General features: G+C 48.6%; 1 protein-coding gene across 1 annotated transcript; it reads right to left on the bottom strand.

Annotated features, from left to right (window-relative positions):
* Positions 1 to 946: 946 nt before the first annotated feature.
* LOC143645543 (glutamate receptor ionotropic, kainate 3-like) lies at positions 947 to 53,985 on the bottom strand. Its single transcript, XM_077114840.1, is given in 13 exon segments — positions 947 to 1,051; positions 1,689 to 1,778; positions 4,678 to 4,881; positions 13,050 to 13,163; positions 16,535 to 16,642; positions 21,731 to 21,874; positions 22,459 to 22,475; positions 22,478 to 22,588; positions 22,591 to 22,630; positions 32,955 to 33,008; positions 34,860 to 35,041; positions 42,383 to 42,640; positions 53,817 to 53,985. Coding segments are annotated over 13 exon segments (1,560 nt in total). The 5' UTR covers positions 53,950 to 53,985.
* Between the last annotated feature and the right edge of the window lie 6,963 nt (positions 53,986 to 60,948).

Below are 60,948 nucleotides of genomic sequence, written 5' to 3'. Positions count from 1 at the left end.
TTCTCCCACTCCTTTCACTCTGGTTCAAGGGTCTGGGAGAGCAGCCAGGACAGGATTCCTGGGTTTCTGACAACAAAGTTTGCAGAAGGTCAGGTTGGCAGCACTCAAGGAGTTATACTGGGGCTGACCCGGTGCCCTTAGGAGGTCACACCAATATCTGCTCAGTGGACACTATTCATTCCTCTTTTCCCTTGACCTTCCTGTACCTTGTGACTCTGATTCCACCCATCTCCAGGTAGCTGCATCTCCTTGGCTTCCATGAGCTCACGCTTTCCCTATTCTCCTTCTTTGGTCTTGCCAGCCCAGGAATCTTGCAGATTCAACCTTTTCATCTTCTCCCTTACATACTCATGCTGTCCATCTCTCATCTCTTCTTCCTGAGGAATCTCCATCTCCCTTGGCTGAGCTGATGACTCCAAAATATCTGCCTCCAGCCCTGCTCTCTCCTCTCAGTTCCCAGCCACCTACTGGATATTCCATCCGCATGTCTCACAGGGACCCCAATCCTCACATCCTAAAATGATCCTAATCCTCTGCTTTTTCAGGAGACTATCTAGGGATGACACTGTTACTTGCCCAGCTGCTGAAGCTAGAATTTTCTGCCCCTCCTTGATTCTTGTTTTTCCCTCCTCTCCTCCATCTAAGCAATCACCAGTCTTGCTAATTCTCTCTTATCTCTTCTCTGTACCACCTCCTTCCTTCCTTTCCCACTGAAACACTCTGAATTGGGCCACCAAGCTCTCCTTCACCCAGGTTCCAACAGCAGCCTCCAGACTGGCCTTCAGTTTTGCCTAGCAGCAGAGTGGGTCTCCTCAAATGCCAACTTAGTGATATCATCCCTTCCCTTCACATCAATCAACTGTGCTCCTTAGCTCTTGGAATTAACAGATGAAATTCCTCAGTTTAGCCCCCGAGGTTCTGCCAGACTTCTTTCCTCTCCCTTTCTTCAGCTATAGGCCTTCCTCTTGACTTCAGGCTCTCCACTCTTGGGGTTCCGCCTGCTCACTCCTGCAGCAGGCTCCTGGGTACCTGGCACCAGGCCACAGAAGCTCTGGATGGCAGATATGAGCCTGCTTGTGTCAGGAAAAGCCAATGCTCCAAGTAGGGATTAGAGGGTGGTGCCTTGGCATTTCTTGGTGGTGCCTTGAGTTTCCCTGAGTTTGTTCATTGTGAGTCAATTCCCTGAGGCTGCATATATGGGCTCAGCAGGGCAAGTTTGAAATCCTGGACCACTGTGAGCCCCTAGGAAGACCACAGTTGAGGGGTCATCTCTTCTGCTGCCCTCTGACTCATGCATGCATGTATTTCAGACTGGAAGAGTGAGAGAAAGAATGATGATGGGTAGACGGCTCCTTCTTATGAAGGCTGCCAAGCATTTCTGGTATAATATCTCAGTTGATCTTCCCCCACATCCTGGGCTGAAGGGTCTCTGATCCCCCTTTCATGGATAAGGACATGGAGGTCCAGAGCAGTCCAATGACTCTCCCATCACCAGTTAAAATGTGCCAGATCCAGAACTTGATTCATTTCTATGGGATTCCTGGATCATAAAATACATTGGAGGAATTTAAACAATGGAGGTGAGCAGAAGATTTCCAAAAGAGGAGAAAACAAATGGCAAAAAGAGGGAGTGAAATTGGGAAGCGAGAGGGAGTGAGGGATGGTGTGATTGCTGGTCTGTCCATCACCTTCATGGCCCCATAGGAAGAGGTGACTCGGGCAAAGGGGCCTCTCTGCAGGAGGGAGTTATCCTCGGAGGCCCTGTCCCCTCTGCAGCCCTGCTCCATGGCAGAAGCAGGGACAGGAATCAGGGAAAGACTTCCGAAGTCCCATCGGTCAGAGGCTCCCCCAGGGCCTCAAAGGGGTCTCGGAGAGGGGGCAGATACTTGCAAAGGTGGGCATTCATCATTTTTACGCCCACATTCAGAGCACTAATAAGGAAGTAATAATACTGCCAAGCCTTTAGCATGCTTTCCATGAGCTAGTGGGAAGACTAATTATCTGACAACACTAATAAATGGTTATGATGTTATTAAAAATGGCACCAAGCTAGGATTAATAAGCTCATCAATTGTAGGGAATCGGGTTTAACAAGGTCTCCTGAGTGTCCCATCAGGGCTTGTGGCCTTGATGGATGCCAGGCTGCCCAAAGCCCTACCCATTGGAATGGAGGCCATGGAAGAAGCCCCCTCCTCGCCCCAGCCAAGGGTCAGCTTCCTAAGGTGTGGCTGCTGCTGGGTTCTTCTTGCAAATGGCACTTCAAAATTCTCTGGCCACTGGAGATGCCATGGGAGGCATGGCTGGCCTTGGTCCTGCCTTGCTCCAGCACATGTCTCAACTGACCATGTGATCCCCCCACTCTCCCCCCACCCCCAGTCCAGCCCTGTAAGTGACAGACCTACCCAGAGCCCCAGACTCCAGAGCCCTGGCTCACAGCCCACACAGCAAACAGATGAGATGGAGATGTCTCTGGGGCCCACTGACTAATTTCCATAATAATCATAGTTATTACTAATAGTGGTGACAACACTACTCCCCTCCGTTGACACTGAATTCCACAACCCAGAAATCGCCTCCTCATCGGTTAGTTCCTCTGAGCCTCACAACAAGCTGGGATGAATGCGGGGCAGGTGTTATTATTCTTACTGTCGCATTGAGAAAACTAGAGCTCAGGGAGATAAAGGGAGTTCCTGAATCTCCCCCTTCCTAACCCCTGAGGAATAATTTTAGTGACAAAAATGAAAATAATAATAGCAAATATCCATATGGTGTTGATTCTAAACTGCACATCCATTAATTTTCTTAGTCCTCACACCTACCACAGAGTATCACTTCCTTTTTGCAGAGGAGGACTCAGAGGTACAGAGAGGTTAAGAAACTTACTCAGGAGCACACAGCTAGAAAGCAGCAAGGTGGGACTCAAGCACTCGCCTATTCTGCCAGACTTTCATGGGTGCCCAGTTCCCTAGGAGATGGCTCCCTGGACCAGGTTCTGCCTGGATCTTCTTGCTCTGCCCTCTAGCCTCCCCCGTTTTGCCCAACTCCCCAAGGCAGCCTCACTCAGGCTGGGGTAGAATCGCTATAAAGGGCTTCACGCTGCCTACTCCTATCCCAGAAAGGCAAAGTGAAAATTACCCCTCAACTTTGGCTGCTGATTTTCAGATTGCAAAGATCTACTACTGAAGCCTAGCTCTGCTGTGGTTCCCGGGTCAGGATGGCTACAGCAGGGGTGAGAGAGTAAGGCTTTGGAGGCAGAGTGTCCTGGCTTTGAGCCCCAGCTTTGCCACTTGCTAGCTAGTGCCTTTAACCTCTCTCTGCCTCAGCCTCCTCATCTGTGAAATGGGTGGTGAAAGCAGCCCCTCACTGGGCAGTTGGGAGGACCAATGAGAGAAGGAATGTAAAGGGTCTCAGACAGATCAGGTACTCGCATTCGTTAGCAGGTCTTGGTTGGAAAACGTTTACAGAAAGTTGACGTATGGAGCCTGGAAGACAGGTAATGTTTATTCTGTGCCAGGTAAGTCTGTACAAATGGTGCCCCTCTGAATTCTCACAACAGCCTGAGGAGTTCTGGCAGCTGCTAGTTTCTTCTGGTTCAGTAGTGAAGGACTTGAGGTTCGGAGAGGTTGGTGGGCTTCTCTGAGGTTACACATCCACCACCAGGCCTGCACTTCCTGCCTCAGCCATGGCTGGCTCCCTCTCTCTTTTTTTTTTTTTTTTTTTTGCATGGGCAGGCACCGGGAATCGAACCCGGGTCTCTGGCATGGCAGGTGAGAACTCTACTGCTGAGCCACCGTGGCCTGCCCCGCTGGCTCCCTCTTGCTGAGTGTTTACTGTATGCCACAATGCGTGCCTAGGATTGCACCTCCAGCATCACAATCCAGTGAAGAAGTGGCTATTGACCTGCCCATTTTGCAGGTAAAAAGATTGCTCAGAGAACAGTTTCACATAGCGACATGAGTGAGGAACCGGGACTTGTACCCATGGCCTCCTTTTTCCTCTGCTGTGGTGGACCTAGCATGTGGCCTCTCTCCCTTTGCTTTCCACTGTTCTGCAAATCTCAGGTCCCTTTCACCAGCTGCCACCTCTCCCCAGAGCTCGGCCTGCCTGCCTGCTTCAGCTCCTTGCTCCCCTGTCCTAGGCTGATAAGAGGCTGCCTCCTTAGCGCTGCGATGGCTGAGCTCTGCTCATCCATTCATCCCAGCCCTCAGCATCCTGGAGCCTCTGTCTCCCTCCGAGACTCCAGTCACTCAAGGCAGTGGTGGGCTCAATCTCTGTGTCCCTGTCTCCATGGTGATGTGTTTTGTGGGGGCCCCTCACCCATGTGGCGGGGCGTCCTTCAGTAGCCCTTTAGGAAGCAGAAGGAAGCTTCTCAGGACAAGTTCATCCAAAACACCCATGGGAGTGGCCATGCAACAGATGTGTGTGCGGACGTAGCGGGGGACTGTCTGAGAGTTGGGGGTCACGAGTAAGGCAGAGACACTCTGCACCCCCAGAGAGAGCTACAGCACATTTCTTCACTCGGGGGTGTCCTCCTACTCAGGGAAAGACCTCTGTCTTAGTGTCCCATGTCCCCAGGGCCCTCCTCTGCCTGGACAAGCCAATCCTCACGTGCAAGCTGGACTTCTTCAAGCCCCCCAGAGGGCCCCCAACTCTCCCAACGCCCCCCGCCCAGCTTACGTGGTCGATGAGCTCCTTGACCATGTCATTCCGCTGGCCCTTGTCGTCCTGTGCCCCGTACTTGCCATCCTCCACCAGCCGGATCTCGTAGGAGAAGCCCAGGATGTGGGCCGGTTCCTTGAGCAGGTTGATGCAGTAGCCCTCGAACCGGTAGTTCCCGTACAGGGTCCTGTTGGACTTCCGGAACATGACAAAGGGCTCCTCCTGCAGGGACAGACGACGGGAGAGGGGCTGAAGGTTTTTGAAAAACTGGGGTAGCTCAGGCAGGCGAATGGCCTGTTCAGGCAGGAGAGGGAAAGCCACGTGTCTTGAGAGCCAGCTTTGAGCCTCGCACGTGGCCACCTACTGGCAGCTCCTGGCATAAGACAGGTGCTCGGGGGCGCTCGCCAATTTAACTGCCTGAGGGTCACCCGGCTGGTCAGCCCTGGGTCAGGGACGTGAACACAAGACTGTCTGATTCCGAAGCTCATGCCCTTTCTGCTGCACCTGTGACATAGGCCAGGGGTCTTCAAAACGTGGTCTCTGGACCAGGGGTGTTGGCATCACCTGGTGACTTCTTGCAATGCACATACTCAGGTGCCACCCCTGACTTACTGAAATAGAGATTTTGGGGTGGGAACCCAGCAAACTGTGTTTGCAGAAGCACTGCAGGGGACTCTGATGCTCTGGCAAGTCTGAGGACCACTGCTGTAGGAAGCCCTTCATCGAAGATTTTTCCTGACTTCTCTGCCAACCCTTGTTGACAAGAGTAGATCTACATCTCCTTATCTTTTTCTCTTTCCAAGGGTCTCCCCACCCCCCTGCATTTGGGTGCACCAGGGGAGTGAGCCTGCATTTAGTGGGAATTTAATGTGCCAGGCCTCAGTAAATTAGCAAATTAGATAATACCTGCTGGGGGCCCATCGGGCACAGGGCCCAGCCAAGCCTCGGTACCTGATGGACAGAGCTAGTACTGATTGTCTCATTCAATCTTACTGGAACCTCCCTTTGGGATAGGTACTAGCAATATTATTCTGTAGATGCTGAGAGTGAAGTTCAGAAAGGACCAGCGACTTGTGAGCATTCACTCAGCTAGTGCAGGGGGAGGATTTGAACTCAGGGCTGGGTGACCCCAGAGCACGAGCTCTTAGCCACCTTCTGGGTCAGAGGTCCTGAGGTGCATGGACAGGAGATCCTCAGGAAAGTGGCTGCAGGGTCAGAGCACAGAAGACAACTCTCCCCAGGGATGGGGAGACAGTGAAGGGCTTTGATTTCTCATTTAGAAACAACTCCCTGGGGAGCCCTGCAAAGAGGAACTAGGAGAAGGGGCAGGAAAACCAGCAGAAAGAAACCACTGACCTCGCTCAGTGTGAGGTCCGCCACGTGAGGAACCATGGGCTCTGACGTGGCATAATCCAGCCCCCTGGAACCCAGCTCAACATGCAGTTCCATGATTCTGCTTGCTCAAGCCACAAATTCCACTCCTGGGTCTTTCCGGTGGATGAGCTGGACTCCTAGTCCTTAACAAACTCAAACTATTCATTGAGTTCCTTCTACGCAGCAGGCACTGATTTAAACTTTTTCTCATAGCCTGTTTGATTTAAGGCTCACAGCCTTGCAAAACAAGTAACACTGTTCCCATGTAATAGATGAAGAAACAGAGGCTCAGAGAAGGTCAATACGTTTCTAAGGCCACACAGCTTGGAAGTAGCAGATTCAGGAGTTGAACCACCGTTTGCTGGTGGTTCAATCTTTCCCAGTCAACAAGTCCCTCTACCTGACTCCACTCTCCAGTCTGTTCCCGAGGCTGAGCCTCTCCTGAGTTAATCTGTTCTTTTAGACCCTTCACTCAGGGAAAGTTCCAAGAGCTGCCAACCTGGGTCCTGCTCCTGGGGGATAACACTAATCTTTTGATTCATTTTGGGCTGCTTCCTCAGCCCCTCACCCCATTCCTACCTGTAATCCTGGGCCTCTTCCTATTAGCTGATCTTCCCCAAACCTACTCCGGCACCCCCACATGTCAGAATGACTCAAGCCTTTTGCAATGGGTGAGAACCATCAACTGACAGCATGCATATGTACGGGGGACCTCATGTCCACATGTCCACAAGAAGGGCACACACATAATTATGGGGGTGCTTCATCCTTCTCTCAACTGGCAGGGCTGCTGACTTGGCACGTTGGGCCCCTGGGGTGGGTGAGGAGTGGGAGGCCCAGAGAAGACGCCCTTGTCAGGCTCCCACAGCAGCGGGCTGGATCAATTTGCCAATTCCTCAACAATGCTACCTTTCAAACTCCCATCCCACCCCATGACAGAGGTAATCTGGATTTTGTAACCATCCTTAGGGATGTTTCAAAGAAAGAGCTGGAAAGTGTCTGAATTCCTGAGGGGTTCCCAACTCTCCAGGGATTCTGAGAATCACTTCTCAGCCTAATTTAACACAAAACTGGAATATTTGGCTAGACTCCATGCTAAAACTCAGGGCCTCTCACCCCCTGTCACAGACCAAGGGGCTGAGAGATGCTCAGGAGGGGCCTGGAAAAGATGCCAAGACTACCTGAAGGAAAGGGGACTTTGGCTAGTCTATACAGTGGCTTTGCACAAATTAAAAAAGGTTCTCCTGTCCCTGGGCAGATGCTGCCCCACACCCTGGGCACAGGGATTGGTGAGCAGGGATGGGCTGGGATTTCAGTCCCAACTCTCTGGTCAGATGCTCTAGTGTAGTGAACAGAGCTACACGGCTGCACCTGGCGGCCCTGACTTGAGCTCAAGGAGGGACTTGGAGAGAAGGCATCCTCTCTCCTGGGAGAACCATCAACTCTATATAGATTCCTCTGAACAAAAATCTACTTCCTTCTGTAAATGGGGATAATAATAGAACCTATCTTCCAGGGTCATAATGAGAATTAAATGAGTCAATTAACGAAAAGCACTTAGAACAGGCTCTGGCAAAGAGTAAGCACTCCATAAATGTCAGCTGTCATTATTTAATTATTATTAACATCATCATCATCTTCTTCCTCTTCTTCTTCCTGTATGTGGGTCGGCTTGTTAACTGCCAAGACCTTTCCAGCCTCGAGACCATGTCCAATGTCATCAAAGTTTAAAAACCACAGAGGGCAGCAGAAAACCATTTCCAGAAAGGTCCCCGAGATAATTCACTTCCTGACCTTCTCTCCATGTCCCTCCCCGGCCCTGTCATCTAAAATTAGCACTTCATTTGTGATGCCACCACAGCCCCAGAATCTATACATCTCCATATAAATATGCTGCCTTTGGAGCAGCTGTAAAATGCCATTAATTTCGGGAAGTGCTCTGCGGATGGCATACATATTTAACAGCCAAAGCCCAGAGCATTAAAATGGAACTCGCCTTAGTAATGTGTCTCCAGACCTGCAACATTTCCTAGGGGGTAATTCTGAACTCCGCCAACTACTTAATCATGGACTATTTCACAATTTATTACTGGAAATGTAGAGACAGCTGATTCACAAGCTCTCTCAGCTGCTAATTGATTGCTCAGTGAAGGTACCCTCAATTTCATAACTTCACGCTCTCCTACTGCTCTGGGAGAATAGCCAGAGGAGCAGGGGTAATGTTTCTCTTCAACAAGTCATGGAAAACAGGGGTCTAGGAAAATAACCTTTTCCGATGTTGCATTGCCGGGGCTCTTGCTCTGGTCGCCCCATGATCACTGACATGTTGAATGCCAGGCCTGGCGTTAAGCTTTTCACACATAGGGGTGGTGAACTTGGAAAAGGGGGTCCTGGTGATTTATCTCTCAGTGGGGAAGGATCTAGGACTTACCACCTAATAGCTGCTTTCCCGAGGCCTCCTCATCTGTGCAATACCAGGCCCCATTTGCACATGTACAAATTGCTACCTGCACACACACTCATGAGCTCAGACCCCCTGCTTTCCTACCCAAACTCAGACACAGAGGCCAAGGATGTGACCCAAGGCCTTGGCTTCTCCCAGTTAGAACCGGGTAGAGCACCAGCATGGCTGTCCCAGCTCAGGTCCTGGCTTTCCTTGCTTTGTTCCCCTCTCTGCCGTTGAGTGCTGAGGTGCTGGTCTGCCTGGTGGGTGAGACTTTGGGGGACACGATGTGCACAGAGTGCATACATGCCTATCAATGCATTTCCGGGGTGCGGACCACATACCCCTTGCGCACTGACATGCCTGCTCACATTAGTAGCCCTGAGCACTTCAGAACCCTGAGCCTTCAGAAGCAGGGCCCCCAGGAGGGAGTGTTTGCTTGGTGTGTGAACCAAGGTTTGGGGGGATGAATTTTTCATGAGCTCACTGAAGAGTGGAGCCTGCACAGAGGCTGGGATGGGGCAGGGGGAGGTGGAGGAGGGCAGGCTTCCAGACTCCTGCTGCTGCTGCTGCTGCTACTTGCATTTCAGGAAGACAGAAAGCCACTGCAGATTTGTGGGGGCCAGAGAGGGTGGTGTCCGGGCTCTGTCCACCTGTCTGTCTAGGTTAAGAGACCCTGAGCACCTAACCTAGGACTTCAGGATAGGGGAGAATAAGAAGTAGGTTTAGGAGGAACCCACACAGTGCTACATCCAGATTCCAGGGAAAAGAAAAAGAAGAAACCCCTCTGGCCAGGGCTCTTGGACCCATGCCCTGTTCTCTGGGGACAAATCAGTTTGATGTTCCTGTACTGGGGTCTTAGTCCTGCCTGTCACTCAAAGTGCTGCTGCCCTGACAACACACTTCCAGGCAGGCAGAGGCGCTTGCTTGCAGCAGAGGGTGGCCCTGCATTCAGGCTGCTGAGCAAGAGGCTGGGTTTTTTCAGCCAGAGCAGCTGGGGGCTGGGCCAGGCTGGGTCATTCCCCACAGTGGTGCAGCTGTCCCAAAGAGTCCCAGCTGAGAGCATCCCAGGCATGTAGGCTGCAGCTGAGCCTTTCTCCCTGGAGCATCTGGACCAACTATAGGTTTTCAGTAGCCCTACACCCTGTATGGAAGCAGGTATCTCCGGTCCCTGAGACTCCAAAGACACATTCCGCTGGACACAGAGACTTTCTGGGAGACCAGCATAAAAGCAGTGGATGTGACACGCCTTTGATCCAGAGGTCAACCCCTTCATCCCCCTGCCTTCAGGAAAGACTGAGCTTCTCTCACTGCCCCACAGGGCTGAGCTTTCCCAACCTTCCGTGATGTCTGGGCAGCGGGGAGGAAGGAACTCAGGCATGTGTGCAGGGGCTGAGATGATTGGTGGTCCACCCACGGGGAGGGGGGCCTCTGCTTCAGGTGGGTCTGCAGCCATGAGCTGATCATTACGGGTCACAGGCCAGGGCAACGTGGTGTCAGTGGGACTGCAGCCAGTGAGGGGGTGGCGTAGTGAGCAGGATGTGGAGTCTATGAATCAGTAGGGGGCTTTGAGCTGGGAGTTGGAAAGGGGCTCACGGATGGCAAACCCTCAACACTTCAGGGCCAGGCCAGGAAATAAAACTAATAAGAAGCAGCCATAAGGACAATAGGAAGTGGGGGTGGGGGGATGAGCCAGGGAACACCACCCTGCTTGAAAGGCTTTCAAGTGCAAATTCAAGTTTACACAACATCCTGTGCTAGAGACTGCTTCTGTGCCCAGGGCCAGGGGTCAGTCTCTGGTGATGTTCAGAGTTCTGCCTGTGGATGGAAGCAGAGGTTTCTTCTAGAACTCCCAGTCTGTGCATAGTATTAAACCTGAGCTTACTATGATTGGATTTCTATTCAATAATAATAATAAAAATAAATAATAATAATAATATTAGCAGCTATCACTTATATCACATTCATCTTCTCAACCCTGTGAAGAAGGTACTATTATCACACCACTATTTTTTTTCAGATGGGGAAACTGAGGCACAGAGCAGTGACACATTTCCCCCAAGTCAGTTTGTTCACAGAGAAGCCAGGACTCAAACTCCACGGTCCGGTCCGCGCTCCTGATTGTGGCATGGTCCTGTCCTGCTCCCTGGCCACTCCCCATGTTACCGAGAGGGCAGCTGCTGGGCTCACATTGACCTGGGCGCCTTGCTTTTTGCCCAAGTTAGGGGCCAAGAAGGCTCTTCTACTTCCCTGTCCCCTCGGGGACCTGAGAGCCAGCTGGACGCTGGAGATGGGACCTCTGGGGGGTGACTGAGAGCAGCAGGTAGGGGGACCTTTGCAAGAAGCTTGTAAGAGCTGCAGATTAAGAGCTGTGGGTGTCTGCTGGATCCCACTGTTGTGTGGTATAGACACACCCCTTGTGCCTCTGCAGAAGGGTCTTCCCCCACCGAAAGCAGGCTGCTGCCATCTAAGTACAATTTAACCTCAGTCTTTCAAGGTGCTTGTATTTTGCATCCTTTCTATCTGTTATCATTAGCTTGCCTCTTACTTTTTAAAGCACTGTTTTGTGGCTGAACCACCTTAGCTCATTTAATCATCTCTCATCCTAATCTCTTAAATCGTACTACTTTTACCTTTTTTAAAAAAAAAATCTTGCCTTTTGAAAAGTAGTTCTATTTATATCTCACATTTTATGCAGCTCTGCTTTTAATCTTTTATCACTTTTTTATTATTTTATTTTTACCCTTTTTATATATTAACTTGGTTACACTTTTATCCTTTCACTTTTTGACATTTTGGTTTTACTTTTCTTTTTTCATCTTGTCTAGTCGGAACTGTTAATTATTTAATTTGTCGTCTTTCTTTCAATGTCTTTTTCATCTTATTCTGCATTTTCATTTTCTCTTTATTAGTTTCTTTTTAACCATTTTACTTTGTTCTCTCTTAAGTCTACCTTTATTCTCTTTTTAGACTCATCAGACTTCACTCTAAACTCCTTTGCTCTTTTTATTTGTTTATCTTTTAGGTTTTTACATTGCAGTTTCTTTCCTGTTTCTGATGAGATCTTTTGCCTTATTGGTTTCAACAACCTGATTCTTAGAATTTTTAGTTAACAAAAATGCAATCAATAAAGCAGGCAGGATATGTGGGTGTTGGGGAGATACCCAAGGGCTGTCACCCCAAAGCGGGGCAGGTGTCTCAGCAGCCCACCCATCACAGCTGCCCTGGGTCCTTTGGATCTCCACAGCCTTCCACGTGGCTTCCCTGAATAATCATAATCCTGGGGCCTGGCAATGCGGCCCACTTCTAAAGTCCCTCCCTAGAAGCCAGCAGTACCCCCATGGCTGCTGCTCCTGGGCTTCTGGAAGGGTGGGGTTTTCCCTCTGGCATCCTTCCCTGTTCCAGGCCCTCCATCACCCAACCACTGGCACATACACAGTACACTACCCTAGAAGGGAGGACACAGGACTGTCCCACGCCCCGGGGAGGCAGACCTCATCTGAGTGTGGGGGATGGTGGGGGGGAGCTCGGCTATCTCCCGGTCCTGGCCCAGCCCGTGGCAGCCTCCCTTTACCCGAGCACTCCAAACTGGCTGAGTTTCCCCCACACCCACCTTTCATTTTTTTGCATGGGAACAACCTTAGCACATGGTCCTTACAAGCACATCTGCTTTATTATGAGGAGGAGATGGCTAGAGCCAGGGTTGTCTTCAAAGGGTCAAAGAACCCAACCGGCTTGGGACCCCAAGGGTAGGCTGCACCTCTGGGAGTCTGCTTGAGGCTTTGGATACCCCAAGGACTTCTAGAAGGAGCTAGGGCATGTGGGGTGGGTGCAGCTGGTCAGCTAAAGGAGGCCAGCAGCTCCAGATACAGAGAGCCTGGGAGCCCCCCAGGGCCACCTCTTGGCTTTAACTGGATCAAGAGAAGAAGGTGCCCTACAGTCCTGGGAATGGAGATCACATGCAGATGTGATACTTTCAAGGTAGAGAGGCCATGGTTGAGAACTCTGGGACAGGACGTTGAGATATGGCACATGTGTGGGCTCCCCAGCAGCCCCTGGGCTCTGGGAGATAGCTGCAACTCGTGCCACAGCAGGGGTGACCCACAGGAACTGAGGTGGAAGAGGAAGATCCAAGCCCCTTTGCAACTGGCTGCTGAGCCATCCTTACTTCAAGCCCCTATCATGGTTCCTGCTCAGACAAGAGGTTTGGGGAGTGGAGGGGGGTGAGATGCAATCACAAGGCCTTTGCATAAGGGCTGGCCAAGCAGGCCTCAGGTGGGCCAGAGGGCCGACCTGCCCTGCCTTTGGGAAGAGGCCACCCCACTGTCACCTCTCAGAGTCCTTGGCCTGTGGCCATGAGCAGAGTCTCTGTGTTCTGACCGCTGAGAGCTTCCTGAGCCACCCCAAGGGTCGCACCTCCCTACAGCTCCATCACCCCCTCTTCCAGCCTCCCAGCAGTCTCCTAAGAGGTACCCCATCTGTGACATGTAGGTGGGAAGATGGATGGTCTCTCCAGCCCAGTCAGCCTACCCTGAGTCAGACAGTCCCTCCTGCGAGGGCTGCAGACTCTTACCAGCACTGTGGTGACGATGAGTGACCTGTTTGTCAGTGAGTCGGTGACGTTAGGGCCTTGGCCCTTGGCATCCTCCATGATGTTGAGCCCCTCGGTAGGACTCCACACCCCAACCTGGATGGACAGGCAGACAGAAAACAGAGCTGAGTCCTCAGGCTTCCCATCCTATCTCCACATCAGCAATGCCATGAGCTCACTGAGCATCATCATTGTCCCATCGTCACGGCTAACCCTCTCTGAGCAAGCCATCTTGACAACAACCTGCTGCCTGTTCCTTCACTGGGAGGCCCCCACAGTGCCTGGTCTCCTGCGGTCTACCTCGTCCCTTTGCTGACAAACTCATCATCCACTACTGGAAGAGAAAATGCAGAGGATGATGGCAAATGCAAAAGGAGCCTCAGGGAGCACTTGGGGAAAACAACCTGGGGCTGCCAGGCTGGAGCTGAACAGATGCCTAGCAGGGTATTGAAGGAATCGGGAGTTTTGCATAAGGGCCAGGTCTTGCCTTGGGTTGGGAAGGAGTCACACTGAACCTGGAGGGTTTCCCTCTCCTGAGGGAGACCATGGACACCCATCTGCTTATTCGCTGAGTCTCAGCCCTAGTGCCAGCCCCTGGGGTAAGAACCCCTCCGAAGCCCAGGCAGGGCTGGGAACATCTGCGGAATGAGGAAATGGATGTTGGGATGTGTCATGGCGCAAGAAGGAGGATGGGGCAGGACAGGGATCTTTGTAGCTGTTTTGGGGGTGGTAGGACAAGGAGTGGATGGTCTTCACTGGAGCCTTGGAGGCAGTTTGTATTGAGGTTTTCTTTCTAAAGTTGGAAGATACCCTGGCCAAAGTGGCACGATCTTTCTCCCTGCTAGTGTCCTTGAGGATATGAGGCTAGAGGCAGGCAAGGAAGGGCCAAGTTTACAAATTGGCCTAAAACTTTGGACCTCTTAAAGATTTTTAAATAATTATTTTATATATAATTATATAATCATTCTTGCATATCGAGTTATCTGTTGTACAAAAAAAAGCATATATTCACACAAAGATCTGCACACAAATAAAAAAAATACATTTTTTTGTTCAATTCTGTCCATATCTGCACCCATCTCAGCTCTTCTTTCTCAAAAAAGGTCTCAGCATGCCCATTCTGTCCTTGGCCCAGTTGGTGGGAAAGGGAGACTCAGGTAACTTAATCAATTAAACAGAGGCCAAATGCAAACATCCCATTAAAAGAGCTGTGCAAAGCAGATAGCAGACAGACATGTAATTATACTTGAGTAATTCTGCCTTAATCCTCCCCAAGCCACCAGCTTGAGCTGGCTGGATCAGTGATGACCCAGTTTAGCAAACAGAATTCATGGTCTGGGAGGCAGGGTGCCTGTGTTTAGGGGGCTCAGCAGATCAGCCAGAGCAAGAAGAGAGGAGACAAGAAGACAGAATCAAAGAGGCTCTTCTCTCAAGTGGGCCAAGCTCAGAGCCAAGCCCATTGAGAATGAGGGTGTGTGCCTAGTAGAGTGCCTGGAGCAGGAGGGGCTCACAAATACCTCACCCCAGCAAATATCTATTGTGTGCCAACTGTATGGTCTCATACCAAGTGCTATGGGATAAAAGAATAGTTATGACTGAAGAGGCTCCAGTTGCAAGGCCAGCTTTCAGAGGCTCTCTGGTCACATCTGGATGGCTGTGAACAGGTGCCTTTGGTGGATGCCTCTCCAGGCCAACATTTTCCCAGGAATGGCAGAGAGAGATTTTCTTGAGGATGAGCAATGACCTATTTGTAACAATTGCCTTAAGGGCTGGTGGGAGGATTCTGTTGCTGCAGATGGAAAGAGTGCTCTGTTATCAACTGTTGATGCCTGCCACTGGCATATGAGTGGGGAGTGGTTGCACATATACTATCTAGTTGTCATCCCCTAAAACATTGGGCCTTCCTTCAAGATGGGTAGCCATAGGGCAAAGATGAGACACCTACATAAGTGAATACTGGATTTCAGTAGTACTGCCAGAGGAGGAAGTGAAGTTTCCATCACAGGAAGAGTTTAAATAGCAGCTGGAAGATTGCTTGATGAGAACTCGCAGAGTTTGTACAGGGTTGGACTGGCTGGTCTCAATGCTCTTATGAGTAAAGGGCATAGCCCTTGTCCTTACTCTGATACTCTATGAGTATCACAGAGTACTGATACTCTATGTGGCCTGAAGATAGTTGCAGATGAATGTAAGTCTCCCCACTAGTTCCTCCCTTGCACAGAGGTCCCCAGGTGGGAGGTGGGAGACTCAAGAGCCAGTGGAGCACCCATGGCTGCAGGGTGCAAGGAGTGAGGTCTGTGTCTGAGGAAATGAACCAAGCAATCCAGACAGAGACCACATTCTGCAACCAGAGATATTGAGCCAGTAAAGGCAGGAGGGAGGGAGCGTGCCTGGACTGTGGGGTAGGTTTCAGGGAGCAGCAGAGAATAAGGGAGACAATCTGAGTCATTCTTGGAGAGCCTTAAAGGCTACAGTGAGGGGCTGACACATAACAGCTCAGCACAGGGGAGCCATGGGAAGTTTCTGAGCCAGGTAGAGCTGTGATTTGGCGGGCTTCATATGTGAGCACGTTGGGGCGGTTGGAGGGCTCAAGGGTAGAGCAGCTAAAATAATCTGGGTCAGAAGCCTGGGACAAAGCAATGCAGGGGAGGAGGGAGGCTAACCAGAGACTCTGGAAAGCCCAGAGGGGGTCCCCCTCCTTTCCTGCTCCCTGAATTCTATACCTTATATCTCAGGGTCTGAGATCTGGGACCAGACTGTCCTGGGAAGAACAGTGTGGGTCTGTCCTTGTCCCCAAGGTTCAAGAGCATGCTGAGAAGCCAGGGCGGACAGTAAAGCTGGCCCAGCAGCCTGGCTTTGAGAGACCATGCTGAGGGTTCCCAGGGACCAGAATTGGCCTCATTATAGACATTTCTACACTAGCCAAACAGGGGGCTCCAGTCCAGGCAGGGCCTGCTCTATCCTAACCAAACTTCCAGGAATGACAGAGGCCTTAGAAGCGTGGAGTGGGTGAGCTCAGTGTGAGAACCACCTCGAGCTTCCTGGACAAGCAATCACCCTATCTTTGCTTAAATACTGTCAGTGACAGGAAGCTCACTACTCTCTAGGCAGGTCCTCTCTTATCATTAGATACTTCCTCTGACCTGAGGACATGTGTTTCCCAATGTACATGACCACCCTGCATTTCTGTGAAGACTGGGTGTGCCTGCCCCCTGAGCCTTTTAGTACTTTTTTTCAGGCTAAGCTTTCCCAGTGGCCCTGGCACATAGGGTGATAGTTTGGTCATCTGCTAGAGCCAAGCCATGAGGTTCCACAGCCCTCCTGCCTGCTTAGGCTTTCCTGTTCTCTGATGGCCCAAGGCTCTGCCGAGGCACAGGCCACACCAGATCATGTCTGGGGTCTATCGTAGGAGATTTGGGGAGCCCATCTCTTCCTCTGCCCAGCCACCTTCTCCTGCCCCCACGCACATTCTCCAGGCCATCCTCCTTCAGGCTGACAATGTCCAGATTGAAATCTGTCCGTAAGCCACTGGTTTTGTTGAAAACAATCCATCCAGTTAATCCTTTCCATTGAGCCTGTTGGAGGGGAGAGGGCAGAGCGGCAATTCCTCGGGCTCATAAATCATCATTCGGTACAAATGTACAATGCCTCATTTTAATTACTCCTTGCACTGATACTGTTCCCCCAAGACCATGATTAATTAATAATCACCTCCATCATTGCTCGGGCTGTGGTGCAAGCCAGTGATTTCCATAAATTGTATTATGCTCTTTAGTCAGCTTTACATTTGCACCTTTGCGTGTACAACATCGCTCTCGGATATGCCCAAATGAGCCCCCGCCTTGAAGTCATGGGAAGGGGGAGGCCACGTCAGAGCCCTGGAGAGGGGCAAGGAGGCAGGCAGGCAGAGCCTGTGTGGATGAGACCTGCCAAGAGGCAGAGAAGCTAGAGGCCAGGCCAGCCTGCCTGTAAATCTTGACACTTAAAAGTAGTCACCAGAGAGGCAGGAGAGTCAGAGAAAGCCACCCCACCACCTCCAGCTCAGGCTCTAAGCACATCGTGCTTAAGAGCTCTGGGGTCAGAATGCCGGGTTCAACCACTATTAGCTGTGTGACCTTAGGCATTTCATTTCACCTCTCTGCCTCAGTTTCCTCATCTATAAAATGGATAGATTGTACCAAAATGCAGTGAGGGTAAAATGATACAGGTCATGTAAAATAATTAGAACAGTGCCCGATGCAACATAAAGCCTGAATCAATGGTAGTTTTTGTTATTTTTTATTATCATTAACATTGTTAACTCAGAGAGAGGCAGGCAGAGGTTCAGAGAAGGTACAAGAACCTAACTGAGAAAAGCAACGTCTTTGAGATCAAGGGTTGGCAAACTACCACCCATGCACCAAATCTCACCATCTGTTTCTGAAAATGAAGTTCATTAGAGCACAGCCATGCAAGTGTGTTTGTGTGCTGTCTGCGGCCGCTTTGTGTAATGACAGAGCTGAGTAGTCACAACAAAGACTGCGGAGGCTCATGGAGCCTGAAAGATTTTTGGCCCCTTGTGGAAAAAAGTTGGCCAATTCCTGTTCTGGATAATATCTTTCTTGTGGGCCCAGAGCTTTTAACTCTACAGGGGACTGTCCCACTCCTCACCTCAGGTAACCTCCATGGCAGCCTGGGAGGTGGGCCAGGTAGGGATTGGGCTTCCCACTTTGCAGACGAGAAGAGCCATGTGTCACCCAAACTTGGGTGAATGAGCTGTAGAGTTAAACTAGGACTCGGGGTCCCAGGGCCCCCTTAGACTGGACCCATTTCCCTGTTCCCTTCCTACACAGTTAAGACAGCAACCCAAGTTATAGGCTTTCTGTGTCTAGGGGGTGAACAAATCCCACATATCCTGGAGTCCTTGGGAGCTCACCCGGTGGCTGGACCCTTGGGTTGGAGGGAAGGCTGGGGAGGAGGGTGCCCAAGAAGAAGCCTGCAGGCAGCGGAAGGTCTGCAATGGAAAGTTGGGTTGGAGTTCTTGCTTGGCCACATTTGGTCCCTAATACTGGGTTCTTGATCCGTGGCAGATTCTGAAAAAAGCTCCAGAGCCTCTCCCTGAACAAACCCCAGCACCCATGCACACAATCTCAGGTCCCCAGAGGCTCATCTCTGGGTCTCAAACTAAAACCCTTGGGAATCTGCAAGAACATGGGCAGCTCTAAGTGCTGCAAGGTCTTCCAGACAAAAGGGTAGATGGGCAGATGGGTGTACAACCCAGGCAGGAACCCTCTCGGGGTGCAGAAGGCTAGAAAACAATGACAAGTGGCCTAACCATTCTGGACTTCACTAAAGGGAAATTACTACTTCTCAGGGATTAATAAAAGGTACATAAAGTGCTCAGCACAGTGCCTGGCATATGCAGTCATGACTATGTGATGTATATCCTATTGTTTCTCCTTTTTTGCTTTCATCTGTTGTGTCTCGTTGGAATAGGACTGGCCCTTGACTCAAGTTTTAGACCCTTTATACTTATTACCCCCATGAGTACTCTGGCCCCGCCTGTGGCTTAGGAACCCAAGATAATCCTGTATGGTAGGGCCCGTGAGCAGAAATGAAGCTGTACCTCTACAGCGGGGTATTGCTTCTGGCCCAGACACCCAGTGTGCTGCCCTCTTGGATGGACACGGCATGAGCTCTAGTTGGGGATGGAGGAGTGGCTGGATGGGGTGGGGGCTTGTGCTTAGTATGAACCTAAGCCTGAGGCCCCAGCATCCACTGCACCCCCCTCCTCACAGAGCTCTGATCTCCTTCCCTGCAGGAGCTCACTCAGTCCTCACTGATATCCTGCCAGGTGGGCACGATCACTGCCCCCATTTTACAGATGTGGACACTAAGGTTCAAACAGGGACTCACGGCTACCGGTCATAGGTGCAGTAGCAGAGCTGAGGGGCTTGGGGTTTGATGCCTAAGGCAGAGTGGGGAGAGCATACATGGATTCTGGGGAGCTGGCGTCTGGGGGGGCTGGGGACTGAGATTTTAAAGGGGCATCAGAGAAGGTGAAAACCACGGTTTTATGACTTCACAGGGAGGCTCAACTTCCCTCAGGCAGCCTTCTCCCCTCCTCTGTGGGCCCCAACTTCCTCAGGCTATCTCCTGGACCCCCCCGGGGGAAATCACAGCAGGTGCTTTTTTTCCTTGTCAGCAACAGAGGAATTAAATGCCAGCAGGTGCATGGCCTGTCTGGGGGCAGGTGGGCAGGGGCAGGGTGGGCAGCTGCTGGCAGCTCCTCCCCGTGACATTTCCCGGCCTGCCCACCCCCTCCAGCTGCTGCACAGGACTTGCTAAATGAAAGATGTTTCACACGCTCTGAACTCCAGCCTGGTATTTTGCAACTCCTCTTGGAAATGCCAAGTCTTTAAAATGATTTACTGTCACGCAGTCAGATGGGGAGACAGCAATTTGGAGATGGTCTGAGGCAGGGTGCCTGGGCTCTGAACAGGTAGAGGGGTGCGCCTTTGGTCTGGGCCAAGAGCAGGCCCTCCAGCCTTGGTCTCCACAGCTATAAAATGGAGCCAAGACGAAGCTGTTTCTGAAAGGGCTCTGTAGAGGAACATGGGGTGGGAAGGTCATTCACTGAGCCTGGGGCCAGGAAGGTGGCCAGCCAGGGACTCTGCCCCAGGCTGGTCAGTCAGGAGAGGCTCTAAGAATGGGGCTCCCTTTCTCTGAAACAGGAAATGAGCCTCAAACCTTCCAGGGGGGTGAGAGAACTCGGTGGGTGGCCCTGAAGCCTCCTACATGGCTGGGGGTTCTCCTGGGCAGGAAACCCACCACCCAACAAGCAACAAGGACAGCAGATGTGATGATGGAATTAGTAACAGCTACCAAGCTGCTCAGCACACACTAGGTGCTGGGTGCTGGTCTCTGAGTGGCACACACAATCAATCCACTTAATCCCACACCAACTCTGAGAGAGAAGCTTCTATCCCACTATATAAAGGATGATCCCAATGCATAGAAAGTTCAGTAGCTTTCTAAGGTCATGTGGCTAGAAAGTGGCTAAGTTCCAAAGCTACTTTTGTCTGATTCCTGAGGCTGCCCAATCTCCCTGCTGAGTCAGAGGTGGGAAGGGGCAGGAGACTGTGGCCTGGGTCACCATGAGTCTCAGGGAAGCCAGGGAAGCTCAGCAATAGGCCTGCAGAAGGAGGAGCAGCAGTGGCTGGGAGCCAAGCTTCAGAGCTCCCTGAGAACCCACCAGCGTCCATCCAGGCCAGCTTGACCCTGCTCAGGCTGTCAGATGATCAGACTCAATCTGTGGTTTTGATGGATGGATGTGAAGGGACCGTGGTGGTCCCTTATGTCCACACCTCTGCTGCTTGAGCTCCTTCTAGGGATGCGGAAACCGATGCCGGGTGCTTGACTGCTTCCTCACAGTGCCTGAAGGCTCATTTGCAAGTGAAGAAACAGATGCTGAGTGCCAAGGGATGGACGGGAACCAGTCTAAGCCACAGGGGTTGGTAGAGGTAGAGAACATTTCAGAAGCAAGGAACTTTAGAGCCCACCTCTGGTCAATAAGCCTTAAGCATCTTTCTAACAAGTGGGAGGAGTTATCACTGGCCTCAGCCTGAAACAGTATGGGGGCCTCAGGGCCTTGGGGAAGAGATAAGTTCCTTGGATATTTGCCCCCTTTTCATATGGGATTCCATTTATTAGCACAGTGACTTTATTAACATGTGTCTCTTTCCTTAAGCTGGGTCTTATGAGAGTGGGGACTTATATAGATTTTCACACTCCCTTCCCAACAATCCTTTGAGGCAAGCATTGGTACTCTCCCATTTTACAGTTGAGAAAACTGAGGATCAAACAGTTAATCATCTCACAAAATCACACAGCAAAGTGTGGAGCTAGGAGGCCAGCCCAGACTCCAGAGAGTGGACAATGAACCCTGCCATCTAGAGTTTATGAGGACAATGGTGGATGGAGAGTCCTTCAAAATGAAAAGTGGATTCTCTGTGTTTCCATGGTCATCTTCTCTGCAGCAGGACAGGTTTTCTGCCCTCTGGTTGCTCTTAACTCAGCTTCATTGGATGGGACTTTTCCATCTCCTGCCATGGCTCCAGGAAAGTCAGGTCCCAGCAGGGACCCTCGCTGGGAAGTTGGCCAGCAGGCCCATGGCATGAGGATGAGTCTGTAGAGCTGATTATTATTTCCTAAGCCTCTTCCTCCCAAGCGCCGAGCTTAGGGCTTTTGGCATAATGCCTCCTCTCATCCTCATGGCATCCCCGGAAGGGGCCGTGCTTGGTACTCCCGTTTTACAGATGAGGGCACTGAGACTCAACTGGGTTCTCCAGCTTGCCCAAGACCCCACAGCCAGGAAGTGGCTGTGGCACTTTGCAGCCCATGCGTCCTCCCTGTGGCGATGCTGATCACCTACTGAGCACTTCCATGTGCAGAGGACTGAACATCCTAATCACCCTGTAAGACCGGTCTGTGCATGCCCATTTCCCCCCAGGGAAACCGAGGCTCAGGTGAAACAACTTGCCTGAGAGCAGAGAGATTGGAAGTGGGATCTGCCTGGCTCCCAGACCTGGGCCCTCACCCCCTCTGCTGCTCTGCAGTGCCAACAGCACCCCCGGCCCCGACCCCAGGTGACGGCGCTAGTGGGGACCTGCAGCGGCACTCACCTCCTTGATGAAGTTCATGAAGCAGCCGCCAAAGTGCCAGGCCTTGTGCCGGTGGCACTGCAGGGAGTTCACGGTCATCTGGGGTGCCCGCTTGTAGCACACGGACACAATGTGGATGGCGCCATACAGTAAGGCTGCGTCGGTCTGCCGGGAGGTCCCAGGTCCCGCCTGAGAGCAGCTTCTGAGCCCCTTGAGTCTTGCCCCACCTTACCCTGTCTCCCTCCCCCTCCCACAGGCACATGGGGTTCTGATGTGGGCAAAGGTCCTGAGACCCTGGCGGTGACCCTGTCCATGCTGCTGATGAGAGGTCAGGGCTGGGGCCGACTGCAGCTGTGCAGGCACTGCAACTCCAGCTGAGCTGGTATCTCCTTCTGGGCAACTCTACCTAGCACAGCCTAGAATCCTCTGTGCTCAGGTACCACCTGTCCTTATCTCCACCACTCTGCAGTCATCTGCTTGCTGCCTATATCCCCACCAAATGGGGGGACTGTGATTCATCTCTGTGTCCCCAGACCTTAGCCTAAGGTCTGGCTGACACATGGCAGGTCTTAAGACGGGAAGTGGGAGGGAAGAAAGAAAGAAGAGAGGAAGGAGGGAAGGAAGGAAGGAAGAAGGGATGGAAGGAAGGAAGGAAGGAAGGAAGGAAGGAAGGAAGGAAGAATGGAAGGAAGGAACAAAGGAAGGTGGGAGTCCCTGGTCCCTGGTCCTTGCTCCCCCAGCCGCCATACCATCATCAACCCATCCACAGGCCCGATTCTGTGCGGGGCACTGCCTGCAGCTGCTCCATGGACCATTTCTCCACGATGGTCGAGACATGGGGGTTGTCCACGTTGAGCATGCAGAACCCCGTCAGGTTCACCCTGAGTAGTGGTAGGGCTCCAGGTCTAACGCATAAAGATCCTTGATAAAGAGAGTTTTGTGTAAATAAAGGTTGCACCACTACTGTGAATTCTGGCTCCCACCCCCCCACCCACTCCTGAATCAGGTCAGCTCCAGAGCCTGAGGTTGCACCGCGCTTCTGATCCCGGCAGGTGATGGGGTGGCTTGGAGGACCAGACTTGGAATCCAACTTGGACTCGGGCATGTTGACTACTGACCCTGTGTACTGACTGCTGGGCCTTGGGTGGGTCACTCGGCCTCTCTGCTTCTCCAGATGCTTCTTCATCTACGAAATGGGGATCATACCTCTTTCATAGGACTCAGTGGAAGGGTTCACTCAAAGCATCCCATCTAGCACACCAAAGGTGCTTGATAACGCCTGTTTCTTCTCATGGGGGAGGCCACTTTGGGAAGACAGAGGGCTCTGGCTCTGGGCATCCCCACAATACCCATAGGGAGACTAAAGGGCGGTGATTGAAGAGAGCGTATTTTAAAATGATCTTTTCTGCCTCAGACTCAAGGAGTACTAGTGCCCTTTTCTCTTCTCACATTCTGAGCCAGGTTCCTCACTCCCTGCTCCCAGGAGCAGCTGACAAGGCGTCTGTGGGCAGGGAGCATCCAGCCTGGTGCAGTGGGCAGGCCCTGGCCTAAGTCTGGGAGAATGGGGCCTTCACACATGGGGCAGTCCAGCTCCAGCCCTTCCCTAGCTCCATTTGAGGGAAGGAAGCAAAGAGGAGCATTGGGGAGGGGGGCAGAGGGACAGAAAGCAGCCACGTCCTAAGGTGAGAACAGATGGCAGTGGAGGAGGCAATGAATACTATTAAGAAGAGCTAACTAGAACTTTGTCTAATTAAGAAAATTTACCCAAGACTTGGAAATAAGGCAAAGGGAGAGCAGTATGTCCTTTCAACGTCATGTTGAAATGTTGTTTGTTAGACCCACCCTAGGATTATCTAGTCCTATGGGAGGATGTACCTGGATTTAACTTCACCATCAGCTACTGGTCATCTTTGTGGATTTTTTGTCTAGTGGAAAAGATAATCCCAAAAGTTATGGTTTTATTTGCCCTATAAGGTATCAATCCATTTTGCATCTCACACAGCAATCTGCTCTATATCTTTTCCTGAAATACAGATAAATATCCAATTCACCAAATGCTCTCTGAACCAGCTTTACCATCCTGCTGGTTTTCTCATTAACAAGCCCAATCCATCATGTTCCTTCTCTATTTGCATGTTTTTGACTTTTTGAAAAATGGACTTTGATAGTCTGGACTGATCTCATCCCATTGCTGGGGAAACTGAGCTCCTCCTCCTCCACATCGTTCGTAGTCTGCCTCCTGCCTCCTGCTCTGCCCCTGGCCTCCCCTCTCCTGGCCCCTCCCTCCAGCTCCACCCTGTTCTGGGAGAGAGGATGGCTGAGAGCCCTCCTGGTGTTTGCAACCATCCTGAGCAAGATCCACCCCCAAGGCAGAATCCCAGCTTTGGTTCAATCAATGGTGGCTCATGGAAAGATGCTGGTAGTGAAACCTGAAGCCCGAAGAGAGGACCTTTCATGCTGTGCTGACTTTTTCTGGGGTCTGAAATGCTCTTATTTTCCTGCACCCCAAAAGGAGTCTCCTTCTGGAATGCCCTGTGTTGGCTTTCTCTTTGAAGACTGTAGGGCAGAGGGTCGGGACAGACTTGAGCATGGCAAGAAAGTTTAGTTCCAACTTGAGCCAAACAAAAATGGCCCTGATTCTAGGCCAGGATTTGGGACGGGGAAGGGGTGGATGAGAGCAGGGTATTTAGCAGATGGGTTGCCCAGTAGGTGTCCTTATAGCCCCAGCCTCAGCGGGGGTGTGGGGGGTGCTCAGCCCTGCATGGAGTATTCTTTGCCATCCCCTGTGAGGTAGGTACTTATTATTCTCATTTTACAGGGAAAGAAACAGTGTGACTTGCCCAAGGTCATCCAGCTCGTAGAAGGGAGAGATGGGATATGTATCTTCATGTGTTTTTCAATGGTGTTTTGGGGATGGCTAGAGCCGGCCTGCCAGAGTCAATTGTTAGTATCTCTTCCCAACTCCACATTCAGCAACATGATGTTGGTAGCTTGTATCGGCCATGGTGGGAGCATTTACACCGTGGAAATTGGCAAATAATACAAATGAGGATTGTTTTTTCCCCTTAGAGATGTGGTTGTGAAACATTTACAGCACACCACAGTCTGTCTTATTCAAAACCCCTGGACTCCACATCCCCACGGGTTGTCAATACAAGATGTTCATCAGAACTGTCTCAGAGTGTGATTTGAAAGCATGGAGCACATCCAGCTGGATATTGATGCAGAGAGCCTGTGTCCTGAGCAGCCACTAACCTGGACCAGTGCTCCTACTAGGAAGCATGACACGGGGGTCTGGGCTTAGACCAGAACACCTTTAAGGATGAGAGAGGGACAGCGAGGAGGCCAAGAGGACTGACACCCGGAAGGAGGCTCCTCTTGTCACAGCTCCCTGCTGAGAGGTGGCCCACAGAAGCAGTGCACAGTACTGAGGTAGCACAGACCAGGGGGCCAGACCGTCTGGGTTCAAGGCTCCCCTGCCCCCCTTGCCTCAGTCACCATTTGCAAAATGGGGAAGACGAGAGCACCTGCCACATACGTTTGTAATGAAGGAGGAATGGGCTCATCGATGGACACGGAACATGTCTGGTGCACAGTAAACTCTAGGTTACTGTCTGGCAAATATTTATATCCTGACTTATTGCAATAGGATGAGACTGCTACTGGTTATAGGCCCCAGGGTTCTTACTGGATTACTGGCGTGGGAGGAAGGCAGGCAGGGATTGGGTTTTTCCTGCCTTCACCTTCTTGGCAATGTAGAAACTATGGTAATGAGCCAATATTTATTGAGCACCTAGAAATCTTAGAAGGGCAGGCTCTACTCTAAGTGCCCTACATGTATCAACTCATTTAATTCCCATTGCACACTTTTAAAGAGGAGGTGATAGTCACCCCATTTTACAGAGGCTGAAATGGAGTCACAGAGTGTTAGGGTCTTTTCCTCTAGTCGGGGTGCAATGGAGGCAAGCCCAGGCAGTGTGACCCCAGAGCCCTCCCTGACACACCCTGCCCCCATGGTGATGTGGGCTCCTTCTGCCCACAGCCTCTGCCCCAGCCCCCAGCTTATGCCCACTGCACACGTAGTCATGAACCACACGAAAGCCAAAGAGATCTTGCTGAAGGGAAAGCCAACTTTTCTACAATCTTTCCACAGCAACGTATTGCCTTCTCAGAATAAATTCCAAGTTCCCTGGTATAGTTTACAAAGGTGCTCACCTCTCCAGACTCACTTTCCTCCCCATGTTCTCACATTGTTTGCTCCAGGAATACCAAACTACTGATGGCTGGAAATATGCTTACCCTAGCTGAGCTTAGCCACCTACTCTCTGTACTTCACTCTCAGGACATGAACAGGTCCTTAGCTCTACTTACAGGAAAAAGAGAACAGAATAGCATCAAGAAACACCCTGGGGCCCAACGTATCAGGGACTTCCTCAAAGGACAAATGTTTGACGTTCCTGAGACTCAGCTAAGAAAAGAGTCATGAAGACCTTGCATATAAGAGCTTGCATGTCAATATCTAAATCTAATCACCGATGCTGGAACAACAAGACGTGGTTGAGACAACATCAGATTGAGAAACTGTTCCTTCCCTCCTCACAACGATCCAGCGTCATCGCTGATCGATGTGGATTTTACTTAGTTTTTGACCCCTACACCCTTCCCTGTACCTATAAAAACCCTAACCCACATGCCCACTTTGAATTGGTTTTGGGAAAGTTCCTCCAGTTCTTTGCAAAGTGCACTTGCAAAAAATCACCTTCACACTGAGAGTCATGTTTCTCCTTTTAAGGCCAGGTCAGGTGGGCCCTTCTATTGGGAAGAGCTGTGCTTATGGTAACACTGTTAGTCCTTTATCCCATTCTTTGCTGCTCCCTGCTATAATGCAGTGTCTCTTCCCTGTGCTCTGCACCCTTGTGCACGTTCTGCCCACTGGCGGAGACCCACCTCCTCAACCCCTCTCTGATGGGCTACTCTCTATGATTCAGTTCAAGCATTGCCTCTTCCAGGAAGTCTTCCCAGACTCCTGTACATAAGCATAATAGAGTGGGTCAATAGCAACACTTCTGCTCTGATTCTGGAACTTCTGGGATTTTACCCCACTAGGGATCAACACAGACAACTTTTGTCTGTGTCTGTGCCTGTCTCCCTGAGTCAAATACTTCCATCACCCAGACTGGAATGAGAGATCAGCCAGCTGACTAGCTCCCTGCAGGCCCTAAGTATTGCTATGGAGAGCCTGGGATGGAGAGACTAGTGCTTCACATTCTCCGCTCTATGGGGCTGGAAGTCAGGAGCGGTTTGGTAAGTTGCTTGGGGTGGAGGATGGGCCCCTAACGGAACTGCTGCAGGAACAAGAAGTCATTCCGAAACTGCCTTGAAAGGAGGTAGGTCTGAGGTGCTAATTTTGTTCGTAGAGTGTTGTGTGCAAGTTTGGGGCCAGAGCTAAATGGTTGAACCATGAAGGAGAGGCTGGACTCTGCCCCAGAGTCACCCCTTCACTCTTCTCCTGCACAGTGCCCAAGCTCATCCCCAAATAAATGTTGATGGAACACCTAAAACTCGAAAGGGGTCAAAACACTCACATGCCAGGGGACTCCGTGACTTAGTTTACCCTTCCTCTGGACCAGAGGTTGACCTGACAGTATAAAGGGTAGGGACGCTGGCTTTGGTGGAGGACAGGATGATGGTGACACCAGCTCTTCCAGTCTTCAGACAAGCCGTTTGGTGTGTTGAACTTTCAGCAGTGGCTGTCACCAGGCGTAGGCTAAATTCTGGCATGCTGGGTGACACTGTCAGTGCTTAACCTCCCTTCTCGCCATCCCGGAGCTTGGGTTACAGGGCTCAGGGTGCTGAGGGTCCCCAACCCTGTGACATGAGAGCAATGTGAACAGAAGAGCTGGTGAAGAGGCCCCTTTGTCCAACTCCAATTCTTTGTCCAGTCTGCCCCTGGCCGGGACCCCAAGTGCTGTACACAGTGAACTGTGCACAACCTGGATGCTTGGCAAAAAGTTGCAGTTCTCGATGCCAAATGTTGACACACTGAATTCAGTATCGACCAGGGACCTTTTTGAAACATTCAGCATAACATAATAAACTAATTCATTAGCACCCCATGGGTCTGTCTGGATAGAAGCCAAAGCTAGGAAAACATCACCTTAAGGAATGACAGATGAAAATATCTTTCCCATGATATAACTGTTATTGCCGGGAAGTGGCATTAATTGTGATTGCTTATTTATTAATTTATTATAATTCTTTTTTCACCTCCAGGCTTTTACCTACACATGACATGTACCAGGGGCTCAGCTGGGGCTGATTAACACGGGGTTATCTGGGAATGGCTCAAAGCTGGCTGGAACAGATAATGTCAGCCGGGGTAACTAAAATGTGTTCTGCGTGGGAGAAGCAAGTTTGGAGGTTTTTTTTAGGGAAGAACCAGTGATGTGCGTTTCCTAAAGGGAAAGAGATAAACGTCACTGCTCTCCCAAATGAAGCCACGACTGACCACTGGGCACAAAGGGGCAAGAAAAAAGGAAGTCAGGAGACTAAAGTTCTAAGCCAATGATGTTGGAAAGAGGATCCTGGAGCTGGAGGCAGGATATGTGTTGGGGGGGAGGACCCAGGGGAGCAGAGCTGATGCCAAGAACTGTAGCAGGTGGCATATAGGAAATACCCTATAGATCACAGCCCCCCACCACCACACACACATGCACACACATATACACACACATACCTGACTGCAATACTGTTAGTATTGCAGTGGAAGGTTCCACTCTCCCTGGCTCTTAGGGAGGCACATGGAGGAAGAGCTATGGGCAAGGCTGGGAGTCAGGAGCTCAAGGTCTTTACCACTGATTTGCTGTGAGACTTTGGGCAAGCCACTCAACCTCCCTGATCTCTGGTTTCCCCATCAGTCATTAGGGAGCAAAAACTTTGCTCCACTGGCCTTGAAGGGGTGAAGAGGAAAATCAATGAGTGCAGAGAGAGGGCTTTGGAACCTGTGAAGTGCAGGCGCTGCTGGGATCTGCAGAGGCTCTGTTTCCCCTATTAGTGTCAATTACCAGGCTGGACCATCACAGCTGTGGGGAATTCCAGCTGGCCAGATAAGGCCAGGGAACGCTTTCTGCAGGGTTCTCAGTGTGACAGGTTTCAGCAGAGGGTTCTTTGGAGCTGGACAGCTCCTAGCTGGTAAAAATCTTTGCTCTGCTTCTTTCATGCTGGGTGGCTTCTCAGAGCCTCAGTTTCACTTTTCTGCAATACTGGGAGTGCCACACCTTCCCAGGGGAGGGTTGTTCTGAATTTGGAATGAGCTGGGGTACACCGAGCACACAGAAAACATAAACAAGAGTTATTTGATTAATTTAGTTAATACTTACATTGTACTCACTAAATGCCAAGCACTGCTCTAAGTACCTTACCAATGCAAACACATTTAATATTCATAATGACAATCCTTTGAGGTGACACTATTATTAATACCACTTTATTGAGGCACAGAGAGAACAAGCAACTTGCCCATGAAAGTGGAAGAATCTTGATGATGATGTGGATAATTTTACTGATTACTTTGTACCTTGTACTATATTCATTTGTTCATTCATTCAAGGGTTAACTAAGCAGGCACCCACTGTGGCCACACAGTGCAGATGGGACATGGCCACAGGGCAGACGGGCTTGGCTTGGGGCTAAGGAGGCTCCTTTACCCACTGGAGATAGGCCTTGACCTTGCCATGTGTGAAGGAATCATACCAGCTGGTGAGCTTTATGCCAGATCCATCTCTGAGCTAGGTGCCTAGCTCAGCGCCTAGGGCTTCAGAGAGAATTGGTATATGGCTGCTGGATAAAGGACTAAATGAATGAATGATTGAATTAAGGGAATGAAAGAAGTGATGAAAACAGTGAGAGAAGTGGATTCTGCTTAGGGCTGGAGGAGGGCCCTGGGGTGTGAGGATCCGGCCCCCTGCCTCCTGAGATCCCCGACATTGAACCCAGGTGAGAGGTGGCATTAATATGGAGGGCACTGAGCTCAGTGGGGTGGTGCCTTCCTTGGAGTCTGCTGCTTTGGAAGATCAGGCCGGGCTGCAGGGCCAAGAACCCCATGCTTCAGATGCTGCTGCTCCTGCCCCTCAGCTCCCTGAGACGCTGCTCTCTCTGGCATTGGTAGGAGGGTTTGAGCCAGGTGGCGATGCTTTTAAAGGACTTTTTGGAGCTGGGGCTTGTTTAATCACAGTCCCTCATGTAAGGGAGTGCTCAAGGAGGGGAGTTCCATGGGTTGGAATTTGTTCCTGCCAGGACCACATCCACTTCTAAAGGAGCCTCCTTAGCCCCAAACCGAGCCCATCTGCCCTATGGCCACATCCCGTGTCCTGGGCACCCTTCTCCTTCTCTCCCCTGCCAGAACTCAGTTGACTGGCCAAGGAGCAGTCAATCTGCTCCAACAGCAGATTCTACTGTCGGGCTGGTGACCAGCACACTCTCCAGGGGCATTTGGAAATGTATGGTGGTATCTATTTAGTCATCACCAAGGATGGAAATTAGTGAGTTGGGGCCCGGGATACTAACCATCTGATGGTGGGCAGGACATTTGGAAAAGTGACTTGTCTGGCCCCAAAGCCTCTTGTTGGGAAACGCTGACCAGCACTTGGCCAATCACCTACTTAACCTGGGGAAAGGGGGTAATACTCAGAGGAAGGGGAGGTGAGAAGCGGCAGGGAGAACAGGCAGGTGGGTGGAGCACAGTGAGCCCAGGGCAGCTGTGATGCATGGAGTCTCCAGGGAAGGGCAATGATGGAGAGCAGAGACCACGAGGAGGAGAGGCAGCAGTGGCAGCAAAGGGGGCCTTTCAGACACGGCTGAATCTCATTAGTGCAGAAGGTTAGAACCACAATTCTTGAGATGTCTGGGGTCACCCTGGATTTAGAACCACCGCCCAGGACTTAGCCCTGTGGCCCGGTGGATCATGCTGGAGTTCCCTAATGACTTGAGGTGACTTGAGTACATCTGCTCCATACAGGCAAGAGAGGTCAGTGAGGCATCTGAGGCCCATAATCATCAAAACATACTTATTCCCATTTTACAAGCAGGGAAACTGAGGCCAAGAGAGCTTAAGTAAGTTATACAGGTGCATAGCTAGGAGGGGGCAGAGCAGGGGCTCTCACCCCGACCTGTCTGCCTCCGAGGTCTGCTCTCTTCCCACTGTGCTGGAAAGTGGATGGCCATGGTCTGCGGGTAGAAAGGCTGCCAAGCTCACCACAGAGTACCAGAGGTCTGCCAGCTCCTGTAGTGTCCCCTTGTTCCTCCCTGTCTCCTCCTATCAAGGACTCCAGGGCTTTGTCATAGCAACCCGGAGTGGGGAGGCTCAGGTCAGTGAGCTAGCAGGACAGAAGTCCGAGAAAAATGTGCTGAGCTACTGAAGATGCAGAGCTGGGTGGAACCTCCCAGGGCCTGCAGTTGGCCTTTGGACCCTGGGAGCCCAGGATGGCGTGGGGTGCTGCCATGCCATGGGGAGGAGGCCTTGGGCTTCTGGAATTTTCCTCACTCTACAATTTCCAGCCTTGCCCCTCTATCCTACTCTGAGCTCTGAACAGGGGCCTGGTGGAACCCTGGGATCCGGCAGCCTCACTACACAGCCTTCAGTGACTTTCCAGGATTAAGCAGGGCTGAGAGAAGACAGTTTGGGTGTGCAGAACTCCCGAAGGGATCAAGGAAGGAGGTGCCTAGCCCTTAGCCGATGTGGCTCCTGGAAGGTCCCCAAGTTTGGGCCCTGGATGAGGAGTCTGTGCAAGGCGGCCCCTGAGCTCTTCCATGGGCACGGGGCAGTGGGAGGGCGTAGGGGGAGGGTCACAAGCAGGGCATGCAGGCAAATGCTTAATAACCAGCTCTGGGGGGAGAGGGGGCTTATTTTTAACATTTGCAAGCTTTTGTGGTATAAATACATGGCCAACTTCAAGTCACTGATGTGACATCACCGAATGCAGAATTGGGAAGAGACTAAGATAATCAGCTTTAGCAGGCCAAGGCAAGCCTGCTCCAGTGCACCACTGAAGAGCTAACCTGCCTCTTGGCCTTTGCTTCTGCTGTTCCCTCTGTGTGAAACATTATTCCTCTTTCTCTTCTTGGCGAACTCCTACTGATCCTTCAAGGTCCCATTCAAGCATTTACTTCCTATAAAGTTTACCTCCAACTTCCTGCCTACCATCAGCCCCATAGTAATCAGGGTTTCCTTCCACGGTACCCCAGGGCCGTCTGTCCAGGCCTGCGGTGGCACAAGCCTGCTGTATTAGAGATGAAGACCAGATGGGATGGATGACCTTGGTCCTAGTCATCTTGTGATAGTCAGCTTAGCACAGGTCCCGCACCAAGTAAGGAATAGTAACCTGAAGTTAGATGAACAAATGAATACTGTTAGAGGACTGAGGCTGCAGCAGCAGGATCAGCACAAACTTTGCAGGAGGCTTCTTTCAGCAAGACGATGTGAGTGGTGCTGTCACTGACCCCAGACCCGGGGGGTGGGATAGTTCACTCCAGGCCCCAGTAAGGTCCATAACATCTGGTTTGAAGGCAGGGCCACTGGATGGTGGTTCCCCTTTGGCACAGGGATCTTTTTATTCTGATGATCTCAGGCCATGACTAATTATCCTAATGGGTTCAAATGGCCCTAAATGTACTTACAGTTTGGACAGGACTCATCCGGAGCTTGCAGGTGGGCTAGCCTGGCTGACAGCGAGTGGGCAGACTTCAGCCTGGGTGTGCAGGAATCCGAAGTGGCAATTCCCCTTGTCACATGAGGCCCAAACATGAATGAGGAGGCGTGGGCTAGGAGCATATTAACACTGATTTGGCTCTCAGTATATCCCAAGCATTGTTCTCCATGTTTTACTTTATTAACTCATTTAGCCCTCACGACAATCCCAGGAGGCAGAAACTCTTATCATCCCACTTTACAGAGGAAGGAACTGAGGCAGGGAGATTAAATGACTTACCCAAGATCACACGGTCAGGAAGCAGAAGAGCCTGTGTTCATAGTGGCTCCAGTGTTCAAGCTCTTACAACATGTTTGCTTCTCAAAATTGTGTGAGTCACAAGGACCTCTTTGTGCCCTTACCTGGTGCCACACCTATAGCCTTAGGAAGCAAATCCAGCCAGAGATTCCTCTTGGCTGGCCCAGGCCTGGCCAGGCCAGCCTTGCTCAGTGGGAGTCCCCACCCCACCCCACCTGAGCCAAGGCCCAGAGGAACATTACCAGAGTGGTGAAGATGAAGTGGTAGTACTCGGTCATCATGCCCATGGCCATGGCCTGTGGGAGGTCACAACATTAGTAGCCTATAGGGGACATTTGAGCTGCCCCACCCCTCTCCACCCCAGGTCACTGGGAGCAGGACAGGAGAGGTGGTGAGTTGGATCTGAATGCTTGGAGCCACCTCGGAAGAGTGACATGGCTGGCTAGAAGACAGTAGCAGATTTCCCACTGCAGTGTGCAGCCAAATCGCCAGGGGTAGATGAAGAAGCAGATTCCCGGGCCACACCCTCTGTAATGATTTCCAGGTAGTCAGCCTGGATGTCTTTTTATTCTGATATAGAACTCAGGTGAGTTCAACATCCCAGCTCCACAGAGAGGTGTATGGGGGCACCCCCTCCACAGCATCCCCGGCCAGCCAAGCCCATGGAGGAAGGGTCAGGGCTCAGTCTGAGCCCCGGGGCCCCGGCAGGGCTGAGACATGCCTGCATCCCTAGAGCTGGCTGACCCCCAGCGGGCCACATGGCTGCTGTGGAATTATCATTATAGACCCCTGTGAAGTCTACATTATATATATTTTTAATGTGTTTTATTAGAAGCCTGCAATCTATAACAATAATAATGACTGTAATACGTTTTCTACAGATTTCCTCGGAATGCCAGGCCCACAGAGTGCTCTGGGGGGACAGTGGCACTGGGTCAAGTACACTTTGAAAATTTGCACATTTCCTCTCCCTCTCAGTGATTCATGAGGCACATAAGCACGTTAAAGGCTAAGAGAAGTCCTGCACTAAGCAGGCGCGTTTGACTTCATTTAATTGACCACAGAAGCTTCTTTGTTTAATTCTAGACGTTTTAGGCCAGACAGACCTGGGGGTAAATTCCAACTTCACCCTCTTCCTAGATGGATGACCTTGGCCTGTTCTTGTCCCCTTGAGCCTCAGTTTCCCCACCTGTACACTGGACATGATACTCGACCCTACTTCTCAGTGTGGCAATAAATGTGGAGCTACGTGTGAGATGTTTAGTGCAATTACCTGGTCAAGAGTGATTCCTGAACACAAAAATTGTGATAATCTGTGAGACTTTGGCCCCTCAAGGCTTGGGAAAGGGCCCTATCCCCTCTGGGCACCCCTTCCCCTGCACCCCACCTGGCCCCTGCTCTCGCTGGGTTCATGTGTCAGAGCCCCACAGAAAGGTTTTTCCAATCACAAACTGCGCCTTCTGGGGCCACAGTATTGCTCGCACAAAGCATTGGCTCAAATCACAGAGAATTTGGTTTCAGCTGCAACACCCTCTTTCACTGTTTATTTCTTTGGCGGCTGGCAGAGCTTGGCTCCGGTCCCCGGCAGTCCCATGCAGGGCTGTGACTGGGCATGGAGCCCACTGGTGACCCAGAGCCTCTCTCCTCCCCCACACGTGCTGCAGACTGAGCAGATGGTGTGAGGAACTTCGATGAAGCCCCTGGTAATGCGAAAGTCACACCAAGTGCTGCAGGCTACAGGAAATTAGTCATTGGAAGAGGCAGTGAGGCCCTCCGGGGCTGTTCCTGAGACTCTGAGGCTTCCCCAAGTGTTATGCTCCTGTGTGGCTCTGGGCACCCCTCGGCAGCCCCAGCCTCTCCCCTACAAAGGTGGAATGGAAACAGACACTTCCTATCATGTGCCAGGCCCGACTGGGGCAGCCATCCAGCATCTCATTCCACCCTCACACAAACTCAGAGTGTGAAGATCCCTGCACCCATTCCGCTGCTAGTGAAACTGAGGTTTAAAGAGATGAAGTGACTGCACAAGGTCATAAGGCCAGAGAGAGACAGCTGGGGTTCCAACTTAGAATTGGGAGATGGGAGGTGGGAGAAATGGAGGAAAGGGTGCCCCACCCCACCCTTCCTGCTGACCAGGGCTTGCACACCTGCTTAAGGATCTGGGCTGCCATGGCGTGGCTGCAGTCGAAGATAATATGGAATTCCCAGCCTTGTTTCATCTCCTTGAGCAGTGGCCTTGAGTTGTCAGAGTCAATGGGGAGCTGGCAGATCTTCAGGCAGATGTTGTATCTTGACGGGGCCATAATCAGCTCCTGCAGCCAGATGAGCCCTAAGAGGCCACGGGGCACAAAAGACAAACATGTTTACACAGGTACACCCAGCATTAGGCATTCGCACAGACTCCTGCACACCCACGCATGTGGCCACAGGTCTGCAGACACACGGACTCAGACATGTGGGACCATGGAGATAGGCGCACTTGCATAGATGCTGCTACATGGTGAGCACACTCAGGCAAGGACATGCGTGCAAACAGATCTGAGCCAGATGTGTGCGCATGTAAACACGTTTACATGCATATGTGCTGATATGAAACGGGGCTTTCATCTGGGCTTATACCCATGCATGCAAAGGGTATGTGCACACACGGACACACGACACATGTGAAGATTCAAAAGGAGGCACAGGAAGAAAGTATATCCCACGGAGCACACCAACCTGTCCCTCTCAATCACAGACTGGAGGTGGGGGACTTATGGAGACTGAGCCAGTGCCACAGCTTCTTTCCCCCATCCCCCAACATTGTGATACGCAGCAGGATGTCACCATCCCAAGTAATCCTGCTGCCAGGAAAAGGGCATGTGTGGCTGGCTCTAGGTTCAGCTATACCAACCACTGGACTGGGTAAGGTGGTATTTGTGTGTGTGTGCGTGTGTGAGTGTGCCCCTGTAAGGCAAGTTGCCTTGGTAAATATCCATCCTTCCAGACTTAATGAAACCACCTCTTCCATGATGTCTTTCCCTTTTTTTGTTCTTCCCAGCAAAGGCCTCCCTTCCTCAGACACCCGCCCCTAGCTCGGTGGCCTCCTCTAGCTTCATGTCATTTCCCTGGAGCTTCCGTGAGCACACTGACATCAGAGGCTAGGTTTCCACAGGCCCTAGCACAGGGCCTAGAACTCAAGTAGTGCTCACAAGAAGTTTCTATATATAATTGAATTGACTTACTGTTTTTTTTTTTTTTTTTTGTCCCCACACTGAAAAATCCATCCTCTACATTGGTATTTTGCAAAAACACTTTATCTAGGGACTTCCAGGGAAAACTGAATGCCACTTCCTGGAGACGAATGGCTTGCTTAGGTCTAATTAAGTTCACTTCTGTCCCTAGTCTGAGGTCACTTCTGTCCCTAGTCTGAGGTCCATTCTTACTGATTCCTCTCTGTACACCCTGGGAGGGAGCCTGTTTGCTGTTCTCTCCACCCCCGTCTCACTGGAAGGAGGCACTGAGCTAGCACAGGTCCTGGGTCCCAAGTAGGCTACCCGCCCCCCCACCTGCTCAGCCCCCTGCCCACACTCAGAACTCAGTATCTGTGTCCTGCCTGCAGATGATATCCTCTGCATTGCCCACTCAGCCCTGCTGTATTTTCCCATGAGGAGCACTCCAATTTTCATCTGAGGAATAACTCCTCATCATTTTCGGTCCATGTGATGCAGGAGGGTTCATGCCCAGCTGTGGGGTCAAACCATGTGGGTCTAGCATGGCCAATCAGCATACACGTTCCTCTAGGCGGAGAGAGGGAGACGTGACACAAGGTGCTCCTATCAGAGACACCCCCAGAAACTGTGCTAGAGCAATTGGTAAGAGACACCCTTCTCCCATTCAACTTTAAATCAGGAGCGTGTAACTCTGGGGGTCACTGCAGCGAAACTGAGAAGGATTCCAACAGGGCAGAAGTCAAGGAAAACAACTAGAAAGAGATAAAGTCCTGAAAATACCCATTTGAGCCCTTGGCTTAAACGGCCCCTGAAGCTAAATCACCCTGGCGCTTTCCAATTTAAGAGGCAAAAACCACACTCTTTTATTTTATTTTTGTTTTGTTGTTTTGCTTAAGCTAATCTGAACTGGATTGAAGTTTGCCATAAACTATTAAACAGTGGCCCCTATCTAGGCAGAGTTCTACTCTGATAGGCCACTTCAGAAGCCTTCCCACAGAGAATCCCCTTTTCCAAAGTGATGTACCTGCCTCAGCCTATTCAACCATTCCCCAGGGTTGTGTGTTAGGAAAACAATCTGATTGGCATCCGTCATTCCACTTTGCTAGGTGGATAGATATATATCCCTGTAACCCAAAGCCTCACAAAGAGGTCCTAAATGAGCTGTTCCATGGTTGTGGACATAGGGGACCCCAGCCCCCTAGGAGTTCTCAGACATAGGTGCATGGGTTGGGGTATGAGAGTGGTCTGGGTCACAGAGGTGTCTCACCACCTCCCAAGCCCAGACTCAATGGAGAAGAGGAAGAGGATATCAGGTGACCTTAGCAGAAGAGGGAAGGGTACACACTCCCCTTAAATACAACATCCAGGCCTGCCTCCCCCAACTAATCCCAGAAATTCCTGATTTGATGGATTGATCCTGCCCATTCACACCTGTTATCTTGTTAGGCCCCACGTGTACATTCTGCTCCCACCTGCTCAGTTTTCAGACTTCTGAGCAGCATTAGCAGACATGTGGGATTTGGGGATCCAGGATGTAAGGACAGGGCAGGCCTGACACTGGAGCAGAGGCCACCAGGGCCTCCTTGTCAGCCAAGTGCACCACTCTGTGTAATGCGCAGTGACCCACATTTGCCTGCAGTAAATGTCAGACCTCCTTCCCATCAGTGTATCCCCAAAGTAAACCAGGTTTGTCTAGGCCCACCCCATCAGAGGACTGAGCTCTCTGTTTGCCTGGGATGAACTTTCCTTCCTGGCTGCTTCCCTAATCAATCTCTCTCAAAATATCTGCAGTGAATCATGGTTGTTGGAATCATACTTTTCACTTACAAAGCACTTCTGCATTCGTTACCCTATTGAACCATCTCCCCAGTCCTGGAAGACATGTAGAACAGGATTTCCATTCCAATGCTACTGATAAAGAAATCGAGGCCCAGAGAGGCTTAGGAACCCTCCCAAGTTTTGCAGCGTGCTAGCAATGGAGTCAAAACTAGAAACCCAATCATTTGACTCCTAGACTGGTACTCTTTCCACCACCCCAAGGCTTTTCTAAGTGCCTTCCCTTCACCCCTAACATGGATTTGTTCTTGTGTACCATTTAGGTTAGGAAAATCAAAGCTCATATACCAAAAACTGTTGGTTGCCTCCTTAACAGTGGTAATTGCAACCGTGGCATTAATTTTTCACCTCTCCCTATATCCATGCCTTTTGCCATACTTTATAGTGACTTCCAACCATGGGTGGTGGTCTACTCCACCCTCTGACACTGGGATCAACTAATGTCTTGGCCAAGAGGACGTTAGCAGGTATGATGCAAGCAGACACTGGAAATGGAATTGTGTGTTGGGTTTATTCTTTTGCACCTCTGGCACCTTCACAAGAATCTGCCTGGGCTAGCTATTGGAGGATGAAAGAAATGTGGAGGACAACCAAGTTAGCCCTGCCATCCTACCCAAGGCCAGTCTAGATCAACCAAAAGTCAGTTGACTCACAGGCATGTAAATGAGCCAGCTCAGACCAGAAAAACTGCCTACTCAAGCTCAGTCTAAACTGCTGACCCCATAGACTTGTGTGCTGATCAAAAGCTTATTGTTCTAAATCACTGAGCCTTGGGGTGGTTTGTTTCATAGAATTATTGTAGAAATAGGGAACTGATGCACTCCCTCTAGCATGCTAAAAGAATCATGATTTTGTTTGGGTGGTAATGTGCCAGTCCCAAGAGATGACTCGTGATTGGGTAGAACCAATCAATTGCCAAATGGGAACAGCAATCCTATTCCTCTTTGACAGTGTGCCTAGGATAATAGGTATAGACCTAATGAGCTATATAGGATGATCTTCTGGAAGGTTCTGTGTCAGATTTTCCTCCCTGATAAGAGGCATAAGTGATGTTAAGAAAAATCCCTTGATTCACACCTCCTTTCTTTTTGTTTGGGTTATCATGTGAGTATGTGACACTCAGAGCTGCAGCAACTCTATTGTGACCATGAGGTAAAACAAAGAACTTCAGTGACACTGACCCAGCACCTGATTTGTTGAGCTGCTAAACTAACCCTAGAAATGTGCACCTCCAGACACCTTGTCAGTGAGATAACCAAATGGCTATGGCTTGAATCCATTTGAGTTGGGTTTTCTGTTACTTGGAGCCAAATCTAATGGATACAACCCCCAAAGCAAACACAGTCAAAACATCCTAGAAAGTGCTTCTGCAAGTTGCCCCACCCCCTTTAAATATCCTGTTTCTAGGAACATGTCTCTTGCTACCCACCATACCAGTTACATTATTGTTTAGCTGAACCTCACCCTGAATCCCTAATACCATACATCTTCTTGACCAAATCAGATTTTCCATTGACTCCCCTATATCACCCACTCCTCAGGCTTCAGACCTTGGCTTCAGCTCTGACCAATCTCTCCTTCCCCACCATATGTCATCCATGCCATAGCATCTTTTCCTCTGCAATGCTCCACCCCCCACTCTACATCCAGACTGGAAGTCTCAGTACTGCTGAGCTTGTGGTTTATGCCCGTGTCTAGCTGGCCCCATTTGTTGCTTCCTGGACCAATACAGCCACTTCTTGTTTCATTTCCTTGTCCCAGGCTCTCTCTTCAATCCTACCTATACATTGCTGTCAGGGGCACCTCTTGAAACTCTACTTTTATAACTCCACTCCTTTGCTCAACAACACTCAATGGCTTCCAGCTGCCTAAAGATAAAGTCTGAACTCTGAAACTGGACATCAGAGACCTTGCATAGCCTGACAACACCTTATTTTTCTGCCACCACCCATACTTGATTTCTCTCACTGAGCCAGGCTGTCCTCCTAATAAGCTGCCACACACAATCCCAATACCACATTTTTGCTCATGTTGTTCCCTCCACCTGTGAGGCCCTCACTGTTCCTTTACCTGCCCTCCCCAGGGCCCAGCTCAAATCTCTTCTCCTCTGCTAAGCCAGCCCAGACTAACCAAGGCCACAGCACTTCCCCTTTCCAAGTGCCTTTGGCTCTGACTGTATGGGCATGTCACTTGGCTTTTAGCTCTGATGGCCTGGAATCACCAGTGACTTCTGAGTGGACACCCCCTCTTAAGACAAGACTCAGTGAACTTCTCCAAAGAAGATGAGATGAAAATATCTGTATTTCTTTACCCTAAACAGCACCCAACACACTCTTTCCTAGAACGTCTGGTTATAGTTTAATCCAACTTGATTTTTTATTCAATTTGATTCAGTTCAGTTCAATTCAATTCAAGAAACATGTAAAAACATCTACATCAGGTCCTGTGCTAAATCCTGGAGGCACAGAAGACTCATGTTGTGGGAGAATAAACTGGCCTGTAGGCAGACAGTTGTTTGTAGTGGCATGTTAAGACAGGTGTATACACAGCACTGCAGACCCACAAGGTGACCTGGAACTGGGCGGGAGAACCCCTCAGTGCCAGAGACCTCAGACCGGAGGGAGGGGGCCTGGCTCTCAACATCATTCATCTGGTGCTTTTGGATATAGCAAGAATGCAATAGATGCTTATGGTATCCCGAGTTAAATAAATAACTTCGATTGTCTTTTTTGAGGGATTCTCTCCCTACTCTTCCCACTCCACTCCCCCTTAGAAGGTAATCATGAGCTGACATGAATCCCAGGCAGCAGAGTGCTGGAGGGCTCTTTGAGGCTGGCTGCTATAGCTCTTGACTTGACATGTTGGAAGAGCAAGACTAGATGGGTTAAGTGGTTTGCCAAAGTCACACTCTCTTAAGAGGCTGGGCTAAGAAATGTCTTGGGACTCAAGTCTTAGTAATGAAAAAGAAGGAGAGACTTCACGCTGGCTACCAGTGCAGGCTGTGGATTCAAAGGGATCTGAACATCAGTCCTGGCACTGATGCTTACTAGCAGAATAACAGCAGATGGGGTAAGCCATCTCATTGGGCTTCAGTTTTCCTCATCTTTGATTTATTTCTCTATAGAGTAATTATGAGGTTTACATGAAATGAAATTAGATCATATCTGCACCACTGGGTTCACGGAAGGTAAACAGCAGTCTCTCTTTATATGTACTAATCCAGAGGCGTTCTTCTCTTTCTAGAGTGCTATTTGGAGTTCTGCACAGCTGGGCAGTGGTCAGTGCCCTTTATGGTTCTTAACTCCTCCCCATATCTCCCCCTGCTTGTCCAGGCTCCACTTGCTACCTACAGCTGCCCACAAGCTCGCTTTGAGCACATATTCTACACACCTTCATATAGGTAGCTAGGGGGCACCCTGTGTGTCCTCCTCCATGGAAGCAGAGGTCACCAAGATCAGGGACCACGTGCACCCTAAGCTCCCAGTAATGGATGATGCCTGAAGGAAAGGCTTAGAGTGTGTCTGATGGATTTTTTTGCATCATTTGCTGAGTATGTGCTTTGGGCCCACATGAAGGGCCTTGGGAATTGAAAGGCAGGTGGCAATAACCTGTTATGGGGAGTTTTCAGGAGAGGGAGCCCAAGCTGGACTTGGGAATGTCCTTGGTGGAAGGATGCCAGCCCTAACTCCAGCTGGGCAGAGTGCATGGGCTGGCACCTCTACACCAGGGAACTCAACCTTAGACTCATGGCTCAGAGCCGAAGACCCCAGGGTCCATTTCTTCTCACTGCCCTGGAAGGATGAGGCAAGTGCCCCATGCTCACTTCTACCAACCTGGCCCTGGCAGGGGTAATTGGTCAAGTGGGTGTGGGAGGGTTCAGTGTCTGTGCAAGTAAAGATGTGTGTATGTAGAAATCTGTGCGAGTGCAGCAGTGATGAGCGTGTGGCTGGGTGCAGGTGTGAGGATGATAAAAAGACCATCCTTTCAAAGAGCACCTGCTGTGTGCCACTCGCCTGCAGACACTATGTCATTTAATCCCTACAACCATGCTGAGCCAGGCACAGTTACCATTTTCTTTCTACGGATGAGGAAACTGAGGCACAAAGAGACTACACAGCTTGCAAGAGCTGGGGCTTAAACCCAGATGGTTTGGCTCCAGTGTATGCACTGCTTAAGCACTAAGCCATACCATAAGTTACGTGTGTGAGTGTGCAAGTATGAATGTGGGCATATTTGCTGCAGTGGGAATGTGCAAAATGCCCATAAGAAGGGGGGCAGGGCATGACCACGGCTGAGGAGGTGTGATTGTAGGTAATGGGGCTGGAGCAGGGTGGGTGCCCAGTGCAGATGAGGTGGGTGCAGAGGGATGAGCTGAGTGTAGGGGAAGGTGTGAGGTTGGTGTGAGTTGGGTTGGGGGCTGGGTAAAGTGTGTGTGGGCTGGTGTGCACAGGGGTGTGAATCTGAGCACAGGGGGTGAGCCTGAGTGTGACTGGAGGAAGCAGAAGGAGGAAGCAAGAGTAGGGGACATGCCTTTTCCCCAGGAGGCAGCTGTGTTGGGTACACAGACAAGAGCCAGGTCATGGGGTTCAGCCCCATCATCCCGGCCATGCCTGACCACCCACCTGTGCTGTTGTCATAGACCATGGTGGCCGATTGCCACTTGAGGTACTGGACCAGGTCGAGGATGGTGTGGCTGAGAGAGGTGTAGTCAGGGTAGAGGTTCACGTAGAAGGTGTTCTTGTTGTCCAGTGGGTGGTTCTTCATACGCAGCTGGATGTGGGGCACCTCCAGGGCATTGCAGATGGACTGAATGGTGTTGGTGCAGGAGTCTTGTGATGGCACGAAGATCGCCACCACGCCCAGTGCCAGCTGGTCACAGGCTGCAAGACGGGGCAGGGGGCACAGGAGTCAGCGGTGGACCTGATCAGGCAGCTGAGTCCAGGGCGGGAAAGGGGATTTTCCCGATCTGTAACCAGATTTCCAATAGATGGGGAAAAGGACAACTGGAACCCGCTGAGACTGGACAGTGATGATCTCTCTGAATCTCAGATTTCAGCTTTCTAATCTGATAAATGGGGAATCTAGTGGTCCCTACCTCATAGGATCATAAGAAGCTCTAACAAGATAATGCGTGTAAGATCCTCATGAAATAGATATAAATGATTTCTATTTCTGGATGAGAAGTGGAAAAACAGAGGAATCAGATATCCAATTGCTGATATACAACTTTGCATCTCCAACCTGCACCTGCTTCCTGAAACCCAACCTGTCCATCTCACCTCTCACCAGCACCGTCATGTGGATGTCTGAGATGCCTCTGGGCCTAAACTATTCACCAGGTAACCCCTTCTTCTCCCCCCAGCCTTCCCCGTCTCCATAAACAGCAACTCCATTGTCCCAATACCTCATTGCCTAAAGCTGCGGTTTCACCCTCGACTTCTCTCATCCTCTCATATCCCACATCCCAATCCATCAGCAACTCATGTTGGCCTTCTCTTTGAACTAAATTGGCATCCAGCAGCTTCCCACACTCCTCTCTCCATTACCAACTGGTCCAATCCACCATCTTCTTCCACCTGGCCCATTACAGAAATCTTCTTGCTGGCTTTCCTCTCCTCAGTTATCCCCCTACTGACTATTCTGCACTCAGCAGCCAGCAAGAGCCTTTCAGAATGAAGTGAGATGATGTCATTCCTTTGCTCAAAATGCTCCTCTCACTGAGCATAAAAACCCTGACATTAATGGACTAGTTCCTCCCTATTGCAGCTCCTGCCCATCCTGTCCACCCGCCCCCCCACTCTTCTGACTTTATCTCTCATCCCCCTCACCCTCACACACAACACTCCAGCGTCACTGGCTTCCAGGATGTTCCTCCAACATGCTAAGCCCAGTCCTGACTCAGGACCTGGGCCTTTTTTGTTCCCTTTGGAGGGAATGCTTTTCCCTCAGACATCCACATGACTCTTTCCCTCCTCTCCCTCGGGTTTCCATGTCTGTGTCTCCAGTAGAGTCCAGAACCCCCAGCCTACAATTGCCACCCTATGCCACCACACTCCCTGAACCACCATCCTGCTCGGTTTCTCCTGTCACCATTTGAAGGATTCATTTTCACTAGCTCCTTTACAGACTTCCTCTTCCCACTCGAATGTGAGGTATGAAAAGGCAAGGACTTGATCTATGTCATCTGTTGCTGTACCCACAGTGCTTAATATAGGACCTGGTCTGAGTGGGTATTTAATCAACACCTGCAGTATGAATGAATGAATGAAGAATCCCTGTCTTAATACAGTTCACACTCATGGGGGGAGGCAGGTCAGATAGAAGGTGCTGCCCTAGGCTGGGATGGTCAAACATCAGTGGACACAAGAGAGCTCCCAGTCAGCAGACCCAGGACAGCTGGGACCGAAAGGGGGGATACTGGCTCAGTCAGGATTGTGCCTACCTTTGCACAAAAATGGGACCTCTAAGGGGCATTCTGGGGCAGGGGGGTCCCAGAAGCCATTGCTGTTTCTTATGGTAACTGTCCCTGGTTTTCCTTGGGGCTTTCCCACTCAGCCTATGAGGGGTAGAGAATGTGACTCAGATCAAGCCAACTGCCCACTGGACTCCTTGGACCACTGTCATCGACATAGGGGGTGGTCATGTGACCAGTCAGAACCAACGGGCTGCCCTAGACTTCTGGGGAATGAGAGAGGGGCACTTTCCTTCCTTGACTGAACCTGAGGGACTCAAGACCTGGAGCTAAGTAGCCGTCTTATCCTCAGAGACAGGGTGGTGCTTGTCTGGAAACATGTGGAGGTGAACAAAGCCGAAAGAAAGAAACAGAAGACCCTGATTAAGTAAATATCTGGACTTTTTGGTTGCATGAACCAATAAATTATCTTTTGGGGGAAGCCAGTTAGGGTATGGTTTTCTGTCACCTGCAACCAGAAGAGCCCAAGAGAATCTACCAATGGGGCATTAGCAAACTCACCAGCCTGTGCTAATGGGTAGGAACAGGATGCTGCATGGAGGAAGAGGGAAGAAAGAACACTAAAGCAAGAATGCAGGGTGGTGGGCGGGCCGCGGTGGCTCAGCGGGCAAAGTGCTTGCCTGCTATGCCGGAGGACCTCGGTTCGATTCCCGGCCCCAGCCCATGTAACAAAAACGGAGAAACAGAATACAATAAAAACAAGAAAATGTTTAAAAATGTTTCCCTTTCTTCCTTCCTTCCTTCCTTCTATCCTTCCTTCCTTCTCTCTGTCTTTCCTTAAAAAAAAAAAAAAAAAAAAAAAGAATGCAGGGTGGATTCAGGCACATTCCTGCTGACTCAAGAGCTTCTGGTAATGACCTACTGGATGCAGGGCCCAGGGAAAGAGTTCGTATGGAGGCTTCATACACTGTCTCTAAAAATTTAAACATTAAGTCAAGCTAACAAAATGTTAAATAAAACATGTTTCCTCCTACCTGGACAAATATACCTTCATAACAACCTGGAAAATCAGGTGAGAACTGAGACTTCTCATGTGCACTGACGTGGGGAGAGGTGGCACTCAACAGCTCCCCATGGCCTCTTATCTTTGACCACCAGGTCCACTGTCAACCCTAAGGGGCTTTGTACCATCCATGCAGACAGATCAGCCCTTATGTTCAAGTTCTGTCCACACCCCCTGCAAGTAGGTGCCCTTTGGCTATCCTGAGGACCTAGGAATGTGCACTCTGGTGGTGGGCCTCTCCCTACAGAGGACAGACCCACGGACAGGCTCATGCCGGTCTTGAAAAAGTGAGCTCAGTGTCAAGTGGCAGAAACTCAGGGTCCTAGATTCTTGAAGCAAAGCCTAGAAGAGCAGGGCACAGGCTCCTTATAGGTAAGTCCCCTGGCCTCACTGACTCTTTGTCCTGAGAAGAGAGCCAAGGCAAGGGAGAGAGAGGGCTGCTGCTCCCAAAACACAGGCCCTGGGGAAAAGTCCCTCTTTCCTGGGCTTGAGAACAGCACCAGTTGATCCAAAGATGCAGGGGTTTCAAATTCATTAGGATGTCTGCCCCTCAGATTATTTTTCCATTCCACTCACATTGCATAAAGTAATATGAATGATGCAAGTAGTTATTTTCCTTGAAATGTCTACTGCTCCCAAGAACACCACAGAATTCCTCCTATAGTCTGGGTGAAAGATACAGCAGTGTGGAAGACAGGCTGGTTATCATCAGGAGTCTGTTGGAACATTCTAGAATACGGGACAGCACAGCCCTGTGTGGAGACAGCAGTGCCGGCACAAAGGGCATCTCCAGGATGACCTGGATTCCTTGTGGCCAATGCCAAGTGCGGGGGAGGACACAAAGGGTGGGAGTGGGGGTGGGGTCATGTGGTGTCTTCTACGCCCCTATTGTCCCAGGAGTGGAAGCCAAGTCAGGGAAGCACTATTTTGTCCCTGTTATTGTTACCCTAGGATCATATCCTGGGGAAGCACTCTGTGTGAGTGGAGTGGGTGAAGGGGGACAGAACCCAGTGATAAATTAACACTTCAATCAGAGGAACTCTGGGTTTGTTGGTACATTGTTCAGCTTTTCTCCCTTGGGGTGGGGTGGCCCCTTTCATTACTCTCTTCCAAAGGAGGCAGTGTTCTGACCTGTCTCTCACTGCCCACTCATGCTACATTTCTTCTGGCCTGGTGGGTGGAGTGTCTGCCCCTACCACTTTGTCCACCTTAAGGGTCGGTCGTCTCTGGAGGAGGACACCATGTGGGAGTCACTCTGTACCCATGGAGGCTGGACACTGTCATGGAAGAGATGATGACAGCTGCCCAGGCCTGGTCAGTGCCTCCTGCCCAAGCCTGACCTGAGACCATGGGCATACTATAAAATCCTCTCCAAGTTCCTCTACCTCCCCCCTCTCTTTAGAACCTTTTAGCTGCCCCTGACATCCCTGGTTTCTTTTCCACAGCCCCTTTCTTTCTTCTCTCTCTCTTCCCCTTGCACCTTCGGACTGATGATCTGGCTGAATGACCAGTGTATCTCATTTACTCTCATTACCACCTCCCAAGAAGCGGCCTCTTGGATTTCCCCCTTTGACCCATGCCACAGAGTGGGCAGGCAAATGCTATCCTGCCACCCCACCTATACCCAGTACAATCTCTTAGGCCACATCCCCAGGCCCAGGCCCAAAGTCTGGATAAGTTGCTTGACTGAAGCCAATGAAAAATAGGCCTAACACAAGTTATGGTGATGCAGAGGATTGTAAGAATGATCTGGAAGGAAGTGATGATGACCTTGACCTCAATCATAAGGACAGTGATAAAAGTTAGTGTAACAGTATCGTGATGGTGAAAACCGGTTTGTGATGCTACTGATGGCAATAGTGATGGCACTGATGAGGGTGGAACTGAGGATAACGGTGACAGCACAGGTGATGAAGGTGCTGCTGTCATGACATGAGGATGAAGATAATAGTAGGGGTGGTGATGGTGGTGCCAGCACGGCTGGGAGTGGAGGTGACACCTATGCTCACGGTATTGATGATAGTGACAGTGATGGTTCTATGATGAGAAAGAACATTCTGGGTCTCACACTGCCTGAGAAGCAGGGAGTAGATCTCACTGCTGAGAGGCAGGAGACATCAGTCTTGCCCTTTACCTATTCTCCTTCTTGTGTTCTGTCGACATGCCTTTTCCAGTCACCTCCCTCCTCCCTCCTCCTGCTGAGGCCTATGCAGCCTGGAAGAGCACAACAGCCCCTGTGGGACAGGGCAGGGGGTGCTCACAGCAGCAATGGCAGCAACAGCAAGTAGCTTAATCTCCAGATGTTTCCAGGGCTACAGCCGCCCCTGTCCTGGCAGCCCTGAGCACACACTGCAGTTATTACATTATTTGTGGCTTCAATTTTGAATCCATTTTCTGGTCATTTTATAGTAACTCAGTGGTTCACAGTCATTGCAGGAGTCCACAGTCTGAATGCAGTTCCCCCCCTCTCCATGGCAATTGTAGTTGTAGCAAAAATTATCCCAATAAATTTGTGTCTTAAAAGGAATTGAGCAGCTCAGAGAATAAGTGAAGGCAGAGGAGCCTGGGGAAAGCTGGGTTGATTGCAGACCTGCTCCCATCAGGCTCGGAAGAAAACACAGATGCTCTCTGGGTTGCTGGCCCAGGCTTTGCCTGGAAGTCTCTCATCTTTTAATTTTCCACAAAACATTTAAAAATAAAGACAATGAGTGAAAGTCCCTTTTAATGGAGGAAGGCCTTCTGGGCCTAATGTAGAAGGAAAAGCTAATTCAACCAGGGCTGGCAGGGAAGGCCAGCCTCCATGCCTCTGCAACCCCTCACCCCACGGGGCCCGAAGTGGCAGAAACCAGTTGGTGATGAAGAGAGCAGTGATGGGAACCTTTGTTTAAGGAAAACGAATTATCACTGGATTAATCAGAACTAGGCTTAAGTCCACTCCCCTGGAAGAGCCCTAAAGATGCCCCTGAGGAATGCAATTTAAAACAAAAAGATTTGTAAAAAGAACACAGGAGCGAGGGCTCCCCAGGGGATGGAGAAATTCATGGGTGCCTCGTGGGAAGTCTGGTCCCCTAGTAGGAACACTTCCTATCAGATGACAATGCTTCTTCCGCACATCGAGAGTCAAGGATGGCAGAAAGGAGCCACTTAGTTTTTTCCTTTAGTTGGAACGTAACCAAGAGAGTAATACGCGTTCATCTTAAGTATATACATTTTGTGAATTTTAATACAAAATTGCACCCATGTAACCACCTCTTGGATCAAGATATGGAGCATTCTCATTACCTAAGAAGGTTCCTCTTGCCCCTTTCCACTGCACAATTCCCTTCCCAGAAAGACCCACTACTCTCTCATTCAACATTTTTTCATTGAGATTCATCCAGGTCATCATGTGAGGCAGGAGCTTGTCCTTTTTTTACTGCAGATTAGCATTCCATTGTGTGGTGACACTCCAATCTATCTGTTCTCCTGTTGATGGGCCTTTAGATTTATTTCCAGCTCTTGCCTATTGTCAAGAAAACGGCCAGGAACATTCTTGTAGGCATCTGCTTAGCGACAGTAGATACTGACAAACAGTTTTACCAAGAGATCGAATCAGTTTTCACTCCCACTAACAATGTCTAGAAAAAAATAAAGCTCAACCTCTACTTCGTGCCATACACAGAAAATCAATTTGAGATACATCATAGACCTAACTATGAAAATAAAGCAATAGAACTTCTAGAAAAAAAGCATAAAAGGTTTACATAATAGGACAGGAAAGAACTTCTTAAACAGGACACAAAAGGCATTTCCCATAAAGGAAAAAAATTGATAAATTGGACTTCTTTAGATTGAGAACTTTGCTCCTCAAAACATGCTAAGACAGTGACAAGGCAAGTTCATCCGCAATAGATACATGCACTGCATATATCCAACAAAGGACTCTTACCCAGACTAAAAAGACTACTAATCAATAAGAAAATGACATGCAATTCAATTTTAAAAAGTGGTTGAAAGGCTCAAAAATACTCCAGGAAAAAGAGTATTCAAATGACCTATTAGCATATGAAAAGGGGGTCCCCATCCCTACATGCCACGGGGGTACAAAATAAAACAATGATGAGATTCCCACTACATAAAACCACCCAGAGGGCTAATATATATATATATTTATTTTATTTATTTATATATTTATATAAATATATATATATTTATTTTGCGGGCATGGGCAGGCTCCAGGAATCGAACCCAGATCTCCAGCTTGGCAAGAAAGAATTCTTGTCAATGAACCACCATTGCACTATCCTAATATATATATATATTTTTAAAGATGACTTAACCAGGTGTTGGTGAAGATATAGAGCAAGGCCAACTCTCATGCATTGCTTGGGGGAGTGCAAATTCGTACAACAATTTTGGAAACTGTTGGGCTGAACATATATATGCACACCCCAGGACCACACTCTTACTCCTGGGAATATGCCCAATGATGCGTACCTATGTGCACCAGAAGACATCTACAGAGTTGTCACCACACTATTTGAACAAGTCCCAAACTCAAATGTCAAACAATAGTAAAATAGATTTCAAAAAAGTGCAGCATATCCATACAATGGAACATATACAACAACATTGATGAACCTCATAAAACACTGTCGTGCAAAAGAAGCAAGACCCAACAAAGTGCACGCTGGACCATTATGTGTATGTAAAAGTCTGCAACAGGCAAGACTAGTGCATAACGATTGAGGTCAGGACAAGTGTTGATGACTAGGGAGAAGGGGTTGTATGCCTTGACCTGGGCCCGAGCGGTAGTTATCCAGTTGTGCTCACTATGCAGAAACTCTTGGAACTATCTGTTCACGTGTGTACTCTTTTGGATGTATGCTGTTATGGGTTGAATTGTGCCCCCAGAAAAGACATGTTCAAATCCTAAACCCCAATACCCCAGAATGTGATCATATTTGGAATTAGGGTCATTACAGATGGAATTAGTTACATTAAGATGAGTTCATACTGGAGGAGGGTGGACCCCCTAATAGGACTGGTATCCTACTAAGAAAGATAGAGACACACCCAGAGTAGAGAAGACCACATGACGGTGGAGGCAGGGATTGACATGCTCTTTACTGCAAGCCAAGGAGTGCCAAGGACTGCCGGCAACCATGGGAAGCTAGGAAGCACACAAGGTAAGGGGAGGCAGGGAGGCAGAGGGAGGGGCCAGCCTTGGGAAAGTACCCCTAGGGGTGAGGCCCCAGCACCTGAAGGCCCAGCATGTGGAGAGCAAGGTGTTTCTTCCTACATTCCAGACATTATTCTAAGCACTTTACAGATATCCTTTAATCCTGGCAACAGTTCTCCGAGGTGTTCCACTTTGTAGATGAGGAAACCAAGGTACTGGGTATTTTGCTCAAGGTCATACAACTAAGAGCAGAGCTGCTAGCTCACAAGTCCAGGCAGACTGGCTTCGAGCCCATAGTCCTAACCACCAGGCTATACTGTCTTTCTGTTTACCCACCTGGGGGGCTTTGGAAAATAGAGCTAGAAGCAGCTTCTTGGCAGGTCTGCACCTGGGAGCCCAGGAGATGGAGGGCCCTGCCTGGGAGAAAGGTGATCTAGACTAGGTACTGGAGACCCTTTAGAAAGACCAGGGGGCCCCTGTGGACAGGTCTCAGTCTCCTCAAAAACACATGGACATGAGTGCCAGGCTGCAATGCTCAGCCCCTACACATGTCATTCATTCATTGTGTCACTCAACAATCCCTTCCCTGAGCACTTACTGTCTACCAGCCTTGCAGGCGCCAGGGGCATATCACTTAACAGTGGTACTGGGGAGAAGGAGGAAAGCATTAAATATACACATTGGTTAATTACAAAATGTGATAAGAACCCTGAAGGAGAAAAGCAGAGGGACATGAGAGCACTTGGCAGTAAGGATGACCTAGTCTTCCCCTGGAATAAGATGCCTTCCAGCTGAGGTTTTCAAACAGAGGTCCATAGAACCCTGGGGCTCTATGGGAGTTGTTTCTGGAATTTTCTAAGCCTTTGAGTTAAATTTGATTAAAATATATAGGTACGTATGCATAAACTGTGTTTTTTTTAAAATAGTAACATAAAAGCACACTTTTTCAAATGTTCTATATGCAACATTGGAGATGGCTTGCTCATTCAAGTACCGACAAATAACCTCATTGTTGTTTTCTGTCTGTTTGTTGGATGGTTTGCTTTTTGATGAGGACCTTGGCATCAAGTACTCCAGTCATTGCTATGCATTTATTGAGTTTATTATAAATGTGTCATTAATCAAGAAGGAGGATGCCCAACATTATTCTTATGTCATTTTATTTTTTAAAATTCAGGTGTGCACATGTTGGGCAACATTGGTCAATGCCACTTATTTTTATGAATCAAGATTTTCCTGCTTCTCGGACTGAATATAAAAACTCAGAAGTGGACCGCACAATACTACCTAACTGTAATACAATTATGTTAAAACACTGAATGAAGCTGAATGTGAGAATGATAGAGGGAGGAGGGCTGGGGGCATAAATGAAATCAGAAAGAAAGATAGACGATAAAGATTGAGATGGTATAATCTAGGAATGCCTAGAATGTATAATGATAGTGACCAAATGTACAAATTTTAAAAATGTTTTTGCATGAGGAAGAACAAAGAATGTCATTACTGCAGGGTGCTGAAAATAGATGGTAATTAATATTTTAAAATTTCAACTTATGTGTGAGACTGAAGCAAAAAATGTTTATTTGGTACAAAGTTTATATTTTGACTAGTACATTTCCTAATATAACTTATGTAGAGAGCTTGATTGAACACCATAAGTACTTGGAACCTTGGGTAGGACATGAGATTTTGTTGGTTTGTCCAGAGTGATGCCCTGATGAATCCCAGAGTGATCTGATCAGTGAGTGGAAAAGTATTTGCAAAGTACCCTTCGGGGAATGGTAAGAACGAGGAGAAATTCAACTTTCCCAAGTTGAATTCTTGAAATGCTCACAAGCAGTGTGTACAACCAAAGCTACAGGCTGAGCCCCCAGTCTTGGGGTTTGTTCATATGAAACTTAACTCCACAAAGGATAGGTCGCGTCTACTTAAAATTAGGCCTAACAGTCACCCCCAAGAGAACCTCTTTTGTTGCTCAGATGTGGCCTCTCTCTCCAGCCAACACAACAAGCAAACTCACCACCCTCCCCTGTCTATGTGGGACATGACTCCCAGGGCTGTGGACCTTCCTGGCAACATGGGACAGAAATCCTATAATGAGCTGAGACTTGAGAAAACCTTCTCGACCAAAAGGGGGAAGAGTGAAATGAGACAAAGTGTCAACAGCTGAGAGATTCCAAACAGAGTCCAGAGGTTATCCTGGAGGTTATTCTTATGCATTAAATAGATATCAAGTTATTTAAGACATAATGGAGAGGCTGGAGGGAACTGCCTGAAAATGTAGAGCTGTGTTCCAGCGGCCATGTTTCTTGATGATGATTGTATAATGATAGAGCTTTCACAATGTGACTGTGTGATTGTGAAAACCTTGTGCCTGATGCTCTTTTTATCTACCTTATCAACAGATGAGTAGAACATATGAAATAAAAATAAATAATAGGGGGAACAAATGTTAAAATGAATTTAGTTTGAAATGCTAGTGATCAATGAAAGGGAGGGGTAAGGAGTATGGTATGTATAAATTTTTTTTCTGTTGTCTTTTTATTTCTTTTTCTGAACAGATGCAAATGTTCCAAGAAATGATCATGATGATGAATATGCAACTGTGATGATATTGTGAATTACTGATTATATATGTAGAACAGAATGATCAAAATAGGAATGTTTGCATTTTCCTTGTGTTTTTTGGTATTTACAAAAATTTTTAAAAATTAAAAAATATATATATTCCTGCTTCTCTGTGGCCAAAACAAAACACAGAAGTGTACTGAATGTGGAGACCAAGACTAGACTTCAAGAGTCATCCATGTCTCCAGTTGTTGTTTTTATTGTCTCTTTATTGTAAGTAAATGTTTCATAGGTGAACTTGCTCGTTATCTGCTCTATGTGTATTTTAAATACAGATATTCTGGGAGGAATTCAATTAAAGAAAAAACCAAATTTGAAGATGCCTTTCTTGGAAGTGTTGGAGACCTGAGCCGGTCTCCTGGCTGCTGCTTCCCCAGCCCAATCTCAGGTCCCCCAACTCCTGCCCCACACTCCCATGGGCTCTCATTCCCTTGTGGCCTCTGCTAGAGCCCTGTGTGCTTTTTTTGGGGGGGGGTATGTTGTATGGTGGGGGTCACATTCCATTCTTTTTCCATGTGAGTATCCCGTTATTGCAGCATCACTAGTTGAATTTTTGTTGTTTGTTTTGCTGTTTTTTGGGAAGTGCGTGGGGCAGGATTCGAACCCAGGTCTCCTGCATGGCAGGTGAGAATTCTACCACTGAAGTAGGGGGCCTGGGAATGTTTGATGGACAACCCAGTTCTCCTGGGGATGGCATGGCCTGAACAGAACTGGGGCTGAGGCAGGTCTCCAAACCAGGTGGAAAAGGCACAAAGGCCCAGGGTTCTTGGCAGCAAACCCAGCCACACTCACCCTTCTTGGTGGCTTCAAAGCTGTCATGGAAGTGAATCCTCTGAATGTCATAAGTCAAGGTTGTGTGGGGCAGCAGAGTCCTGTTCCTGTTGATGTTGGCAGAAAATTGAAAGGCATGTTCCTTGGCACTCATGATCTGCACATTGGGGCCGTCCACATACTCGAAGTTTCCACCTGCCAGAGAAGGTGTAATTGTGGGGGGGAGGGGAGGGAGAGCTCCAACAAAGATACTCGGCTCACAAGGTTTTATGGGCAAGATTCCCCCCACCCTAATGTTCAATAACACCCTTGATGATTCTCATGCACAGAAATTGTGCTGAAACATAGGAAATAAGAAAATTCTCCTAGCTCATTTCACTCAACTAGCAAATTTCTGATCACAGAGCCTGAGAGAGATGTTTTCCCCAAAACAAAATTACTAACTTATTAATATAGCAGTGAAAATTCTTTTTTTTATTAATTAATGGAAAAAAAGAAATTAACCCAACATTTAGAAATCATACCATTCTACATATGCAATCAGTAATTCTTAACATCATCACATAGATGCATGATCATCATTTCCTAGTACATTTGCATCGGTTTAGAAGAACTAGCAACACAACAGAAAAAGATATAGAATGTTAATATAGAGAAAAAAAATAAAAGTAATAATAACAGTAAAAAAACAAAACAAAACAAAAAAACCCTATAGCTCAGATGCAGCTTCATTCAGTGTTTTAACATGATTACTTTACAATTAGGTATTATTGTGCTGTCCATTTTTAAGTTTTTGTATCTAGTCCTGTTGCACAGTCTGTATCCCTTCAGCTCCAATTACCCATTATCTTACCCTGTTTCTAACTCCTGCTGGACTCTGTTACCAATGACATATTCCAAGTTTATTCTCGAATGTCAGTTCACATCAGTGGGACCATACAGTATTTGTCCTTTAGTTTTTGGCTAGACTCACTCAGCATAATGTTCCCTAGGTCCATCCATGTTATTACATGCTTCATAAGTTTATCCTGTCTTAAAGCTGCATAATATTCCATCGTATGTACATACCACAGTTTGTTTAGCCACTCGTCTGTTGATGGACATTTTGGCTGTTTCCATCTCTTTGCAATTGTAAATAACGCTGCTATAAACATTGGTGTGCAAATGTCCGTTTGTGTCTTTGCCCTTAAGTTCTTTGAGTAGATACCTAGCAATGGTATTGCTGGGTCATATGGCAATTCTATATTCAGCTTTTTGAGGAACTGCCAAACTGCCTTCCACAGTGGTTGCACCATTTGGCATTCCCGCCAACAGTGGATAAGTGTGCCTCTTTCACCGCATCCTCTCCAGCACTTGTCATTTTCTGTTTTGTTGATTGGCCATTCTGGTGGGTGTGAGATGATATCTCATTGTGGTTTTGATTTGCATTTCTCTAATGGCCAGGGACATTGAGCATCTCTTCATTTGCCTTTTGGCCATTTGTATTTCCTCTTCTGATAGGTGTCTGTTCAAGTCTTTTTCCCATTTTGTAATTGGCTTGGCTGTCTTTTTGTTGTTGTTGAGTTGAACAATCTCTTTATAAATTCTGGATACTAGACCTTTATCTGATATGTCATTTCCAAATATTGTCTCCCATTGTGTAGGCTGTATTTCTACTTTCTTGATGAAGTTCTTTGATGCACAAAAGTGTTTAATTTTGAGGAGCTCCCATTTATTTATTTCCTTCTTCAGTGCTCTTGCTTTAGGTTTAAGGTCCATAAAACCGCCTCCAATTGTAAGTTTCATAAGATATCTCCCAACATTTTCCTCTAACTGTTTTATGGTCTTAGACCTAATGTTTAGATCTTTGATCCATTTTGAGTTAACTTTTGTATAGGGTGTGAGATATGGGTCTTCTTTCATTCTTTTGCACATGGATATCCAGTTCTCTAGGCACCATTTATTGAAGAGACTGTTCTGTCCCAGGTGAGTTGGCTTGACTGCCTTATCAAAGATCAAATGTCCATAGATGAGAGGGTCTATATCTGAGCACTCTATTCGATTCCATTGGTCGATATATCTATCTTTATGCCAATACCATGCTGTTTTGACCACTGTGGCTTCATAATATGCCTTAAAGTCAGGCAGCGTGAGACCTCCAGCTTCGTTTTTTTTCCTTAAGATGTTTTTAGCAATTCGGGGCACCCTGCCCTTCCAGATAAATTTGCTTATTGGTTTTTCTATTTCTGAAAAATACGTTGTTGGGATTTTGATTGGTATTGCATTGAATCTGTAAATCAATTTAGGTAGGATTGACATCTTAACTATATTTAGTCTTCCAATCCATGAACACAGTATGCCCTTCCATCTATTTAGGTCTTCTGTGATTTCTTTTAACAGTTTTTTGTAGTTTTCTTTATATAGGTTTTTTGTCTCTTTAGTTAAATTTATTCCTAGGTATTTTATTCTTTTAGTTGCAATTGTAAATGGGATTCGTTTCTTGATTTCCCCCTCAGCTTGTTCATTGCTAGTGTATAGAAATGCTACAGATTTTTGAATGTTGATCTTGTAACCTGCTACTTTGCTGTACTCATTTATTAGCTCTAGTAGTTTTGTTGTGGATTTTTCCAGGTTTTTGACGTATAGTATCATATCGCCTGCAAACAGTGATAGTTTTACTTCTTCCTTTCCAATTTTGATGCCTTGTATTTCTTTTTCTTGTCTAATTGCTCTGGCTAGAACCTCCAACACAATGTTGAATAATAGTGGTGATAGTGGACATCCTTGTCTTGTTCCTGATCTTAGGGGGAAAGTTTTCAATTTTTCCCCATTGAGGATGATATTAGCTGTGGGTTTTTCATATATTCCCTCCATCATTTTAAGGAAGTTCCCTTGTATTCCTATCTTTTGAAGTGTTTTCAACAGGAAAGGATGTTGAATCTTGTCAAATGCCTTCTCTGCATCAATTGAGATGATCATGTCAGCTTTGATTTGTTGATATGGTGTATTACATTAATTGATTTTCTTATGTTGAACCATCCTTGCATACCTGGGATGAATCCTACTTGGTTAAGATGTATAATTCTATGAAATAAAATAAAACTTCTATGTCATAACTACCACAAACAAAATTAAATGGCAGAAAACAAGCTTAGGAAAATATATTGGTAAAATACAGTGCAGTATAAACGTTGACATTCTTATTTTCAAAAATGCACTTAAAACTGAACAAGAACAAAGATAAATACACCAATAGAAAAATGTGCAAAAGGCAAGTATGGATGTTTCACACAAGAAACAAATAATACAAATGAGCTAGTAACATACACAGAAATGTCTAACCTAACTAAAAAGCAAATAAATGCAACTTAAACCAACAGTGAGATACCATTATTTTTGCCCACCCAATTGGCAAATATATAAAATAAATCATAACACCCAACTCTGGAGACAGTGTTCACAGTTACTTGCTTAACTGTTGGTGGAAGAGAAATTGGTGCAACCAAGCTCTCATGATGGCAATTAGAAATGTGTCAAGAGCTTTAAAACTGCTCATGTCTTTTAGTCAATACTTCTGTTTTCTAGAAATTGAATCCATCAGCAACAATGGGTACATATCATACACTGCAATCACGTTATTTATAAAAGGGTGGGGATGGGTGACTAGTGAGACCTTAAATGTCCATCAGCAGGAAAACTGGCAGCTGCTAAAGAAGATGTCGTAGGAGGGAATTTAATGATGGGGGAAATATTTGTGATAAATTTTTAAGTGAAAAATGAAGCCTACAAAGCAGGAGGTGCAGTTTGACCCCACCCTAGACAAGGACGAAGAGGGCACGGAATTTATATGCATTGATATAAGAATAGAAGGAGACATTTCAAAGCAATGCAAGTGAATTATCCTAGGTGGTGAGCTGTGAGTCATTTCTAAATGGTTCTTCATGTTTTTCTATATTTCCCAAATTTTCTAAGTAAGGCTCTACTCTTTTTTTTTTTTTCCGCATGGGCAGGCACTGGGAATTGAACCCAGGTCTCGGCATGGCAGGTGAGAACTCTGCCTGCTGAGCCACTGTGGTCCGCCTGCCTCTATTCTTTTTTAAAAAGCCAATTTACTGAGGTATTATCTAGATGCCAGGAAATTCACCATTTCTAAGTTGTGCAACAACTTTCAGTAAATTTGCTGGGTTGAGTGACCATCGCCACAAGTCAACTTTTGAACATGTCCATCACCCAATCAGATCCCACATGCCTGCTTATGGTTATTCACCATTTTCACCTCCTGGTCCCAGGCAACCACTGATTTCCTTCGTGTCTCTAGGGGTTTGCCTTTTCTGAGATGTCATAAAAAGGGAATCATGCAACTGTGCTCTTCTGCATTTGGCTTCTTTCAGGTCACATAATGTTTTGAGGTTTATCCAATTTGTAACATATATCTGTAGACCACTTCTTTTTATTGTTGAATAGTATTACTTTGTATGGGTACACCACATATTATTTATCCAGGCTGGTGATGAGTATTGGGGTTGTTTTAATCTTTTTGAAATTAAAAAAAAATAGCGAATTTTTTAAAGCAACAAATAAATCTGCCCCTCCCCAGTGTGAGACAGAAGGCTTACAATTGCACAGCATTAGTGTGTTTGCACACCAGGCTGAGTGCACGTGCGTGAACAGGCTGAGCATATGCAGGAAAACAAGACAGAAAGAATGCATGGCAAAACTTGAGTGGTTGTATCTGAGTGGTAGGATTAGGGGAGACTTCAATTTCCTCCTTTTTGCTTTTCTGTATTTTCAAAACATTCTGCAGTGAACATGTGCTATGTTTCTAATCAGAAACTCATGGGATCGTGTGTATGTGTTTAAAGGAAAATAAATGATCAAAATACTAAATAACCCAGTAATTCCACTCTAGGATTATAAATTTAGGGGAAAAAATGGAGGTATATAAAAACACATGTATAAGGATATTCGTTTCATAATATTGGAAAAAAAATAGAAACAACCTAATATCCCAAAGTGAGTTATGCTATATATTAAAACTCACCCACATGGTGGCACAAAGTGCAGGCTTTGACAATCAAGGTAGAGGATGACAAGCTACGGTGTCCCGGGATTTGCTTGGAAATCATGCAGGAGGGGTGGGGATATGGAGAAGACAGAGCAAGAGAGGTCCTGGGGTGATGTTTTCTGGGGCCCGGTAATGAAAACATGGCTGGGCCATTATATTGTTCTTTTCTACATGTGTATTATTATTATTTTCCATAATAAAATATTCTTGAATATATGTATAACTAAAACTGAGAGACCATAGATTACCAGCAGAAAAGATATATCATTGATATAATATGCATATGCTTATTATTGTTCCCTTAAAAACTCAAGAGGAGAGCCAAGATGGCGTCTTAGTAAGGTACATGCGTCTTAGTTCCTCCGACTCCAAATCAACTAATAGGTGAACAGAAACAGTACAGAACAGCTCCCGGGGCTACAGCAGGGAATGGACACACAGCGTAACCCAGTCTGGGCTGGTTAGTCTGACTGCGAAACTCGGCTGCGGTGAGTGAGATCCCCGAGCGGCAGGCGATTTCCCGAGCAGCCGCAGCTGCGGCGGTCCGAGCTAATCCCTCCCTCCTTCCCGGGCTGGCTGAGAGACTCGGAGAGACAAGCTTCCCAGCCAAGGCGGCCGGCGCCACACTTTTGCGGGCGGCTTCGAGTCTCGGCTTCGAGTCCGCGACTACGAGTCTCGCATCAGAGGGCTATCCAAAGTCTGGGCTGGCAAGTCTGACTGCGACTCTTGGCTGCGGCGAGACCCCCGAGCAGCGCGTGATTTGCCGAGCAGCCGCAGCTGCGGCGGTCCGAGCTAATCCCTCCCCCCTTCCCGGGCCGGCTGAGAGTATCTGAGAAGCAAGTTTCCCAAGCCGAGGCAGGCGGCGCCCTTCTTCTGCGGGCGGCTTCGAGTCTCGGCTTTGAGTCCGCGGCTACGAATCTCAGATCAGAGGGCTATCCAAAGTCTGGGCTGGCTAGACTGACTGTGAGACTCGGCTGCGGTGAGACCCCCGAGCGGTGCGTGATTTCCCGATCAACGGCAGCTGCGGTGGTCCGAGCTACTCCCTCCCTCCTTTCCGGGCCGGCTGAGAGTATTGGAGAAGCAAGTTTCCCAAGCCGAGGCAGGCGACACCCCTCTTTTGCGGGCGGCTTCGAGTCTCTGCTTCGAGTCCGCGGATACGAGTCTCGGATAGGAGGGCTATCCAAGCAGCAGTAGCCCCCCCCAACGGGAGGCTTCCTGGTCTGGTGGGGAATCCCCCAGGCCCGCTGCGGCCCGCAATCAGCCACAGGGTCCCCTCAAGCCGCGGCAGCTGACGCCCCCACCACGCGTGGCCCCTGAACCAACGGAGAGAATTGGATCCGAAATCCCCAGGCCACGGAGATCGGTGACTGGGGGAGACCCATTCCAAACACTTGAGACAAACGTGTGCCACGTGCGCCACATACTGGGCAAGATAAGAAAAACAAATCCCAGAGATTTCACAGAAAAATCTTACAACCTTGCTGGGTCCAACACCAAGAGAAATCTGAATAAATGCCCAGACGCCAGCAGCAGAAGATAACTGTCCACGCTCAAAAGATTGAGAATATGGCTCAGTCAAAGGAACAAACCAATAGCTCAAATGAGACACAAGAGCTGAGACAACTAATGCTGAATATACGAACAGAAATGGAAAACCTCTTCAAAAATGAAATCGATAAATTGAGGGAGGACATGAAGAGGACATGGGCTGAACATAAAGAAGAAATAGAAAAACTGAAAAAACAAATCGCAGAACTTATGGAAGTGAAGGATAAAGTAGCAAACATAGAAAAAATAATGGATAGCTACAATGATAGATTTAAAGAGACAGAAGATAGAATTAGTGATTTGGAGGATGGAACATCTGAATTCCAAAAAGAAACAGAAACTATCGGGAAAAGAATGGAAAAATTTGAACAGGGTATCAGGGAACTCAAGGACAATATGAACCGCACAAATATACGTGTTGTGGGTGTCCCAGAAGGAGAAGAGAAGGGAAAAGGAGGAGAAAAACTAATGGAAGAAATTATCACTGAAAATTTCCCAACTCTTATGAAAGACCTAAAATTACAGATCCAAGAAGTGCAGCGCACCCCAAAGAGATTAGAC

The sequence above is a fragment of the Tamandua tetradactyla genome, chromosome 9 (genome assembly GCF_023851605.1).
Source record: "Tamandua tetradactyla isolate mTamTet1 chromosome 9, mTamTet1.pri, whole genome shotgun sequence".
NCBI classification, from domain to species: Eukaryota; Metazoa; Chordata; class Mammalia; order Pilosa; family Myrmecophagidae; genus Tamandua; species Tamandua tetradactyla.
The sequence above is the reverse complement of the archived record's forward strand: the minus strand, read 5'-3'. Positions and strand labels throughout refer to the sequence as shown.